Consider the following 72,089-nt stretch of genomic DNA (forward strand, 5'->3'; position numbering starts at 1 on the left):
TGTTGTCGAAACCGGTCCAAGTGACGCCGTTATTCTGTTGCTTGTAGCTTATTACTCTTCTCGACATGCACGACCTAACTTTCACAGTTCTCACACGCAGACGAAACCAACACCCCTATCTATCTTAACCTAATAATTCCCAACCAATATATTGAATAACTCAGCTACTTGTTTAATATCAGGTGCAATTAAGACTTATTCATATTTTATTAAGCAATCTTTTTTATATACATCAACAATAAAGGAGAGGTTGATGCCGCATAGCGATTCCGGCTGCTCCTTTTCACAAATTCATAGAATCACCTAGTCTGGCGATATAAAGCTCAACGTAACTTGACCTATAAACTAAGACATATGGTTACGTAAACAGAAACACTGCACAACATATCAAATATGTGTGTAGTTGTGCTTGAACGCGTAACTCTGTACATAACAGTACATATTACAATATACATTAGAGATAAGAATAAACAAGGACAAAATAAGAAATATAAGCTTTTTTTTATTTAGAAACATACTGCCAGCCTGAGTCTCAGGCTTTAGGCAGGAGCAGGCATACAATGCAGACATAATATCGGAGAAGAGAAAAACAACATGTATACACGAAACCATAACTAATTGTCATAAATACAAGCCTACGTTAGACTAGCAAGCTGTAAATTAAAAAAAGAAAATGTAAAGCGAAACGTGTTGCAAAAAAGCAAAAAAAAAAAAAGCTATTCAACCCGACGTCACGACTTGAGTACAATGCAGCTAATGTGTTCAAGTATTCAGGAGAGCGCATGACAGAATGAAGATGCACTTGTGCGTTGGACAACATCAGCAGATAGGGTATTCCCCTGGCGAGTTGTTCTAAGAAAGAATAGTCCTTTAAAAATGTTGGTTTTACAGGAGTAGTCTTTAGCCTCTTTAGGGTGATAGGAACGTGTTGTGCTTGCGTTAGCGGTTTCAATCTATAACGTTTTATCAATTCCTAACTGGCCATGATAAAGCAAGTAAAAAAGCTTCATTCTTTCCCAGTAACGTCTTGAGGCCAGACTTTCCAAGTTGGCATCTAGTAAGAGTTGAGTTTGAGATATGCGCCAGTTATTTGCGTTATACATGAATCTTACTGAATTACGTTGTGTTTTTTCCAGTTTAATGATGTACGTTCTTGTGTAGGGGTCCCAAATAGCGGCAACGTATACCAATATCGGTCTGATGTACGTTTTGTAAGCCAAAGTTTTATATAACGTGTTTGCCATTGGTCTTCTCAGATCACCGAGCAATTTCATTGCCTTTTTCAACGTATCCTACGTGTTCGTTCCATCTGCAGTCGCTTGTGATTATTTTTCCAAGATATTTATAACTTCATACTGTAGCTAAAGCATGGTTTCTAAGACAATATGTAAAGTGCAAAGGTTTTTTGCGAGTGACTGTCATTGCGACTGTTCTTCGTGATTTATAGCCATTTGTCACGTAGTGCACCATTCTTGTATTTTGGCCAGAGATGTGTTTAAATTTACCTGATATTCAAAATTACAAATTTCATGGTAAATCACACAGTCATCTGCGAAAAGTTGATTTTCACAGGGATTTTTCAAGCAATGTCTTAATGAAAATCAAAAGGAAGAGTGGTCCAAGTCCTGATCCCTGAGGGATTCCTGACTCAACTAAAACAGGTCTAGAGGACACATTATGATGACGATCAGACAGGTAAGCTTCTATCCATGCCGCGAGATATTATTTTTCAGTACAAATTTTAGCTTCAATAGTAGTTTACCATGAGATACGCGATCGCAAGCTTTTTCGAAGTGTGAACAATAATGTCAATATGATTATGATTATTTAAGGCTGCAGCGAGGTCGTGAATTGTTTCAAGTAGCTGAGTTACAGTGGATAGACCTTTACGAAAACCGTGCTGGCAGTTATCAATGTTTTTGTGGTTGTTAAGAAAAACAGAGATATTTTTGGATATGGTATGCTGCAAGGTTTTCGCACAAGTGCACAGCAGTGAAATGGGCCTAAAGGATGTGGGTTGCGACTTGTCAGAAGTTTTTGGAGCAAGGGTGATTTGGGCAAACGTTTAGTCAGCTGGAAGTTTGGCGCATATGTCAAAGATTTGTTGAAATTGGCGGTTAGGCATTTTACACACTCTTCGGCATACCTTACTAGAAAACAGTTCGGTATTCCATCTACACCAGACGGCTTCTTAGCGTGTAAGTTCAGTAATAGCTAACGTACACATTCCTCTTTAGCGTATACGCCACCAAAAGCTGGGACTTCATCAGAGAGGTTGAAATGGGGTCTTAAACCGTCATCAGGTGTAAAAACAGAGTAAAAATAAGTTTTGAGAGCATTTGCAATCTCAGATTTGTCCGTTGTGACGACGTTGTTCAAGCACAAGCTTTGCAAGGATTTCCTTTTTGGTGCAATGTGGCGCCAAAACTTTCCTTGGGACGAACACAGAAAATTTTTCAGAGACACATTTTGATAATGAGCTTTCGCCTTCTTGATGCTATCTTTAAGCAGTGCGCGCAGATCACCCATTTTCATTGTGTTGAACGCGGATGGGTGCCGCTTATGTCGCTTTCTTCCATTTTTCAACTTTCGGCCAAGCTGGACGATTTTTTTATTATTCCGAGGGCTGGTATTGCGCACTATCTTTCGCTGAAAGGGCACGAAGTCGTTTATGCATTTCAACACCAAATCCTTGGAAAAAGGTCATAGCTGATCGACAGAACTCTGGTTTGAATTACAAAGGAAAACAAAAGCGGTAAATGAGCTATTTATTATCTATGATATCAACGTCACATGCGCGAGAAAACATAGGAAAAACGCGTTCTTGCGTTTTTTGTCGTGAAGGAGTATTGACCTGCATTGAAAACTATACTATTTTATGATCCGAAATGCCTTCAAAAATATGAATTTCAGGGTTTCAATGAAGAATTGCTCTGGCGACAAGAAACAGGTCTAGTACAAATGACGAGCTGAAATGAATATGGGTGGGATGCTTTAGCAATCAGGTCATGAAATATGATGAGATCAACCAGAGGTTCGGCGGTTAGGGACAGAGCACTTGGAAAGTCATCACTCCAGGCAATGGATGGCACGGCATGTTGAAATCACCAGTAAGCAGTATGCTATATGAATGGTTTCTGTACGAACACAAAATTTATTAAAATGTCCTAAAAACGTGTTATCGGTGCGTGGTTGTCGATAGAAGCCTCCTATCACTATGTTAATTTCTTCCAGGTATACCTTGATGATAACAGATTCTGTTTCGGCAATATCTAGAAATTTTGTCACCCGCAATTACTCTTGAAATAAGACTGCTACGACACCACCGCGGCTGTCTCTCTCATTCCAATATATGATGTAACCAGGCGGGCTTATTTCAGAGTCGCTAATACTAGGGTTTAACAATGTTTCTGTGATTACCAGTATGTGTGGTGCATGATCAATAATGATGCCTTCCAAATCGGCCATTTTGTTTATTACACTGCGGCCGTTAACGTTAAGACACCGAAAAGTTCTTGCTGTTTTGCTATTAGTTCATTCCGGCTGTTTCGGACCAGCTACAGGAATCCTTTTGTTGTGCATGCTGTCCAATTCAAACACTTCATCATCTATTTTCATCTTGTGACAAAGAAGCTTGAATTTGCTACCCGTTAGCTTTTGTTGAGCAGCACTGTTATTGAGGTGCTTCCTAATTTGTCTAGTTGCTAATGAATAGTCTTCCCAGACAGAGATAGATTTTCCTTTTAGCTTGGAGCAGTTTCAAAAGACTTTTAGTTTTCGCCGTGGTTAATAAACTTGATCATTACAGGGCGCGATTTGTCCTGTTGTTTACGTCTCATCCTATGAATGCATTCAACTGACGATACATGAACGCCTAGTGTTCCCTCAAACATTTCTTCAACTATAGCTTTTGCAATTGACTCTGTTTTTTCATTCATTTCCTCTTTGACATCGAATACGATAGGATTATTGCGCCTTCCTCTCTTTTCTAAGTCCGTAAGTTTCTTTTACTTGCGCATGACGGTTTGTTCCAGACTATCGATCTTGATTCCAAATTCCTTAACTTTTGCTGCTGACTCCTCTAACCCTTCCAGTTTTGTTTCAATAGTATTAAGTATTTCCTGCATTGTTTTTGGATCGTTCAGGAGCTCACTGAGCAATTCCTCAGCCGTACGACCGGGATTAGCTTCTACATCACCGCAAACCAACAGATAAGCCAGAGCACAAAGAGCACAAGTAATAAGATATTTCAAGCACATAGGCAAAGCAATCTGCAGATAACAGATCTGGATCACAAAGGAGAACGGGTTATCAAGCATGCTTTTAGCTTTGCTGCTACCCAGCCCAGTCTGTATACACAGCATGGTAAATAGCACAGCAAAAATAGGAGCTCTAACATTGACTAGGCCAGATCTACTAAATTCCCAAGGTTGCCACTGTCCTCAAAGAATGATGTAAACGCCACAACCGCTCGCTTCTGCACTGCATACGTCGTCGGCCATGGACCTAATACCTTTTGTAGCCTTATACGTATTTTTCCAAGAGTGTTCAAGTCTCTCTTTAATCGCAACCTAAAGTTTTATTTCAATTCAATAATAGATGAGCCACATCCTCATTTTCATGACCACAGACACAAACAGAGAACGAAAGAGAGACCGCGAGCTGTCTACGCGGCCGATTTTGCGAAGAAAGAACTTCGTGTAAACCGTTCCCAAACGAAAACGCTGAAGAGTCTTTCTAAACATCTGCTGATAAATGTCGGAATATTAAACCGCAGCAGCGGATCCTTGAAATTTTGAGCAGAAGTTTTATGCTTTGGCTCAAACAATCTCTTTTCCTTCATTTTATTACACATATGGGCTTTATTTAATAAGCGCCGCAATGCGCCTCTCCGGAACGGAAGGCCAGAAGTGAGGGTACTGGAATGTACTTGCCTAGCCACCGCATCCTGCTCAGTGTTTTCAGGAATAATGCCATGTCCGGGTATTCATTGGAGAACTATAATACGCTGCTTTTTGTAGCATTGAAAAATTGTTTAAAAACTTCGTATTCCAATCTATAGCCTCCCCTAGTATTGAACTGGTGCTGTAAAGAGATTTCTGTGCAGACTAAGAGTCGCTAAAGATTACCCACACACGCTGTTCACGCACCAGTCTGATGTGGAGGGACAAATAATTATCATAAATCCCAGCAGTCGTTTATTCTGTCGCGTGAGCAAGCTTACACGACCATCGTTCATTCAGGTGCGGATTCACAGTAGCGCGGACGCTGATGAATTTTTAAGACTGGAACTGTGAGCACACAAATGAATATAGCCGGGATGCCGCATGTGTATCTGGTAAAGGGCTGACTGCTGAGCAGCAAACATATCATGTCATGCTTCGTTATTTAATTATCCATCCGACGCACAACTCTATGCAAGGGTAACTAAAAGTTATGGGGGATTTTCAGTATCTCCTTTCCAAAATTCAGAACTCGGAAGAAGCTGGCGGTGTTATTCAAACATGATTTATATGACTTCTAACTCGTCCATGAAGCGCAGAAGCTAATGGGTGTATTTGGTGTTGGTATATCAGACGGTAGATGTGATGCATGCAGGTCTCTGTTGTTCGCAACAGTTCAAACGGAGGCTTCCTTGCCTCAGCAGTTGCCAGAGCGCTGGAAGTTCCTTGAGGAACTCCGAAACACACGTGGAGACCCTTAGCTACTAGTTCTTGCAGGCGTTTCTCTGAGGCTCGCGACAGACTGTGACGAATCGGCGCGGAGTACGCAAAGTTTTATTGCGATAGCATGATACTGCGCCAGGTTTCGAGCCATCGCGTATCCCCGGCGGAAGCTACGCTTTACCTTGAACAGCCGAGGAGGAGGAGGAGAAGGAGAAGAAGAAGAAGAAGAAGAAGAAGAAGAAGACAGCTAATTTACGCTCTTGCGTCATACTCTTAAAGGATGAGCTGAAGTGTCCCCAATAATGTAGTACTTTACACTGATAGGGCGTGGTAGGGGAATAATGTACTGACAAAAGAAGCTTCCGCCCTTGTTATCGCAATTAAACTAGGGTTAACGAGAGTTAAAGCACAACTATTTTTTTATATATTAGTACATTAGGACCTGTGACCAGAGATGACGAATAACAACTTCAAAGCGAACCTGCAAGCCTGCGAAGCACGTTCAAACACTGTTCATTTGGTCTTCGATAGAGATTACATGAGGACCTAAAAAGAGTTTTCTGTCAAAAACCACAATTGATCAAATGGTGGTGTATTGTTATCAGGACACAGTTCTTTTTTCTATTAATTTTCCACGCTTTGTATAGCATTCTCGCGTTGGTCCAAAACTTGCACGTTATAAATATCGGTAAATTTTCGTTTTGTTTTTTTTAGTAGCTCCAAACGCATTAGGGGTGCAACTATGATATGTGGTTAAATTCGTTTAGAACCGCATGTTTTTCAATGGGTCTTCCTGCTAGCATGGTTTTGCAGGCACCTAGGTACTTTAGACGAATTAAAAAAAATCAACTCTTCGCCTGCAGTCATCATCATTAGATTAACTTTCCTTACGGCAGGGCACGCGTGTAGGACGGTCATATCGCTTCATTTAATCCCTCTTACGTCAGCTGCCGCTTATTTACCATTGTAACTTCCTAATCTCGTCCATCGACCTGGTTTTGTGCCTCTTTTTTCTTGCAATACTCTCCATTGCACTTATGGACGATCTGTCATCTTTCCATCATGCTACACATACTTCCGCATAAGCTATGTCATAGGCTTCCACATTTCTTTTTCTTGACTTGAGTAGCGCTGTATTGTTGGGTTCTGCATTTGTGTGTTTTTGTTTTTAAATCTTTGATACTTTCATTTTCCGCTTCTCGAAAACGACAAAATTACACTGGGCATAAAATATAAAGAACAACACGTATTAACATATATCTGAGCCTAGGAGTGGCGTGGCTCAGTCGGCATCCGAGAGCACTGGATTCTTATTCCGCCTTCCCACCTCAAATAGGCAACCAGAGTTGGCAGCTCCTCCCAACTTTCTGAAAAGTCGCACAAACGATCGAAGACTTATTGCCCTGCCGCACCAGCTGCCAGCTACCACCTTCCAGCGAAATTCCCATGAATTTGTCACTCACTACGTAAAGCTGAAACCAACGGCAACGCCGGATCTTCTGAGTAACCACCCCTTTATCACTAACGCCTTAATATAAACTGCATTCGGCCAACTTTTCTCGTAACAGTTACTCACCGGAATCGCCGTCGGCGTTGGCCAGGGCCAGGCAGTTGAGACCGCACACTAGGACGAACGACAGCAACTTCATGACTGACGCGACGCTGCAGCCTTCACGTTTGACTCCCAGCGTCACTGGTACTACACGAGAAGGTGCGACGGCGTTTCAATGACCGTCGCTCTAGCCTGCATAAATATTTCCCATAATCCTTCGCACGCTTCGGGCTCCTGCCTTTTAAAGATGAGCAGCCGCACCACCTACGCACATGTCAAAGAAGCGGAGACTGCCAGGGCCGCCGGACGTCACGCCATTCCGGCTCCTTCGAGAGGGGCTCGACCTTGCTGCCTTGACTCTGGAGCATAGTAGGCACACTTTAGCAAACAACGCAAAAGGCAAGGGTCCAACTGCAAGCCCAGCACGAAGGGATTGCAATTGATGGAAGCAAGGTCGGTGCAGGGAAGCCTTGCAGTTCCCGCGAGGTATTTGCAATATTTCAAAATCTTAATTCAGCATTCTTCCGCAATCTACAAAAGAAATGCAAGGATAATAACAAAAAAGATGCTACAAGCAATTTGGCAAGGCTCTTGCCCATTTTTCATTCGCAGCGCGGAGGTCTCATGCGGTTGTTAAATACAGAATGTTTGCATATTCGAACACGCTGAGATATATGTATGTTGCACCTCACAGCTGTAAGGGAAATATACGATCATATAGTTAGTTATATCGGGTTTCATGGCGCCAAAGCAACTTTAAGCTATGATGCGCCAGACACTAGGTTAGATGATTTGTAATGGGAAGGGCCTCGAGTCGTGATACTTATACTTGATTTAAAACATTGGCCTCCTTAAGAAATATACAAACAAGAGAAAAATCGATTATTGCTTTTTCACTTAAAAGCAGTGCAGGATGAAATAGAATGTGTTCATTATAAAGTACATTAAAATACATTTTCGTAAGATCTTCAAGTCGCGGGCATGAGATTAAAATGTGATTGATTGTGAGCTCATCAGCGCACATTTCACAAACTGGTTTGTCTTTTTTTTTTTGTCAGGAAAAGTATGTAGGATGTGAGTGTGCCCTATGCGTAAATGACATAAAATACCTTCAATAAAACGTTCCTGATGTCGGCACGATTTTCAGTCCCCATATAAAGGGCTTTATAGAATGTAGCTTGTTTTGTTTTTGTTTTTTTTTTTTCATTTTCCCAAGCAGCTTGACACCTCGCTCTTAGTTTGCTGTGTACCAACTTTATGCAATCGCGGTGAGGTGTGCTGTCATGTTTTATTTTCATGGATTTGGCTTCGGCAGCGCATGTAAATGCTCTCTCACTACCCCTTATCCCAACATGACTGGGGACCCCGCAGAATTTTATATTATGTTTTCGAGATGTTATCGGTACTATGTTGTGTATTATGCTACAAAAAAATGGTTAAACTGTATTCTTAAAGCTGAATGCATTGAGGACGCTTAATGAATGAGTGTAGATAATGCTATTTTTGATGTTTTCACTCCTTATTTTGTCCACAGCGACCCAAACGGCATAACATTCTGCTGTAAAAACAGATGTGCACTGCGGGAGTCGTATTGATTTCTCTCTTTCATCGTGCACTATTGCACTTGCAACATTGGTTTTTGATCCTTCTGTATAAAATGCGGTGCAGTTGCCATATTTTCCCTCTATGTCCAGGCATTCCTGTATTACGAGTTCATGTGGTGTCTGCGTTTACTGAAATTTTGCTAGTGTGAGGGCACAAACATTGGGGAAGGTGTATCATGGGGGTAGTGGTTCACGCCTTGGGACAATAGCTGAACTTTTATTATTTATGTCCAGATCCTGGCAGGAGAGGTGAATTTATTGCACGGGGCTTGTTGCCAAAGAGAGTCTTGGGTGGGCATTTGTGACTATTGAGTGACAGAAGCGTTTAGGCTGAGAGCGGATTTGAAGGACATATATGTACAAGTAAGTGCCATTCTTCGATCTTCTAAGGGAGGTTCTTTAGTTTCCACATAGAGGCTGGCTATTGGGGATGTTCTATAAGCATCGCAAGATAACCGTCAACCAAGATTATGTACTGGAACTCGTCGTTTTACGTAGGACGATCTTAGCCATATACTAGTGACCCATAGTCTAATTTGGAACGAATGAAAGAACGAAAGATATGTAATAAGCATGTCCTGTCAGAACCCCTAAGTTTGCGTGATAGTAGCTTTAGGACATTGAGGGCCTCGGACGCTTTTTTCTTTAGGCTGTTTGTGTGCGGTAAAAATGTTAGTTTTTTTATCAAAAGTCATGCCTAAATATTTGTGCTCTTGTTTGAGTGGTAGTGCAGTTTGGTTAAGATGTAGTGTGGGGTCAGCCTTTAGGCCTCGTCTCAAAGAGAAAAAACGCGTTTTGTGAGCAGAAAATCTAAATCCATTTTTATCGGCACAGGCAGTCAGTTTATTTACTGTAATTTGTATCTGTCGTTCACAAGTAGATATATTGGAAGAGGTGCATGCTATTTGCAGGTTATCTAAGTATACTGAGTACATTATGGATTCCGGGATGCCCTTATGCTATCGAGTTCATTTTAACTACAAAGAGGGTTGTACTGAGGATGCACCCCAGGGGTACACCATTCTCTTTAGTAAACGTGTTTAAGAAAGTTGCGCCTAGGCGGACTCTAGGCGCCTTCATCTTTTTTTACAGATACGGCAAGGTGTGGTGGAGCTGCTCGCAAGTTTGAAAAAAGTAAATATCTTTTATTTGGTAGGCCAGAAGCGCGCCTTAATGGTGCCCTACCAATTATGCACAGCGATACCATCCGCATACTTGGCATTGATTATGAGGCACGTGGGATAGCAGCTCCGGCTGGACTTCAGTCTTAAACGAGGTGCGCAGCAAGGTGACTACAGCCAGCGCCTTTGAACTACCTATGTTTGAGAAACGCTACCTTGTCCACACTGTTTTCTGCGGGCGAATATGGTACCTCGCACATGTGACGTATCCACTTCTCAGAATTTTGCGTTGCCTTCAGCCTCTTGTAAGTTCATTTTTTTGGGGCAGGTCGCACGGAACTATTATTCCGTGCGGCACTTGCCCAGCCACGTTCGAAGGGTGGGTTTGCCTTCCATTCTTTGTCAGTCTGCTGTCGGCTGCTGGCTCTACGCTTTCTTCTTCGTTTGCTGCAGGGTGATGAGTGCCCAGCACGGGTGCTTGCCATCTATTTTTTAGGCACTAATGTGAGGGAGCTTGTCCCTGACATACCACTCAATAGGCGATCTCAGGCTTTCCGGATGCCTGTTTTTTATTCGTGTATGGTAGCATTTCATCGCCACCTCCGCCATGTGAGCCCTGACTTAGACGTCTCGGCGAACAGTGTAGTGGAGTCAATGGGAACGTTACTACTTCCGCTAGTGCCTGCGGAACCAAAGCGAAGGGCGGATTCCATTTCTTGGTTACCACTCACAGCGTCGTTTCTGCCAGGGCATTTACATCACTTTATGTGGATTTGGAGTGGCGGCTTTGCCTACACGAGATCGGCTGCAGCGATGGGGCATTGTGCGGACCGCGTAGTGCCCCAACTGCCCACTTCAGGAATCCAATCGTGAAATGGCCCAGCAATGCGTCGTTGCTCGTGTTTTTTGGAGGGCAGTTCATGCCGGTTTCAGAAGTCTAGGTATTCAAATATTTCAGATAAATGGGAGATGTCCTCGCACTCGCTTTGCACGATTGCTGATTATAGCTGGCGCGTTCGCGTTATGGCGCAATCGTTGTGAGGCTGTCGCATCGAGCCGGCGCAGACGAGCGCTTTTCTCTGTCCTGGCGCGTCAACGAAAGGAGGTCGTAATCTTCCTGGCTGAGAAACTTTTCTACCTTGGTGAACGAGAGTTCCTTCGCCAATGGTCTTGCCTTTTTGTTTCCGTATCAGATGGACGTGCTCAGGTGGTTGTTAACCCACCTTGGAACCTGTAATATAATGTAAATATTTATGTCAACTCACTCCTGTATACATTGCAACACACATGTGCATCCGCACATGTAGAATGGACGTGTGCTGAGGGGTTTTTAACACACCTTGGTACCTGCAATATAATGCAAATATATATGTCCACTCAAAATGTGTTCACATTGCTACCCACATGTTCAATACATACTGTGCATGCGATTGCTGTATATGTTTATATTTACTTTATTTAGCACATTTTCTACACGGTCTATACCTTCATGTACATTGCCATTCAAAATTGTACATATCATCATCACGACCTGCCAAACTGTATTCTGTATGTAAATACTGATCTATGATGTATTTGCTCTTTAGGATGTATTTTATGCGCACTTTCCTTTGTTGTTATTCATGTGCAATTCCTGTTTTGGTCATTTGTCCCCGCTCATGTGAATATCTAATGTGAATACCTGATGTCTAATAAAACGTTTTTTAAACACAGGTCACCGCCGCTTGCGGCGGGGGCTAGCCTGCCACAGAATTTTTATTTGTTGTAGGCCGTCATTGCACCCGCCACCGTTTCGGTGGTGGACGACGGCTGTTGTTGCGGCGCGCTTCTTTCTTCCCACTTCCTTTTCTTTCTTCTCTATTTTCTTTTCTTTCTGCACGAGGCAGTGGAGGTGGCTCAGCTACAGAGCTAGTAGCAGGCCCGTGCATTTTCTTTTCCTTTTTCCTACAGCCGCAATAACAACAAAGCACTTGTAGTGAGCATTGTATATGTTTTGGGCTTCGTAATGTCTTCAGAAAACAAATATTGCTACTCTTTCTATGTATTGGCCTTAAAGCGCGATTTTCATTTGGAGGGCTTCTTTTCGTTCGCCACTTCACGCTCGAGTGGCGTAGAAATTGTGGTGCTGAACAGATCCCTTTTGCGCGATCATCACTTCACATACGACCGGTTTGGGCTTATGCTAGCGTTCGATTACTTATTTTCGGCTGTGAGTTTGCGCATCTTGTGTATTTATGCTCCAGCGGACGCTAGCCTAATAACTTCTTTAAAGGGTTGGATGTTTTCTTTTGAAGCGAAAGCTTCATTACCCGCGTCAGACCGTTGCTTCGCTTTGTTTCACATAGCCTAGATCTGCGCATGCGCGTGACGTCACAGCCAAGGCCAGCTGCCAGTGTTGCCTAGCAACGTTTAAGAGGTGTCCGACTCCTCCTCATTAAAAAATGTCACCACCAGAAATCGAACTCCAGCGCTTTACCACTGTGCCGCCCCGAATAGTGAAACGCTTTTCATAATTCCGCTTGTCTACCGTGAGCCAACGACTTGGCGCCACATTTGAATGCAATAAATACTAAAATATATAAGTCGGTAAATTCGAGTGACGTCAAGATGTATGAAATACTAAATAATTAATTAAATCAGTTGTTGTTCTTGTTATGAACTCTATTTTTCCACCGATGTAGGAGGCCCCCTACTCCCCGCCCCCGGCACGCAGGCCTATGGGATGGAGACCGGGGCCTCCGCGACTAAAGACAGGCGAAGCGACAGTGTTTTTTCGCGGCTTCAGCCGCCAGGCGGATAGCTTGCTGCTGGTTGACGGGGGACTCGCTCCGTAGTAGCAGTTCCCAGGCTTCTCTACTATTTATATTTTCCTTTGCGCCAGGGGAATCAAGGCATTGCCAAATTATGTGATCCAAAGTACCCTTTTCTTCGCAGGTTTCGCATTTAGCGTCCGCCTTTTCCTCCACTTGCGTGTGGAAAAGCCAGACGGGACTTGGGAAATTCGCAGTTTGCAGGCGCCGCCAAGCGACGGCCTCCTTGTTAGCGTTCGGTCCGGTGGTGGCAGGGACCTTCTGCTAAGTCTGTAGTGTTCTAAAATTTCCTTATAAGTTGGCAGCCTCTCGTTCATCCCATCGCAACCAGGCGGCTCTACGGCTGCCCGGAAGTAGAGAGCTCAGGCTAGCTCGTGCGCCGCCTCGTTGCCGGGGACGGGCTCGTGCGCGGGGGTCCAAATAATTCGAATCCTTCTTTCAAGTTTTCCTTTCTCTAAAATTTTGGCCGCCTCCTTCGAGACCCTCCCTTTTCCAAAGTTCCAGACAGCTGTTTTGCTGTCACTAATAACTATGCTGGCTTCCGTTCCAACGCAAGCGAGCGCTATTGCCACTTCTTCAGCCGTGTCTACATTTCTGCTTCTAACGGACGCGGCGGCGGCGGGTACGCCGCGGCCGTTGACGACCACAGCTCAACTAAGCTGATGTCACGCAACCTGAAGTCACGCCAGAAAAGGGCATAGGAAAGGATTGGCGCGCAATTTAAAAGTAACAAAGACTAAAATAGTTAAGTCAATCATTTTGGGTGACGTCAATAATGTGACGTCACGCACCCGGAAGTAGAGCCGAAAAAGGGCACAGGAAAGGTTTTGCGTGCAATTTCAAAGTACCAAAGGCTAAAATGGGTTAACAAGAAGTGAATTAAGCAACTAGAAGCAACCACAAGCAACAAAAAGCAGCATCCGTGCTTTAGCATTACTCCAATGCAGATTCTGCAGTGCTCGTTAATTCTTTAGATGGCCGCCATGTATTAACAGTGGACAATTTTAATTGTTTTATAGACTCGTACGTACATGTTCATGGCCTGGGCGAGGGCGAACGGCTTGGAACGTAAATGAACTGCAGCGCCTGGTTCAGCACTTTGCATTCTTGATGCGCACGAGCTCGTGCATGGGTCGTGATTATGCTGGGCATGGCGTCGCGGTTCATCTGCGAACAGGCTAGACCGCGCATATGTGCCGCTGTCCCTTTCTACGTATGTGTTGGCTGTGGATGTTGTCACCTTGAGACTTGCATTCATATTTCTGACCACCGGCCAGTCATGCTCAGCCTTTCCTTTCCTAGCACTGGCTCATTTCGTCCGTGGCGTTTTGATATGCGCGTACTACACGATTCGTGTTCGCGTGAGAGCTTGTCGCGAGCTTTACGCGTATCGATTTCCGAAAGCGCTGAGAATGAATGGGACATGCTCAAATCTATTTGGCGCATGCACAGCTTGGTAGAGGGTCATGCACCACGTCGTCGCTTGTCTCAGGAGCTGCTATACAGGGCTACGAAGATCCGCATCGTACACAGAGCGGGTTGGCATTACCCTCTGAAAGCACACTGGCGATGGATAGGTGGGAAAGTGCCCTTTCCCTGTGACCCGCGGTGTCCGGCAAGGTTGTCCTCTCTCGCCTCTTTTGTTTGCTCTCAGCTTAGAGCCTTATTTGAGGGCGATAATTACAGACCCTCTCCCAGGGTGTCATACGCTGCGTGCGGCTACTTACGCAGATGACATTATTTTGTATCTGTGTGATAGAGCAAGCCTGCAGCGCTGCCTTAATCTTTTTGACAGATACGGTAAAGTGTCTGGGGGTGCTCTGAATTTGGAAAAATTAAATACCTTTTAATTGGCAGGCCAGAAGCACGCCTCGATGGTGTCCTACAAATAACACACAGCGACATAATCCGCATTCTTGGCATTGATTATGACGTTCGTGGGATAGCATCTTCGTTATGGTGTTCCGTCTTAGGGTTCAATCTCACAGCCGGTTTTTCCCTCCTCCGCCGCCTCCGTCGCGCCGGCATTTGGCAGAGGAGGAGAGTTAACGGTGCCAGTACTCCCCGAAATTGGGTGGCCGGCGCCGTGGGGTTTTGCTCTACGATGCCGCCGTCCGGTAAGCGACGGCCTCCGCCCCACGAAAGACGGACCAGTGAGCGCGCTCGCTTCTCTCACGTGACTCCACATCACGGCTTGCTTGTCGCTACCTAGCGAGCTCCGGCGGAGCGGCCGCGCGGCCCTCGCGGGCTCTCATGCAGACGGCGATGCGCGAGCACAGAGAGAGGGAAAAAAAGCGTGGGTTGTGTTTCTTTCTGCTGCCTCGCGAAGTGCGCGCTGGTAAAAGACAACAGATACCGTATTTTCTTTTTAATTTTTTTTTTGCAATGTATCGGGTGTCGCAGCTAAACAGAACCTCCTGCAAAAATTTACTATTATTTAGTTCATGTTTTACTCGCATGTTTTATTGGGTGTATCAAAAGAAATCTTGCAAGTTCAGGCAACCCATTCCTTTATTGATGACAGAGTTTATTATATATGTTCCTATATATTTCTTTGGTTTCGCTGACAACCATGAATAATATTATAGAAGTGCGCATTTATGCTGATCTTGGATACTGGCTTGATATATATTCGTACCCAGGCATTTGTTGTTCCGTAGTACTCGCAGTGTTTGTACTCAGGATGAGATAAGAAGGCGCTTCAAGTCCAAACTGCTGCGAGAGGTCGTGACACTAAATGCGGGATATAAGACACGAAAAAATGATTTTTTTCTTATTTGGGATGCTGAAGTAACGCTATTCTCAAGTTATAGATTTGGAATTTCACTCCCTTTCATTTCAGAGCTACGCAAACGGTACCTCGTTGCAAACAGTTAAGCTGGTATTTTTTCTAGCAACATAAGCAGATCCAAACGAAGAACAGGTCCTTAGCAAATTGAAATCATGTAAAGCATGTGGCTCAAAAGTTGAGTTAAGAGCCATTATATAGATACAACCAGAACCAAAAACAAGTACGGAGTGGCACACAAGGTTCAGGACAATAAAGATTTGAACGGGCGGAAAACCTGTTGGTCAGTGCAGGCGAGGAAGCCAAAACAAATGCCGCACATGTGAAGAAGAAAAAAAAAAGAAGTAATGGACGAGGTGACGAAAGGAGCGTAGGAGAAAACTCAACAAATAAAAGAGAGGAAAAAAAGCAAACAGCGGATGAATGGCGTGACAAGAAAACATCATCAAGAGGAGGAGGTCTAAGGAAGGAAGTAAAGAAAAAGCATATCGATGGGGAAAAGAAATGCAAGAAAAGGCCGCCATCTACCCGCCAAACAGAGAACCCCTTTTATGAAAGCTGTGACGACACTGCGTTTCAAGAGGAAGCCATAGCTCTTGAAGCCGCATTGTTTGCACTTGCTGGTGATAGTGAAATATTAAGCGCTACCTTAATAATGGTGGCATCGAGAGCAACCTTTCATTGCTGATGAACAATGCTTGTATCGATAGCAGTCTTATTTGACTAGTCATTTTTGGAGCTTAAAGAAGGTTACTGAACGACCACTTTTTTGAAGATTCTTCAGCCTAGAATTCCAAGGTGAACAAAGGCTTTGCAATCGAAAATTTTTCCCCGAAACAAATATTTTGATAGCTAGCAAGCGCATCGCAGAATAAAAAAAAGATCTGAGTTATGCCCCGGCGACTCTCAACAGCAATGAGTTTGCGTGACGTCATTTGTAAACTCTGTCACTGATAAAGGAAGCATAGAACTTGCAAAAAAATTTTGTCATTTGGACAAGAGGTGCCACGTAGCACAAGGTCACATTACACCTGATGTTATATAGTACAATATTCGTAACACACTTTCGTCGCTCTCTCATTCTAGAAGTGAAGGCGATAAATTTCAAAACACACAAGAGTAATACAGCCAGAGTGTGCATTTACACTACGCTTTAATACTCTCTTCATATATTCGTGCCCATTTGCTTCCGAGCTGTAAGCGCGGTGCTTTGCAGTAAACTATGGAGTTACGTACAACTACTGATGCTACGATGGCAACGCGTTCCAGCCCCAAAGCACAAGAGACTGGCAACAAATGCCAATTTTATTACATTTTGCAATATGCAGAGCGCAGAGCGCCACATCTAACCTCGACTTCCGACAGATTTGCGTGAAATGTAGTTTCAATCTTGATTTTTAATGCTTCATCAAAAGCATCTTGCCATGTTGTCGCGAATAATTCTATTGATATAATAGTTTATTATGTTTTCGCTTATTGCGCTGAGTGCTAAGAATAATTTCGCTGATTGTGAATTTCGCTGATTGCGAAGAATAATGTCATTGGGTCGAGCATTATTTCTGCTATGGTTTAATACATGGTTGCAATAATTATACTCATTTGTTCTGGCCCAGTACGCGCGATGTTTGTACCGTTACCAAAGCGGAGATGAAAACGCATTCTAGCTACAAACGGCTGCTAGGACACGTGAGACAGCACGCTGTTTTTTGTTTCATACAGACGCGGAGCCAACGACTTCCACCGCTGCAGAAAGGGCAGCCGCCACCTCCGCATTATAGAGCTCCGATCTTCGGCGCCCGTTCTTGGGTTTCGCGTCGGCGTCCGCGTCGTAACCAGCCCTGCCCTCCTTTCATTCCCCCAGCTCAGTCCCCTTCTTCGTAAGTGAAGCATACCGCGCGTGTTATCTGATTGCTACGCGCGATCCCCTCCCCCCTCTTCCTGCATGGCAGCGAGGGTGCTCTCCGGTTGCCGAAACACCGGCTCGCTATCAGCGGATCACGTTGCGTGCATCCCAAGCCGAAACGTAGAGTCACGTTCTCTTCACTCGCTAGTGGCGTGAGCGGCATCAGCAAAGGCGCGAATATAGTCCGACGCAACGCACGCGCGCATGAGCTAGCACACACTGCGTTACGGTGGCGAAAACACTCCGTCGATAGTTCCGCGAGTTCCAGCGCAGAACGTAACCGGCGGCGGCCAGCGCGCCCCGATGGGCCCGGTGTAAAGATGGCTCCTGTTTCATTCCATCATCGGCGCCGCTGACCGCGTCGACCCACAATGCATCGCGCAGAGTAAGATGGCGGACGGTAGCACAAGCAACGTGAGTGGCGCGAGCGCCACAAACCTTGAAATCGGTTCGGACAGATTGGTGGAGAGGTTTATCGAAGCCAGCGGCTGACTTATTGAGCCGGGAATTCCCGCCCAGGCGCCGGCTGTGTGAACCCCCGCCCCCCTAATGCGGCCACCGACGAGTCGGCGCCAGCCACCATCCGTCCGTGTGTACCTTATTTTGGTAAACACGCTGACGTGATCGAGTCAATCATCGGTTCAGAATTTTTGGCGCACTACAACCTCCTTCCCGACTGCCGCCATGACGGTCTCATTGACACGACAACGGGACATTCTTTGCCAGAACAGGGAACGACTACCCACAAGCCTGGTATCAAAGTACTCGGTGTTGAAAATCATTCACCACACCACGCCATCCTCGTCGAATTTCCCGGTTTGATGAGCCCTAGCGGGTTGCCACGTGAGGTGCAGCATACCACTGTGCACTACATATGGACCCCCCCAGGCCCTCCGGTTTTCTGCCGCGCCAGTCACCTTGCCCCAGATCGCATGCGCATAGCCAAAGCAGTTCGAATCCATGCTCCCTGAGGGAATCGGCCTCCGCTCAGACGGTCCATGGGCCTCGCCACTTCACCTTGTCCTGTAGAAGACCAAAGGCTGGCGACCCTGTGGGGACTACCGTGTCCTCAATGCCCGCACCATTCCAGACAGGTACTTCGTTCACCACATACAAGACTTTGCCCATCACTCTTATGGCTGCCACGTTTTCTCTGTGCTAGACTTGGTGAAGGCCTACACACAGATACCCGTCAACCCGGACGACGTACCGAAAACTGCAATCATTATTCCTTTCGGCTTGCTCGAGTTTCCCTTCATGAGCTTTGGTCTGAGGAACGCTGGACAAACCTTTCAACGCTTCATCGACGAAGTCGTCCGCCACCTTGACTTCTGCTTCGTCTACCTTGACGACTTATTGGTCTTCTCCCGCAACGCTGACGAACACCACACGCACGTTCGTCTGCTTTTCCAACGCCTCGATGACAACGACCTACTCGTCAACGTCCCAAAGAGCACGTCGGCGCTTCAGTTGTCAAATTCCTCAGTCATGAAGTTTCATCTGAGGGAACTCGACCTTTGGCTCACGCATCTCGGGCCGACAGAATTACCCCCAACCTTCCACAGCTAAAGACCTTCGTTGTTTCCTCGGCACGCTGAACTTTCACAGGCGTTTCGTGCCACAGGCAGCCGACTAGCAGGCTCCCCTCCGTGATGCCTTGTCTAGTCTCCGAGGAAACAAAACCGTCCCGTGGACACCGGCTTTAACGCAACTTTTCGAAGAATGCAAAGATGCTCTCTACACCGCTGCACTTCTCTCCCATCCTGTGCCAGACGCTCCCTTGGGGCTCTTCACGAACGCCTTTAACTTCGCCATTGGCACCGCCTTTATGCAACGCGTAGACAACAGCTAACATTCCTTAGCGTTCTTCTCGAAGAAACTCCAAGCTCGGAAAACAACCCCTTCTGCGGCCAGTTTCATGAACGAAACCACGACCCCCGCCCCGTCGAGTTCGCCAGCTTACTACAGAGACCTTCTGGCGATATATGAAGCGGCTAAACACGTTCGCCACATTCTAGAAGCACAGCACTGCACTTTCTACACAGACCATAAACCCCTGACCTACGCCTTCTCTCAACGCCGCGACAAACTCCCGCAAGTCCAGCACAACCAGCTCTCGTTCATTGCACCGACATCTAACATGTCGGCGGGAAGGACAACATGGTCGCCGACGCATTTTCCCGTGTAGCAGCTCTCAAGTCTTCGCAGATAACCGCAGACGTCCTCACCCAGGATCAGACTAAAGATGTCGAACTGCAAGAACTTCTTAAGGGTGGTCGTCACTACAGCTGCAACAATAACCCATACTCGGATTGGCAACGACTATCTACTGCGACATGTCAACAGCACGTAGCAGGCCTTACGTGCCCCTTTACCATCGCCGTGGCCGCTTCAACCAGCTGAATAATCTCAGCTATCCTGTATACGCGCCTCTACAAGCCTAGTGGCCGATCGCTATATCTGGCCCTCCATGCAGCGGTATTGCCGCACCTAGGCGCGCTCCTGCATTCAATGCCAGCGCGCTAAAGTCACGAGGCATGTTACTTCACCTCTCGGAGCGTTCTCCCAGCCCTCTGGTTCGTTTCAACACGTCCACATTGATATCAGAGGGCCCTTTCCTCCAGCTGGACCCCATCGCTACTTCCTCACCGCCATCAATCTGTATACTCGATAGCATAAGGTATGGCCCCTAGAATGGCCATGCTGAGCGCAGGCGTTCCACTACTATTTTTTCGGCTTTCGGAAAAAGCGTTAAGGAGCTTGTCCCTGATATACCACTCTACAAAGGTCCACAGGCTTTCCGGATGCCGGTTTTTTTTCGTGTATGATGGCCTTTCGGCCCCACGCCTACCATGTGTGCCCGGATGTAGACATCTCGGCGAACAGAGTAGTAGAGTCAATGGGAACTTCTTCCGCTACTGCCTGCAGAACGCAGGCGATAGGCGGATTCCATTTCTTGGTTACCCCTCACAGCATCGTTTCTGCAAGGGCATTTACGTGACTTTATGTGGCTCTTGGAGTTGGGGGTTTCCCACAAGAGATCGACTGCAAGTATGGGTCATTATGCGGATCCCTGTGCTCCAACTGTCCTCTTCAAGAATCTAATCGTCACGTCGCCCAGCAATACGTCTTTGCTCGTGTATTTTGGAGAGCAGTTCATGCCGGTTTAGAGAGTCTTTCTATCAATTGATTTCAGATAAATGGTAGATGTCCTCGCGGTTGCTTCGCACGATGGCTGATTGTAGCTGGCGCGTTCGCCTCATGGCGCAATCGTTGTGAGGCTCTCGCATCTAGCCGGCGCCGACGGGCGCTTTTCCCCGTCCTGGCACGTACGCGAAAGGAGATAGTAAGCTTCCTGGCTGAGGAACCTTTCTACCTTGGGGAGCGAGAGTTCCTTCGCCAATGCTCTTGCCCATTTATTCCCGTGTCGGATGGACGTGTCCGGGTAGTTTTTAATCCACCTTGGTACCTGTAATACAATGTGAATATTTAAATCAACTCATTACTGTATACATCGCAACATACATGTGCATCCACACATGTCGGATGGACGTGTGTGGAGTGGTTTTTAACCTAGCTTGGTAACTGTAATATAATGCAAACATTTACGCCAACTCACAGCTGTATACATCGCAACACATCTGTACAATACATACTGTGCTTGCTAATGCTGTATATGTTTATGTCTATTTTTATTTGGCAAATTATTCTACACTGTCTATACCTTCATGTACATTGCATTCAAAATTGTATATATTGTTACGACGGGGGTTTGACGTCGGAGCGCTGCACAGGCCGAGGAGGCATAGAACTAAGCTGATCAACGGCTGCGAGCCCACGTCTTTCTCAACATCTGTTTCCCTGTCTTGTATCTTTTCCCTTTTCTTCAGGATTGCTACATTTTCCCCTGGGACAACCGAAGCCCCCCTGGGCGAGGGAGTTAGTCGTTCCCGCGGGATTGGCACCGCTTCATTTCAGCTACATGAGCGACTTTCGTTGTAGCTGAGCGGCGACCACTCGCGGTCATGCGTGCGATATTCTAATTCAAGTCACTTACGCGGTCGAGGACAACGTAAGGGCCAGCGTAAGGCGCCAACATTTTCTGGGCTCCGTTTCCGGAGAGGTCGCCAAAGCCGCACTAAGGCACATGGCGATGCTGTATGTCGTACCTAGCTTTGGAACGCTCTTGCGAAGCCAGAACCTGCAAACAAGCGAGACGGCGAGCTTCTTTGGCGCGAAAAATGTTTCGGTTCGTCATGGACGGAATAGGGAAGAATGGTGCCGAGGGAATACCGAGGATCACGGGCATGGAGAAGAAAAAAGGAGCTGTAGCCGGTAGTTTCATGTGTTGCAGTATTGAAGGCAAACGTTATAAACGGCAGTATTGTATCCCAGTTCTTGTGCTCTGATGCAAGGTACATAGAGAGCATGTTGACGAATGTACTGTTGGTGAGCTTCGTCAAACCATTGGATTGAGGGTGGTATGGGGTGGAGTGCCGAAAATATGACGAGCACAAACCGAGAAGCTCTTCCACAACATCTGCCGTAAACTGGCGACCTCGATCACTGATGATCACTCGCGAAGGCCCATGGCGCAAAATAACGGAATGGAGCAAAAATATGGACACGTGGTGAGCGGTGGCTGAAGGAAGAGCCGGGGTTTCGCAGTAGCGGTGAGGTAGTCGGCACAAGCGACGATCCAGCGATTTATATTGGAAAACTTCGGGAAGGGACCCATAAGGTCGATTCCAACTTTCTCAAATGCACCATGTGGTGAAGTCAGTGGGTGCAGCAGGCCCGGTGGCGAGATCGTAGGACGTTTGTGTTGTTGGCACTCAATGCAGATATCAATGCACATATCGCTCAGTTATCTGGCGCATCTTCGGCCAATACAACCGGTCGCGGGCACTGTGGAGGGTCCGTGCAGAGCCCAAGTTACCGGAAGTGGGGTCGTCGTGCATGGCACGCAGGATGCACGAGCGGTAATTCTCTGGAACCACAAGTAGAAAATTCCTGCCGGTGCTGGAATAAGCCTTTTTGTACAGAAGGCCATTACGGAGACAGAATGGGCTGAGAGATGTGGAATCCCGCACCGCCGCAAACAGTGGCTCGAAGCTTATGTCGGTCTCTTGCGCAGTCCGCAAAGCCTAGGTGTCGGAAACTCGGGAACGACGGAGTAGATGTATTGATCGAAGTCAGCAGAGTCACATTCGATAATAGGAAGCGGGAGACGTGAAAGACAGTCTGCATCGGCGTGTTTGCGGCCCCAATTGTACGAAACAGTGAAGTCGTACTCCTGCAGGCGAAGTGTCCAGCGCGCCAGACGACCAGATGGATCACGAAGGTTGACGAGCCAGCACAGGGCATGATGGTCCATCACAACTGTAAAATGGCGTCCATATAAGTAGCACCGAAACCGCTGAACAGCGAAAACTACAGCGAGGCACTCCTGCTCCGTAACAGTGTAGTTACGCTAAGGTTTGCTGAGGGAACGGCTTGCATACGCAATTACACGTTTGCTGGTTGCCCAACGTTGCACAAGCACAGCACTAACACCCATCTCACTTGCATCAGTGTGGACTTCCGTCGGAGCAGAGGGGTTGAAGTGCCGTAGTATGGGATGTGGCATAAGCAGAAACTTTAGCTGGTGGAAAGACGCGTCACAATCTGAGGTCCAGTCGAAAGGGACGTCCTTCTGTAGAAGGGACGTCAGAGGATAAGCGACGTCGGCAAATCTATGGATGAATCGTCGAAAGTAGGAGCACAGCCCTAGAAAACTGCGAAGCTCGTTCTCTGTCTGGGGTCGTGAAATGCTGCAACTACTATACTCTTTTGTGGATCTGGCCGAACTCCATAGCGGTAGACGAGATGTCCGAGTACCAGCGCTTGACGCTCGCCAAAGCGGCACTTTTTTAGAATTCAGGACAAGGCCAGCCTTCTGCAGGCAATCTAAAACAATAGCGAGTCGCGTGTTATGTTCAGTAAACGTCCGGCCAAAAATAACATCGTCTAAATTGCACATGCAGATTTTCTACTTGAGGCCACGCAGTTCTGTGTCCATACATCATTCAAATGCGGCCGGCGCATTACATAGGCATCACATTAAATTCAAATAGGCCGTCCGGCGTAACAAATGCACTTTTTTCTTTGTCAGCGCCGTCCATCGAAATCTGCCAATTCCCCTATCGCAAATCAACCGAAGAGGAATAACACGCAGAGGAAAGGCAATCTAAGGCGTTGCCGAAGCGCGGAAGAGGATACACATCCTTTTTAGTGAAGGATTGGAGGCGACGGTAGTCGATGCAGAACCTCCATGTTCCGTCCTTTTTTTTACCAATATCACCGGAGCAGCCCAAGGACTGGAGGACTCGTGAATTACGCCCCTGTTCAACATGTCTAACTTGCTCGGTGATGACCTTGCGCTCTGACGGCGACACGCGGTACGGTTTTTGGCGGATCGGATGAACAGATCCTGTGTCAATTCTGTGGTGTGAGCGCGACAGCGGTAAAAGTTGGGAGCCGTCGGATTGCGCGAAATCAAAGACGGACACATGCTGGGACAAGAGGTTCTTCAACATATGTCGTTGTGAGCGCTGATCATCGGAAGAAGCTTCTCGTCAACAGGCGAATTAGCGGGGTTTTCAAGGGAAGGAGTAACGACAGTCGCATAATTCGGGAAAGCTGCGTTACATGAAACTAGTTTAGAGCCCGCTGGAAAAACAACCGGTTCCCGTGAGCAAATTATAGTCTACAGTCCGGTACGGCCCTCTTTCACGCAAAACAAACAATGCGGCACTAACACTTTTATTTATGCACTGTAAATTAAGAGGCGCCACAGTAACCTCAAAATAGTCGTTAATAGCACGGGGGCATGACACCTGAACGCCCACTGCAAAATGTGGCGTTACGACAACTTCATCACACACACACAAAACGTCTTCATAATTTGACGTCTCTTCCAAAAGGTCACGGGGAAGGGAACCGTTAACACTTAGCGCTGCCGTTCGAATATCAACTGTAGCGCCGTACATACGCAAGAAGTCAATTGCCAAGATTACGTCGTCTGTGTATCGGGGCAATACTGCAAATTTGACCGGAAAAGCTGTGCCCCCAAAGAAACTTTAACGCTGCATACTCCAACCGGATACGATAACTCTCCACTCATTCCATAAAAATGACCAGTTTTGTCCCAAACAAACATAACTTTGTTCTTCAAAAGGTTCTTAAAATCTAAACTCATTAGCGAAACAGTAGCACTAGTGTCTACCAAAGACATCGCAGGCAAAGCGTCAACAAGCACATTAACCTTGTTTTTTTAACATGTACACAGACGGAGGAATAATAGGCAGCAGCGCACATTGTCCAGCGATCTCACCTCCATTGGCCGCACTGGCTAGTTTTCCTGCAAAAGTGGCGGAGATCGGCGCCGTGGTGACGGGGAACGGCGCACACGAAATGACGGAGGTGGTGTCACACTACGGTCAGACGCTGGAGAATGGCTGCGGAGCCCTTCGCTTTCAAACAGCCCTTGCGGGGAGGATATTCTGGCCGATAGGTGTCGATGTAGGGCTGGATGGCGCGTCGGATCGATGCCGTCGAAGGGTTCCTGAACGATGCACGCCGATTGCAGTAGCGGGAAATGGGACCCACGAAACAACACCGGTAACACACGGGAATAGGCCGATCAAACAGCGGCGCTTCATTGAACTCTTGCAATGTTCAATTAAGTTCGGTCGTTCAGTCGTGTCCTACTCGTCGTGACCCTATGAACCATATCACGCCCCGATTTCCGGTCTCTCACTATCTTCGTAACGTTCCATAATTTCATCTACAGCGCCTCGAGGATGACATCTAACCATCGCGTTCGCTGCCTACCCCTTCTCCGGTGACCCTCAACCTTTCCCAACATCAAAGCTTTCTCTAGCGACTCCTCTATTCTCATCAGATGACCAAAGTAGCTGAGCTTTAAATTCAGAATTTCATCCTCTAATGAGCAGTCAGTATTTATGGTCGACAATATCGACTGATTTAATCTTCTGGCTGTCCAAGGAACTCTCAAGAGTCTCCGCCAGCACCGCAATTCAAACGCGTCAATTCTTCGGCGGTCAGCCTTCTTAACAGTCCAACTCTCGCATCCATACATCACAACTGGAAAGATCATCTTTTGGCAGTCTAATGTATCTGCTCTTTACTATGCGGTCAAGACTAGCCATGGCTCTCTTTCCCAGAGGCGTCTCCTAATTTCATGGGTGCAGTCTCCTTCCGAGGTAATCTTGGAGCCCAAGAAGATAAAATCCGTCACAGCTTCCACTTCTTGTCTTTTGATGCTCCAGGACTTGATAGGGCAACACGCCATGATCTTTGTCTTTTTAATATTCAGTTTAAGCCCAAACTTCTTACTCTCTTCTTCTATGAGCATCAGAAGGCTCTTGAGTTCCATTTCACTTTCTGCCATTAAAGTGGTATCATCCGCATATATACGGTTGTTGATACGTTTTCCAGCAATCTTCACTCCAGCTGAAGACTCGTCCAGACCGGCCTTCCTCATGATGCACTCTGCATATAGGTTAAATAGGCAGGGTGACAGTATGCAGCCTTGCCTCACTCCTTTCTCAATCGGAAACCAATCAGTAAGACCATGCCCAGTTCTGACTGTGGCCTCTTTCCCTTCATACAGGTTCCTGAGGAGACAGATGAGGTGAATTGGAACTCCCATCTCTTGGGGAGCTTGCTACAATCTGTTGTGATGTACGCAGTTAAACGCTTTCGCATAATCAATAAAGCAGAAGTAGATGGGTTTCTGGAACTCTCTTGCTTTTTCCATGATCCAGCGAAGGTTGGCAATCTGGTCTCTAGTCCCTCTTCTCTTGCAAGGTAGCATACAATATTATTCAATTATAGGTGCCGGGTCCATGTAGCTTTCCCGCGGTAGGCGTGGTGTAAGGTTGGAGTAGGATTGAGGGTCTCTGCGCTAATGATAAGAGAATTGCCGTTAAGTCTGGTTGGGCCTTGGTTGCGGGGTGCCCAGGTCTTCGCGGAAGGCGAAGTCGGTATCATTGGCAAGATGTATAGCTGGACGTTGGTGGGCACGTACGTGCATGGGCTGTAAAAGCGTATGCCTCATCCGCAAAGCAAAACGGCCGGGCAAGCAGCTCACGTCGTGAAATTTCATCCCTAACAATTTCACGAATGGCGCACAGGAGACTTTGGGATGGAGATTCTTCGACGCTGGCCACGTTAGTGACATTTGCCAGCCGCCCAAACTTCGGTGTAATGCGGCGCGTCTTGAGGGCCTCGAATGTTCGGCAGTGTCGAACAACGTCGGTGACCGACCTCAAGTTGTGTTTGGCAATGAGTACGTGGTACAAGTCTTGCGCAGTGCCCTTTAGCAGATGGCCTCCCTTGTCTTCCTTGGTCATCCGACTGTTGATGGTCTTGCATACTTTCAGTAGAGAGAGAGAGAGATAGAAAACTTTATTTCAAAAAAAAAGAGAAAAAAAGGGGGAGGGCGCAGTGAGTGGAGTCCATTTCAAGACCCCAGTGGCCTGGGCTGCCGCTCTTGCCTTAGTTACCGGCCTACACTGAGTCGCTAGGTCAGAGCATGGCAGAGTGGCCTCCAACTGCGCTTCCGAATGGTGTGTGTTTATGTCTGCAAGTTTGGGGCCCGTGCACCCCCATGTGTTGTGATAGGTGGTTGGCTGGTCTTTGCACCAAGGGCAAATGTCGGAGTAGTGTTCTGGGTAAATGATGCTATAATGATGTAGGTTGGGGAAAGTGTTGGTTTGGAGCTGTCTCCATTCCCGCGTTTCCTGTGCATTTAGCCCCTTATGTGGAGGGGGATAAATCCGACGTTGTTCGCGTACATACACAAGTCGCGCGTCGTAAGCCACGGGGACAGGTATGCTAGTTGTGAGATCGGGGATGGTGGCCACTCGCTTTGTGTGACCTTGAGCTAGCCTATCCGCGACCTTATTACCTTCTAACCCGGAGTGCCCCGGGACTCAAGTGATCTGATGTTAGACCAGTGAATGTGTAGCCAATGGATTGGTTGTGAAGTGAGCTAATTTTGTAGGTATTCCGCCTGCAAGAAGCAGCCGACACGCCGCTTCTGAGTCAGTGATTACGTGAAGTTTTCGATTGGTCGTGTCTCCGTAGGTAATGGCCAGCACGATCGCCGCCACTTCCGCTTCTGTAATAGTACAGTGCGAGATGGACATACTGGAGACTTCTGTGTAAGAAGAGTCCACCACCACTACTGCTGCTGCGGTCGATGTATGCTCGTATAAAGCGGCATCCACATACTGTTTTCGGGCTGCGTTCCACGGCGCGCTTAAGATACGTCACTCGGGCGTTTCTTCTGCCTTCGTTGTGGACTGGGGACATGTTCTTTCGGAGCGGGGCCACATATACTCTTGCCCGGTACGAAAATGGATTGTTAGTCGTTGACTAAATGGCTTGTAGGTCCGCCGGATAGCCAACGTGCTCGTGATTGAGCCGGCCTGTCTCAGTTGACAGAAGGCGTTCCCTCTGGGACAGGAGGATAGCCTCCTGAATCTCTTCAAATGTGTTGTGCAGTCCAAGAGCTTCCAGTTTGACATTGGAGGTGTATGGTGGGAGGCTTAACGCGTTCTTGTAAGCTGCACTTATCATTGCATTGACTTTGTTGAGATCTCTTCGGAGCAGGGTGAGGTAGGGTAGTCCATAGGAGGGGCGACTGATTACAAGCGCCTGTACCAGACGGATCGTATCTTCTTCCCGCGTTCCTCTTCTGTTTCTGGCCATTCGGCCGATCATTTTAGAGATCTGCTGTGTTGTAGTCTTGAGGAGGTGGAGCACGTGGTCTACTTTCCTATCGCTCTGGAGCCAGAGACTAAGGATCCGGATGAGCGGTACTTCCCGGATTGGGACCCCATGCAGGAGGATGCTAAGATTTCCTGGTGATGTGTAGTTGTATACATGCATGTGGATGACTTCGGACTTATCGGGGGAGCATCGAAAGGCCTCTGTTTCCACGCAGGTTGCTGCTGCTTGAAGTGTTTCTTCTTTCTGACCTAGAGAGCTGGTGGTTCTCCAGATCGTAATGTGATCAGCATACAGGGTGTATTCGATGTTCGGGACCTGTTGCAGAGCCCTTTCGACTCTTATCACGGCGATGTTGAAGAGGAGCGGGGAGATGACCGATCACTGTGGCGTACCCTTGTTTGGAATGTCTTGAAGATCCGAGCTTATGTCACCCATTCCTATCGTTGCCGTTCGTTAGACAAAAAGTTCTTGACGTATTGGAAGGTGCGTTCGCCGCAGTTTCGGTTATTGAGCTCGGATAGGATTGCCTCGTGAGACACATTATCAAACGCGCCTTTGAGATCTAGCGCCATAATGAGAATGAGGTGTTCGCCTCCTCTCGGAATGTTAGAAAGTACCTCCTCCTTGAGGAGCAGGAAAGCGTCTTGAGTGGACTGCCTCAATTTATGTGATGCCAGTATAACCTGCTGTCTAAGCTGTCTGAGCAAGCGTCTGCTTGGCCTGCCTCTTTTTTGCAGTTAGATCGCCAAAACATTATTTCATAGCTTCTACAAAGCCCTCCCAAGTGGTCAGAGAGTCTTCGTGGTTCTCGTACCACATCGAAGCGGTCTACCACATTTGTGAGCTTCGCTCCGAATCCCATAGGTTCAAGCTGCTCGCACGTTCACAATGAGTGAGCCACACATCAACATCCTCCCCTGCTTGACCGGCAAGAGAACAAGGCTCTCGAAACGGTAGCGTCACGTTTGAGGCAGTGGGTGGTACATCACCAAACGGGGACAGAATTCTTCGCGTTGATGTTTGGGACATCTCAGTTGTCTGCTGCATTCTCAGAGGAATGAGAGGAAGACCAGCGAGGCGACGGCTCCGGCGAGGCTCCAGCAGTTGAGGATGCGTCACGAGGGTATTCGTAACCAGCGCCTGCCACCAAGTTGTTACGACTTGGGTTTGACATCGGAGCGCTGCACAGGTCGAGGAGGCAGAGAACTCAGCTGATCAACGGCTGCTAGTCCAGCATGGGCACGAGAGTTTCAACGTCGTTTTTCCTGTCTGCTTGTATGTTCTTCCTCTTCTTCAGGATTGCTACAATATCATCACAAATAGCCAAATTTTATTATCTGTGAATACTGATTTGTGATGTATTTGTTCATTAGAATATATTTTATGCGCACTTTCTTTTGTTCTAATCATGTGCATTTCCTGTTTTGGTCATTTGTCGCCGCTCATGAGAATGTCTAATGTCTAATAAAGCTTTTTCTGAAGAGGAAATATTCTACACTGTCTATGCCTTCATGTTTTCCATTCCAATTGTATGTATCATCATCACGAACCGCCAAATTTGATTCTCTATGTAAACACGATTTGTGATGAATGAATTTGTTGATTAGGATGTATTTTATTTGCACTTTAGTTTCTTCTTAATCATGTACTTTTCTGTTTTGGTCATTCGTCGCCGCTCATATGTGAATGTCTAATAAAGCTTTTGTTGCGAGAGAGAGAGAGAGAGAGAGAGAGTAAACTTTAAGTGTTTAACGGAATAGCGTGGGTGGTTTCCTCAGTCCAGGATACCATTGGCCTGGGCTGTCTCCCGGGCCCTGATGAGCAGGCTGCGCTGCTCAGAGAGACTCGTGTGAGCCAGCTCTGCCTCTCACTACGCTTGGCTGAGTGCTCGAGCTTTATATTTCTTTAACTGCTCTTTGCAGTTGCATATCATATGAAGGTTGTCCGAGACTTCACCGCATGCAGTGCATGCGTTATTTTTGAATTTTTCGGGCCAGATTTTGTGGTACTTTGCTAGGTTTGGGAATGTCCTAGCCTCTATGTTTCTCAAGGTTACTGCCTTCTGTCTGCTGAGGTCTTTGTGCAATTCTGCGTATCGTTTTCTTTCTAATTTGAGGTATTGCATTGAAGTATGTAGAGAGTAGTATGTGAGAGCTAGGGGTTGTAGAGTATGTAGAGTATGAAATATGTAGAGTATTGAAGTATGTGAGAGCTAGGGGTTGAAGGCTCTGGGGCAGCTGGTGTAGGTGCCCGGAAAATATGCCCTTGGGCTATCTTGTCGGCCGCCTCGTTGCCGTCGATTCCCTCGTGTGCCAGTATCCACAGGATCGTGTGCTTCATGTTGCCCGTCTTTTTCCCTGCTCCATTATTCGGTGCGCCTGTTTGCATACGCGCCCCAGGAGGAAGGTACCACAGGCATTGTCGTTGCTGCGAAAGTAACACTCTGACAACCAAAGTGAGACATCGGGTGGTCGCAGCTATGGCGTGAAGAGGAGCTACGGTCTCCGTATAAAAAAAATTGTCTTCACCCGGAATCGAACCTCCATCCCTGAGATCCCCAGCCGAGCGCTTTAACCAACTGCACCGCATATGGGATTTTTTTTTATCGCATGGAAGTACATCGAGCCAATTTAACCAGGTCGCATCCCGCAATCAGTCATACACAGTTACACCAGCATCGAGCTCTCACTTTGGCCACACATCAAAATTACGGGAGACATATACATGCATCTAGTAAAGGTAACTAGATAGGAAGTCGCTTCGGCGCAGCATATACCCCCCGCACCAAAGCACACTTTTCTGTAAACAGAGACTGCGATGAACGTAGTGGCTCTGCGTGGCGATCTGTCATGCGGCTTGAGGCTAAACAGTCCCATGAGCAAAAAAAATCACATTCAAACTCAGAATCTTCTAGGAAAAAATCTTATAGTATAGGGCGTAATATCAAGGTCTTTTTTGAGAGTTCGTTGAAGAATATCCCAAAAAACACTGCATCACGGCAATACACATAAGCAGTGATCTATAGTTTCTGGCCGCAGACACAGGCGACAGTCCACTGACTATGTAAGAAAAGTTCCTTTTGCACGAAGACACGTTTTGGCAGGTAAGGTAGACGTGTGAAGTTTAAAAAAAAAGAAGGCTTTGTGGCTGATTACATGTACATCCGTTGAACCCGCTTTATTACATTATTATCTCGACAGGGGAGCTAAGGCTGCGAATACATCGGTACAGGAAATAACGTGTCAATCATAACTTTTGTCATCTCTCTTCTGGATAGACTGTATAGGTATTCTAAGGAAAACCTTACGGTGCGGAAATGGAATGTGTCAGCAACTTCCTTAAGGAAACCCCACAAATAACCCTCACTCCTGTGACCAGTGGGCGCAAACAAATTAGGACTTTTGCCCCAGTAACCTAACCAGAGCCTCTTAATTTATCAAGGTTGAGAGACGCCCCCGAACTATCGCAAAAACGCTGAATTACGAGCAAAACCTCAATAACACCATTTTGCCAGAACAGAAAATGGTAATGTCATCAGCATAAACAAATATCTTAATTTCACATTGTGATGGTAAGAAGCCACGCACTGCTTTGTTCCTCCACGGCCGAATATGGTTATGATGATTATATTTCTGTTTATGTAGTTAACATTGCTCTTTCGTACGTAGCATTTTTTTTCGCGTGTGGACGTTCGAGTTGTAATTCACCGATCGCCCTTTAAACACGCAAAACCTTTTTTCTGGTTATCACGAAGGGTCACCAACGTCCCGCATCCTTATAATGCGTCACTTTTTTGCCGGCAAACCTCAGAAAATTGCAATTTACTAGTACTGATATGTTTTATCATCGTCTTCGAACGCATGTAATTTTTAGTACATACATATATATTCGGTACACTAATAGTTGTAACAATGCACGTTTCAGCTTCACGCGCTGCCAGCGGAGCAGCGACTTCCGACTAAGTGTTTTGCATATGTAAACACTCGAGAAGCGTCGTCCAATATGCGAGTATCTGTGCATATTTCGGCAGTCAGCGATGTGTTTTATTTATCCTTGAGCGTATGTTTGCCCTCGTTAACGAAACGCTACGTTGTTTGCAATTTCGCGTTCAAGGCAGGAGATCCTAAGTGGCAAATTAAAACGCAATGCATGATCGTACGAGCTGCAGCAGCTCTTGCACGCGCAAGAGCGACGCGACGCGCCTATGTACTTGCTAGAGCACACTTCTAGGTGTTTGAGAATTAACACGTACCCCACATAACGTAGAGGTTGTAACGTATAATGCATATGGTTTCATGTTTACGTAGCGCACCAGCATGCAAAACTGGCATTGCCATTCTGGTCGAGCTCCATCGATCGGCCGGGCTTGAGCTGAGAAGCGGAAATACGCTTGTTATCAGTTCCATACATGCGGGGGTCGTCCGGTTTCAGTTAAATCAGACATGGTATGTCCGGTACATGAACTTCATACAGGAATGGTCTAACCGGTTTCAGATCCATATAGGGCTGGGATGTCCGGTTTGAGATGCATACCGGAAATTGTCTGTCCGATATTAGCTCCACACCGCATCGGTCCGTCCGCATTGCAATTCACACCAGACATGGCCTGTCCGAAATACACCTGTTTAAACTTCATACAGGACTAGTCACACCGCCGTGAGATTTATACGGGATAATAAAGGACCGGTAAGAACCAGTTTGACTGGATACGAGGTTTATCAACAAGGGAGAGACGGACAATGACAAAATATTCATAGCATCCTCAATGACAAAACATAAGAATAAGGCGGCTACATCAATTAACCTACAGAAAATTGCAACGATAGCACGCCCCTACTCCTTCGTCATCCCCTCCAGGTGGTAGCAAATAAATAAAACAGCTAGCTCAGGAATCCAATTTTCGCTGCAGTATATAAACAGGCCTGTTCTTAACGCGAACACGCGAGCAGGTGATCGCTCTTTTCAAAGCCCGATTGCATTTGAGACGGCCGCGTATCGAAGGAATGCAGTGCAGGCACAGATGAACCTAGAAATGGTGCTTGACTTGGGCTGTCATTTTGATTTAGTGAGCAGCCGGATGGAACACACTGGCGCTGCGAAGGGAGTGGCCAAGTGCTCGCGTGCTGACCCTAAGTATGAACGACAGCGTGCTCTGATGGAAGGTGCAACTCTGCCGTGTCGTGCATACGACTTGTATAAGCAGCGTCAAAACAGCAGTCCGTGAAGTTGATTTGTGAGGATGTCCAATGAAAGCGACAGTGTTCTGTACTGCGGTTTATTAAGCACAACATATTCCTGTAGATTCTGTGGCGCCGCGGAAGAGGGTCGCCCTTTCAAGTATCCTCCTTCCGACAGACCTTCCGCGTTGTGTTCATAGGGTCGCCATAGTATGAAATCCTGCGTACAAATGCGGGAAGAAAGTTAGAATTAACTTTTAAGTAAAACAAATATGAAAATTAAAATTACAGCACTTTGAATACGCCGCAGTAAGACTGTAAAGTGCTTGAGGTGAAGTAGCCATTTCTCGTTTTTAATATACTTCGTGCGCAACCAACAAAAGGAAAGCAAGAAAGTTTCTGTACGTGCAGGGTCGTCGAAAGCGTCAGCAAACAATAAAATGCTTCATCATTAATCTTTTTTGCTTTAAATTGATTCCGCATATAAAACTGCATTTAACCCTTGAAGAACAAAAAAACTGTAGACTTCCTGTCGAAGGCATTTATAGAATCTGAATCGATGAATCCGTGTCAGCAGTGTCGGTTGCACACACTGCGCTTTTGCACTAATCTCCTTGCCATCGCGCATTTTAATTTTGACGTCGCCGTTAGGATTTCACTCGGTCCTGTTTTGTCTTGTGAGGGCTGAGAGACACGTGAAACAATTATATGAAGTGGTATTAAATTACATGAATAATATTTTGCCGAATTCAGCATAATTGTAATTAAATTGCATTAAATATATAAGGGCCCCTGGAATGCTACCTGGGGTAAAATGCTAACGTAGGCGATTCTAATGAAGCTAGCCGAAATAGTTTTGTGTTGCAGAGAGGATTGATGACATGCCTATTGCTAGTTGGCGTTTCATGATTCTAGAAAAAGCTTTTCATGGGCCCTTTAATGCTCTCAAAAACACATGACATTGCATTACAATTATTCAGCAGAATACTGATTGCCGTCAAATTATTTTTTTTTTGTTTTCATACAAAAACTAAGTAAACATAATAAACAGACGCGTCGGACACGTTTTTTCTTTTCAGCCTTCCGGCAGAGGTTGCCTATATCACGCATTAATACAAAGATAAGACAACGGCAGCAAAACAATACAAGCGAAAGAACAATAGACCGTCCGTCCCTTTCATTGCGCTCAAGAGAGAAACGCCCAGCGAACCCAGCGTTTTGCTAGCTCGAAGCTGTCTTTACCATGTAAAGCTCCCGAAGCAGGTAATTAATTGCTTCATTGTGTCTGAGGAACCGACCACGACATCTTGGGCTCAGTTATCATAAGGACATCTTCGTGTGTCTCCGCTCCTATATTCCTCCCACCTCCTCTCACTCACACCGTTGTGACGAGTGAAACCGGGAACGACTGTGCTCCAGATGACGCAACAGAGTGGGACAGCACGTTTCCGGCAAGTTTTGAAATTCATCTGCTTCCACCATCGCTCCCTACAGCGTGTCCTTGGGCTTTACAACTTGCTGCTGGGGAATGGTTGCGACTACCCATTATAGCAATGTATGACCCGATGACGCAGGGCACCGCAGGCCTCATACGCAAAGTTATGCTCAATTACGTCTCTATTTTGAGAACTGTTACGCTGGTCCAGGCTTCCTGCGCATCACCCCTGCTTTTGCGGCGCCCTCCTGGTTGCACTTGTACGTATACTGTTGTCTTCGGAAAGAGCTGTTTGCACTTCATTAAAGGTAATAAATTATTTCTACTACCAAATTATTGCACAAGAGCGATTCACTGCATGTCTAGATAAAGGCGTCTGGAAAGAGGATGTATAGGATGAGTGATTAGAGTTAGGAGTTGGAAGTAGGTGCAGGCTCGTGGGTGGAAGCTGCATTTTTACCGCTGGGTACCAGGAGACGCACACAGAGCACGGACACGCGCACGAACGCAGAAAGGGACACTTTACCTACAGTGGACAGACGTAACCTAATGTACTCCGGATGAAAACGCCTCTACACAGTAGGCAGATCCAGGGCCCACGTTGCACGTCATTCATTAGGGCGCTAGAGTGCGGAAAAGAGCGCTTACGTCAGGGTTAAAGCAAAAGTTGAGCAGCTCTAACATCTTATGCAAATTGAACTCCCACTTTGAGAATAAGAACGTTCTCGCAGCTACAATATGTCATAGGATATCATTAATGCTTGTAATGAATGCTTCTTTACTTTACATCAGGGACAGGACTTGTATCATTGCTAAAAGGAGCCTTCTATTTGTGTTTTGTGTGTTTTAGTATGTCATATTGCAAAATATTCCTTGCTTCATGTCCGATATTCTTTACCCTTAGTGGAACAAGAATATAATATCAGGGAAACACATCTAGTTGACAGCAAAAAGTGCCTCCTTCAACTCCTCAGTATTACAGAGTACTGCTTCTACTTCATGTATGTTTCGCGATCGTATCTTTCAACCTCTCCCTGAAACTATGACGGGCTCATTTTCAATCTCCTCCCCAACATTATGCTATTGATGGCGCCCGTGTGGATTTAACGTTTGGGGTTCCCCTCTGGTACTCACCAGTGGACAGTGCAGCACTGCCATTACGTCGTCGGACACTGGTCCTCGGTAACGCATTTTCTTTCCGCATTGCGGAAGAAACCGCCCGAGCAGTAGCATCCTTGCTGACAGTCGAGGGTGCACTGAGGGCCAATGGTTCGCTTCTCGCAGGTGGTCTCAGCGCACGAGCTGCTGACGCACACCTTCCACTCTTCGTTGGTGGCACATGGAGCGTGAGGCAGCAGTGCGTAGTAAACAATATACGAGTATTAAAAATATCTGTGCAACAAATATCCGACCTAGCTTCTACACAGTATTCGGCCGCACGTGACTGTCACGTGTTCAGTAAAATCTAGAGGACATGCTCGAGACACCATGGATATGTGCCATCTATAGTGCGTCTTGTAATTCACGAGGCGGGAACGTGCGGTGGTCTACATTTGTGTCCGAAGAATTAAATAAGTGCATTTCACATCCGCCTCAAAGCAGATACCTGGAAACGAAAAAACGTAAGCTGACAGCTTCAACTTTTTTCAAGAATATGCGCTGCGGCTCAAAGTTGGAAGTCCTAATTCATCGCCACAGCAGCACTTGTTTCGCCAACTGTGCCTGCATACGTGGTAAAACCTTTGCTCAATAATATCTTTTAGTGCCTCCCCTTTGAAAGATTTCCGCCATTACTGGTTTCTAGCAGCAAATCGGTTTAAACCGCTTCAAAGTACACAGCAAATGTGGTTTGCCTCTGAGTCCGGCAACCTCCATCAATTTGCATCCTAAGTAGCCATATTCTCCCGACAACGCAAAAGTTTATTGCCCCAAATCCTCGCACGAAACGTCGCTAAACAACTTAGAAACAATTCCCATGGGCTGTATATTATGTACGGGGTTTGTATACCAAGCGTTGGGGATAATGCCAAAAAAACAGTGAACCAACACGAGGAAATTCCCACTAATAAATCTGATAAACCCTAATACCTTTCTTGAAATTTTTCTAACATTCACGTCTGAATGGGAATGCCCACTGTGGCGCTGCATCGAAAAGCCAGTCGCACGGTTAATGCGCCATTCAGCGTAAATTCATAACCTTGGCGGCGTCATGGCTACTCCGTACGAACAAGATGAAACGTTTTGCGCCGTCCAGGTCTAATTATATAATACTGCGCTAGTAGCAGGCTGGAGGTAAGGAATAATTCGACGCGTTATCACTTCCCTCTAGTACAACCATTCTAATTGCATGTTATCGTACCGTGGACTACGACATTTCATTTGTTAACAAGCTGTATTCAATAATACTGGACCTCAAAGCCCGCTTTCCCGCTACAGTTACTTACTTTGCGGCGATTTTAACTTTCCTGGCATTAACTGGCTGGACTTTTTCAGCACATAGTACCCAATCAAGGGAATCTCTTAATCTAGTTCTTACGTTCAATCTTACGCAAAATGTTGACATGCCAGCTCGCCAAGACGACCTTATTCTTGCTTCTCCACCTTATTGTTCAACTTATCCTCACCCATCGCTACTCGACTACCATCGGTTAAATATATTCGAGGCTATACGAAGGCCGATATCTCCACTATTATCACCCAGTTGGACGAGTTTCTCAATCACTTCCGCATGTCCTCCTCTGCAAGAACAGTCCATGAAAATTGGCCACTATCCAAAAAATAATTATTATCACTCATCATTATATGTGTATCTCCTTGTATACATTCGAGACGATGTTAGCAGACCCTAGTTTTGTAATACATCCAGAAAGGAACGGCTCTTCTGTGCAGCAAAGCGTTCGGCCAGCCCTCTACGCTGGGAAAAGTATTTCTCATGCCTTCGCTGTTACACGAGACATTTACGATGCTCACAAAGAATATTTTATCATCGCGACTTGCAGGCCATTATTCGCTCCAATCCGAAAAATTCTGGATACTTCTAAATCCCGGTAATAAATCTTAGCATATTATCTGTTTGGTTAAGGCCAGTTCCGAGATTTTATCAAACCAGCTCAGTCAGGTAATGAGCTCTTAATTTTCTTCTGTTTTCACTAATGAGCCTAGTCTAAATCTCCCTCCCTTATCCATTTTTCCGTTTTCACAGATGCCGTCTTTGATATCTCTTCCCAGGGTATAGCAAATGTCATTGATAAGAGCGCTCCAGGTCCACATAATATCACACCTAAGATATTAAAATGCGCCCATGACCTCTCAAGTCAGATCTTGCAGATAATATTCGTGCAGTCGATTACAACCGGCCTAATTTCAGACGAACAGAAGGTGAGTAGTGTAGTTTCGGTTTTTAAAGCAGGTAACCATTCTGATCCTTCCAATTACCGACCGATTTCATTAACATGTTTTGCCTGCAAACTACTTGAGCGCATTATATGCTCACAAGTAGCATCTCACTTTGATTTCAACAGCTTCTTTTTTTTTTTTTTTTCAAAACCGACACGGCTTCACATCCGGTTATTCACGCGGCACTCAACTTTTCCATTTCACTAACCTAAATTTAGATTCGTCATTTTGGACTGATATCATTTATCTGGACTTTTCGACAGCTTTCGATCGTGTACTCCATCAGCGCCTACTAGCCGAACTTTCAAGATCGTCTCTTGATCCTCTGATAGTCACATGGATTCATTGTTTCTTTACCGATCGCTGTCCATTTACTGCTATCGTTGCTGATATTTCGCCAAAAACGGAAGATTTCTTTGGTGTTCCGTAGGGCTCGGTGCTCTGCCAACTCCTATTTTTAATCTTCACAAACAATCTTGCTGCCAGCACTTCATCGTCCATTCGTCTTTTCGAAGATCACTGCGTCCTATACTGCCACATAAACGCCAACAATGATCGATTGTTACTTCAAAACGACCTAAACCAAATTGAGGAGTGGTGTTCGACATGGCTAATGAAGCTTAATGTAACCAGGAGTTAATGTAACCACACTTAACATTAACCGCACTGCCCTCAGCTACAGATATTCATTGTACTCAGCCAACGTTTCCCAAGTGGAATCACACAGGCATCTTGGAGTTCTTATCACCGGCAAACTCATGTGGCCCGAACACATCACGAAGCTTGCAGCCGAGGCATCGAAATCACTCACTCCATCCGCAGCTGAGCCTACACAACTCTCGTCGGAACTAAACTAGAATTTGCCTCTAAAATTGGAACCCATATCACGCTTGCCTAATTGATAATCTAGAAGCCGTTCAAAACCGCGCAGCCCGTTTATTTCATATGACTACGGCACCCAATCCAGTGTTAGCAGCCCAAAAATATCTCTCGACTTCGTGTCTAGACATCGGGCGGACATTCGCCCGTTTGCCTCTTTTTCATACACTTTACTACTGTTTTCTTTTCCTTCAGGACTCCCTTCTGCTTCCACCCCTTCGAATTTACTTTGCAGCTCCCTGAGCATTCTCTGCCAGCACGGCTCCTCTAACACATTCAACAAGTCATTTCTACCTGTCACCATTGAAGAATGGAATACATTACCAGAACACATTGTTATAGAACGCGTTCCATGTAACTTTCGGCAGTTATGACATCATACTCAAAAACTTCAAGTGCATATCATTTACCTTTGCGCATTACCTTTTCCTGTCGTTTTGTAAATGTCCACGCCAATCTGTAGCGTTTCTCTACTTTTTCCTCTTGTATCATCCTCTGATATGATTGATACTGGTTGTATGTTAAAGAGCATTTTCGTTATTCCGATGTTCTTCCCGCGCCCCTTGCGTAATACCACCTCCAGGGGTCCTTAAGGGCCAATAAATGATGGTGATAATGGTGTTCCAAATATGAAATCGATTTGAAGATGCGGGACCGAATCCCGGCCGCGGCGCCCGTGTTCTATACGATGTCAGTGCACGTTAAAAGAACCCCAGGTATAGCCTAATTTCCGGAGCCCTCCACTATGGCGTCTCTCATAGCCTCAGTCGCTTTGGGGCGTTAAACCCCATTAACCAAACCAAATCAAACTTTATCATCCCAAGGTATGGGCTCAAATATATGACTCGGCTGAACATAAAGGCTTAAATCCCCTGAAGAGTGTCTTCCTCCATCATGTTTAGCGAGAATAATGGCCATTTGTAAGTGTTTAACGTTTTACGGGGCACCGTAGACAGGTCGTTCGTTCGAGAAGCCGTCGCCGTAGCCTATTTTCGGCTCGAATATTCTCAGGAATTGCAGGAAGTACTCGTAACGTTGCAGGATATATGGAGGCCTGTAGTTGATCAATAAATCCCCGCGAAGTGGGATGGGTGACTGATGGTAAAGCCATAATTGATTTATTAATAATCGATGATTAATAGACATGAGTGAACAAAATAAAAAAATTTAAAAATGTATTTAAACGCAAAACCTTAACTAAAATTGAAAACAGTGTTGCGTCATTGCGTCGTAGTCTTTCTTAGCTCAAAAATGAGAATAGTGAGTCATCGTTTCACAGTCCGCCATAACTTAAAAGTTCAAAATGATCAGTCACTGTGGCATAGTTCATCGTAATTAAAGTGTTGAATGAATGCCCCCTAGTCCGTCGTAGCCTGAAACTTAGAGGATACAAATGAACGCAAGTTCTCGCACTCACTCTTGAGCCGAAACTGATGCGTTCTCGAAGTTTTTTCACACCTCTGCACATACAAGTTTCCCCCTGTCCTCATTCCTATAGGCAGAAGCGAAATTGCTGCAAATATGGATGCCAGATGGCCCCACAAGCAGACCTAACGAATCAGCTATGGTGAACTCCAACCAAGCTCTTCTTGCCTCAGTAAAATGGAACCCCCATCATAGAGACGTACCCGTGAGTTCCTCTTCGGGAGGACACTTGTCCAGCGTGACGCAGTTGCCCTCAGCGTTCCGGTAGAACCCGTCTGCGCAGTAGCAGCCGTAGCGGCAGTCGTACGTGCAGCCGGGACCAATTGTTCGCTTCTGGCACGTGGTCTCGGCACAGCTGCTCCCCACGCACTCCTTCCACACCTCGTTGGTGGCGCATGGCTGGGGTTCGGGCGGGAACTTCAACACCGGTGCATCGCCTGCACGTTACGGGTTGTTTAGAAGCCAGCACTCACTGCCTTACCTTTTTCTTGGCTGCATTCACTTTGTAACAAGTTATACCTTATTATTTGGCAGTATATTCAACAATATGCTGCGTTTAAAACGTTTGAATGATTACATCAGTGTTAAGATAATCCACTCATGTTTACAAGAGGAGAACGCCTGAAAAATAGACATTGTGGGAACACTTAGGGCCAAATTTTCAAACATTTTTTGCCTTATAACGATTCCTTAAGAGTGGCTTGCCTTCCTTCGGCAAATATTTATATACGTCCCACAATCCTTCCCAAACAATCCCCCTTAGCGAGGCTTAACGTGAAGCGTCAGTTTGCTCATATATAGGTCCTAATGTTTCCTTACATCGCTTCTTGACCTGAATGTATGCTTTGCGGCACAATTATACTCACACTGTGGCTGAGTAGTGAAACGGCTCCGACGGCTGCAGCAATAACGAGTTGACAATGAGAACGACAAGGGGAAAAGCAACATATGCTGCCCCTGTAATGCCACTGCATTGTCAATAGTTTAATTTTGCCGCATCAACTAAGTTTTCCAGCCAAGCTTTGTTGAGCATGAAACCATCCCAAGCAGCACACCAGCATTGGTCCAACAATGGTTCATCACTGGAAAAGAATGGCATCAATATTGGACTGATATTGGCATTTGGGCATTTTACTACATTCTCCATTCTTGGCCCATCTTTCGTTCCAAGATTGGTCCAGTGTTCAACCAAGCTGGAGCCACCAATGTAGGCACAATATTAGACTTTCCATTCATGCACCATGATTCTTGCCAATACTGTCCAGCATTATACCATCATTGTATTACCAATATTTGTTTAATACCAGCTATTCCATTGATGGCCCATTGTCAATGCCAATATCATACCAATGGTTAGCCATTGCAGGTGCACTGGCTACTCCATTCATGCCGCATATTGTCGATACCAATATTAATCCAATGGTTTATGGGTACACCGGCTACTCCATTCATGTGCCATTGATGATGTCAAGATTACACATTTTGTGGCACTGCCTGTGCAGGCCATAAAATGCAGCCTTTTTCATTCTAGCCATATTCGTGACAGCACATCGAACTTGCTGGGACAATAGTGGCCTTTCAAATAGGAGTGGCCATATAAATTCAAATTGTTGCTTATGAGCAACCCGTAGATATTCACAAAACAAGGGCATGGTTCACAAAAAGATAATATTTATTGTAATTGTTACTATAGACGGCAGTTGTTACTAGCCAGCGCTGAGGGCACACACAGCAGCAGTTAGCGGGGCAGTGGCAGGGTTGGTCAGGGCAGGGCGGGCTCTCGGGAAGTGGAAGGGGCCAGGGAGCTGGAGGGCACACTCATAGGCGTAGTGAGGGGGCTGACCATGCAATTGCATTCACAGGTGGCATGCCTGGTTCGCCAGGGGAGGTTTCAGCATAACGCCTTTTTCTTCCACCCCCCCTGTCACAGGAACCAGGCAGCCACCTGCGAATAAATGCGTGTGCCTCCAAATCGTCCACCCCAACTTTTTCGCAAATGGCACCTGCACAATAACAATGAGGAAACAAAATTTACAACACTATTACGAGGCATATAAAATCGCGCGCATTATTTTAGGAAGATGTAGAAAATTCCAGGATTCATGTACCGAAATTTATGGTCAATGAGAAACACTATACTGATGAGTTCCAGACTAGTTTCAGCTGCCTTGGGTTTATTAGGATGAAAGACGCATATACATTGCATAGCATGTGCCCTGTTGCATTTTGATCGCCTCCACAGCAATACGGCTGAGACAGCCAGTGTTTCATCCCACACTAGGAATTAGTGCTTGATTATCGGCTGTCTCCGCATATGACTGGCGCGCTAGTTTTTTGCCGCTCCTACGCTTTCTGCGATGTGCAAACAGTTTATACTACTAATCGTTACCAAGAGAATGTTCGGCGACCATTTTCATTTTTTTTAAATGGCTAGATATAATATACACAAGCGATCTAAGCCCATGACTGCTGCACTGGCCGCTGGTTAGCTGATATACGCTTTTGACTGGTTTTGTGGGTAGTTCACTTAAACGGGAGCTCACTTAAACGGGTAGCTCACAGGTGCATCACTTTTACACATATACTGCTTGTCCAAGCAAATTTGATCCAAGGGATAAAAAAAAAACATTTCGGAGCCAGGCAAAGGAAACCAGATATATATTGCTGGAAGCTACCTTGAGCGCCACAGAAAAGGTTTTGTTTGGAATCCTTATTGACATTATTTACCTAAATTACTGAATAATGACTGACATGATAAATGGTGTTGCTACTTTGAAGAGTACCGGCACAATCCACGTTTGATTATTTGTGATAAAGAACCCTCACGTCTGCATTTTGAACGCCAGATACAATAGGAAACCACGAAAATACAGAAATCTGATTCCCGGACAATACAATTGAGGACTTGGCTTGGCTCGACAGCCCTGTGTAGCGTTAGACCTACAAGTTGCCTATGGTTTCTTCGTCCGCGCCAGCACATCGTCCAACAAGACTGTATTTGTATTTTACAGCTGAAAAATACTGTTAAACTCATTTATATCCTTACCGCTTTGTAGTCATTATCCGCATTGCAAAGTTCGGCGCGCTCATTGTAACTCGAGCCTTCATGTGCGCCAAAGGGCCGACGCGAAGCAACCATCGCCAGCATATCACCCTTACTCATGCATGGGGCTAGCAATCTTAGCGGCAGGTTGTTTTGTCCGCTCAAAACCATGTTGTGAGCAGCACAGTTGAGGTGCGCGAATGGGCTGGTAACGGTTTCGGTATCTACATAACCCGGAATTTATCTACAGCTGGAAAAAAAGGTACACATGAGGTTTCTAACCGCAAATATTGAAACAGGGGTTTCCGAACGTGCTCACCGACTCTGTAAGTCCTATTTATTGTCTAAAGTGAATATTTAGTACTTGAAGCGAATAACCTCACTTCCCCACGTACAAAATAAAAATTTTCTGCGCTGTCCTAAGTGGCTGCCAGCAATGCACCACCGGTTTCCATCGTCTGTTTCTAATGGTTTATTTATAACCCTTGGCTCAAGCTATGGGGCGCAGCAGGTGTAATGTAGCTTGAATAAAACCTGCAAGAGATCATATATATGGGTAGATTTGTAAGGTTTACAGATTTCACTTACAAATTCTACAGGAATCGCGTCACTGCGGCCTTTCTTTAAAATTGACACGTAATAGCGCTATATTCGTGGCTAAAATAAAGTAATCAACGCATTAATTCAGCTTAGCAAATGCAGCTGTAACAGAAAGTGAGGGCTGGCTACACCTAAGGTGTGCCTAGCTTTCTAATTTTCTTAGATGGCACAACCGTTCGAAATATGGAATATTAAAAAAAGCCCTTGATATTGGCTTTCTCACAGCGTATTATGGGTGCCTTAGATAAGAAACATAATCGAGGTCCCATGGCCATCTTTCGTTTCCAATGAAATTCTTATATGTGGTGGGCAAGTATCTAGGCACAAAAGAATTAACCTTAGTTTTTCAAGATACGCGTAGTTTCCTCGAAAAAAAAAAACAATTGTATGGTATATCTCTAGAGGTAGAAAACGCTGTTTTTGCCATTTCAAAATGTTGCAAGTGTGGATGCCATGATTTTGTCATCTGCTCTTTTTTACTCACTAAATATATGCAGGTTTTATATTTACAAACACTATTAGAAACTTATTTTGTTTTTGCAGTTGTGTTATTAAAAAATCACAAACTTTGCTTCAGGAGCGATATGCTGCAAAAATAATATTCATTTTTAACCTTATGTACTGGCATATGATGCATTAGGTTGGTTGCACTAAATATGTTTTCACTTCCTGACGCATGTTCTTAATTCCAGGCAGTATCTGGAGCTCCACACCACTAGGTGTGTTCTCCACAACGCATCAAAATTGCTCAGAATTCGAAAACAGCAGTAAAGGGCAAATTTGCTGCAATTAAAAAAAGATCATCTTCGATTTTCATTCAAATCCCTCTCAAAAATCTTCAGTACCTCAAAAATATCACGGACTAAAAAGTGTTGCGTTATACTGTTTAAAAATATAACATTAAATATTAAACCGAGTGCTTGTGCTGATAATGGCCAAACTCAGCCTGCATTCTTGCAAGATCCAATAATATCTTGGCACAGAAACTATTTTTCTACATTATCTAGATTCCATTCTTTATTTCTGAAAAAATTTGAAGCTCTAGATTTGTGTGTGTATCTGCATATTATTTTGAAATTGGACAAAAGTAAGAAAATGGTAAAATAAGGAAAACTGATTAGAATTGAAGAAACGGCCGCAACATCAATTTTTATCAAAATCTGTGGAAACAATGCAAAGTACTTTGTTAATTTGAGTCAGTAAATATATTGAATTCTGCAAAATGTAATATTAGAAATATAAAAATGATTGTTTTTGTTCTATAGATGTGCTTATATGGCTCCCCCTTATGGAATAGGCATCAAAACTTCAATTTAGTATTTGCTTAATTTAGTTACATTTTACCTTAAGTAAAATTTAAAACATTGTCAGCGCTTAACACCGTTTTCTGCTTCTGGGACAAATACTTACTATAGCTTAAAATGGTATTAATTCACTATTTCTGTCAATTTCATGGCAGAACGCAAGTGAAGGCTGAACTTTTTCTCTGTCCTGCATTCGTTTTTATTGCTAGGTGCAATAGTATTCAATCTAGGTTATTAATATATTATTCCATTTGTCAGCTTTGACCACCACTAACAATACTATATTTTTGAAGATGATTTTTCAATGTGCAATTTTTATAATTACAATCTTAAGCAAATTGCTTTCCAGCATAATACTTTTGGTGGCATTACAGAGAACACACATAGCAGCTTAGAGCTCCAAATTCGGCCTTAAATTAACAATATGACCTGCGTAATAAACACAGAATATTTTAGTGCAAACAACGCAATGCGTCACGCCAGTATGTAAGGTTGAACATTAACATTTTTGTAGCGCGTTGTTCTTGAAGCAAAGTTTGCGATTTTTTACTAAATCAACTGCATCAATGAAACACACTTTTAATACTTCTTATACAAGTAAACGTTACCCAAATGCGGTGAGTAAAAAACAGTGGATGACAAAATTTTACGCAACCAGCCGGCCTCCAAACGTGCAACTTTTTGAAACGACAAAAACGGCGTTTTCCAGCTTTAGTGATAGGCGCTTTTTTTTTTTTTTTTCGAGAATACTACGCCGCATCTGGCAAACCTAAGGGTCATTCCTTTGTGTCGAGACATTAGCCCACGACATATGAAAATTTAATTAAAAAAATGGTCATGGCACCACGATTACTGTTCCTGTCCGAAGACATCCATATTTGTTTTCATTTCGTCTCTTCAACAGGCTGGTTTAGCCAATGCGGTGAATAAAAATATCATCGCATATATTAAAGATTTTCGCGCTATATGTTATACCTAAAGCTACCTATATTGTCACAACTGTCATACATTATTTGTAGCTGAAACATCACAAAAGGGATTCGATTGCAAATTGTTCGCTAGTTAAATAGACGTACGAGATGACACACGTATACTTTGTAGAATACAATTTAGGAAAGAGCAGATACAAACTACAGGCGAATAATGCTATGATATGGAGCATATGTATTACTCCGGTTAACAGTAAAAAAATCAACTTTTAACATACTAATATATTCGACAAACTATTGCATGCTCACATAGGAACACAATTAATGAGCTCATCCACGCATCTAATGTCTATGGGCATTAGACGTGTGGATGGCTTCGTTTTATTCCAACTCGTGCGTCACTCAAAATAATTGAACGAGAAAAAAGTTAATGTCTACACAATTTTCAGTGAGTATACCACAAATTATACTAAGGTGCTTCATATATGTCACATCACCTAGCAAGTGAAATGGGATAACAGAAGTAATCAGACTCTAACCCTGATCAGCATTTCGCTTTCGCGCCATCTTTGTAAGTTTTTAGGCAGGCTTTTCCACTAATTATCCTCTTCTTTATACCCCTGCCACCCACAGGACACAAATCTTCTGGGGGTACCGAACTGTTGGTTTTCGCACCAGTGATACAACTTAATCGATCCATTTATACGTAGAAAACACTCTCGATGCGCACCTAAAAAAAAATGAAAGCATGTATGTGTAGGCGAAATCATTCACCGGCGATTTAATAATATGATTTGAACAATAAAATCAAAGGATCACACTCGAAGTAACAAAAAAGTGGTGGAGAGATAGGAATTGAAGCAATGAAAGGCGGTTGCTTTCTGCCAAAAGCCAATAGCAAGAGGTTCACCGTCTATAAGAATAGGCAATAAAAATAAGGCATATTTAAAGGTGCATGCAACAGTTACAGTGATGCAGTGCTACCTTTTTTTAGGCAGGCTTTTCCGCTGATTTTCTTCTTCTTTATTGCCCTTCCAACCACAGGACACATATCTTCTGGGGGTTGGCGGTTTTCGCACCAGTGATACAACTCAATCGATCCACTTCTACGTAGAAAACGCTCCCGATGCGCATCTAAAAAAACAAAAGCATGTATGTGCAGGCTAAATCATTCACACATGATAAAACAATATGATTTGAACAATGAAATCAAATGATCACACCAAGAGCAACAAGAAAGTGGTGAAGAGATAGAAATTGAAGCAATTAAAGACGGTTGCTTACTGAACAAAGCCTATAGTAAGAGGTCCTGCGTCTATAAGAATAGGCAATAAATTAAGGCACGTTTATAGGTGCATGCAGCAGTTAGTGATGCAGTGTTACCTTTCTGTTTCACTGCAGTGATTGGTATAAATATTACAGCAATTGCTAGGCATCTCAGGTAACCCCATTGAAAACTTCGTCCAAAGTACCGAGGAGCAGTGGCGTGTTATTTGCAGCTGTTAACGGAAAGACAGGCTATCCTATGAGTGCATGCGCATTTCCTCCTTTTTGTATACTTGAATAAAAGCGACTGAACAGTGAGTGTTGTAAGAGGTGCAGCGTCCCTAGGAATGGGGAACAAAATTAAGTTTTAGTAAACAGAGGTACAAAAAGAAGCAAATATGCCTGCAATAATAGCATGATGGCCTACCTTTTGATCAACAGCTGTAAACAACCTGTCACTGCCAGTCGGTTCTTTAGATAGGCTTATCAATGCCAGAGCTTAAAGCTAAGAGCAATATGAGTAATGTTTATTGCGGTCACGGCCGTAAACAATTCTAGCGGAACACTCCATTACTGTAACTATTCAACCGTCCATTTATACATATCGTTCAATAAAGAACCATATGCACATCATATTAAGTTGCTCTTTTCTACTCCCAAATGATTTCCTATAGAATTAGAATACGTGGATCGCTGCTTCGGTTTCAACATTCTTGCACGATGGCTATGGCGTGCACTTCATGCATACGGTACGGCACGTGAGGTACAAAGAGCTGTAATTGCCGAACAGGCGGACCTGACGTCCTGTCCCATTTCGCCTGAAAGTGCGCGCCGTCATCGAGCGCTTCGCGAGCAATATTTCGGACGATATGGTTGCCTCATACCGGCCGTCAATGTTTTGTACATTGTGTCCCGCGTGCACGTTGTTTACTTTGCAGTGACAGGGACGCAGTGCACACACGGCTGATGTGCCTTTTTGCTTGTATTGTTATTTTCCCCCGCCCTCGAAGCGCGTCTGCGAAATCGCTCTCCTATTGTCGCCGCTTTCTGATAACGCCCTCACCTGAAGGCACGTGCTCAGAAGGGGGGCGTCGATTAAGAAAATTTTGAAAAGGGGCTCACTTGCGCTGTTCACGGCTTTCAATTCCTCAATATGATATTAACCATTATAAAAGTGGAGGTTCATTATGACTTAATTATAGCCTAGTCATCAAGCGGCATCACGCACATCTCTGCCCCACTGTAAAATTCGCTTGCACCGACGGCACGAACAGTTTTCAAAACTTCGTCTGTACATCTGAAAACAAAAAACTGCCCTTAACTCTTAACAAAATCCGAAAACTGTGTGAACATGGCTTCCTGCGCGCTGAAGAGAGGCTGTCCAAAATATATGTACAAAGCCGGGCGCATAGTATCTGGTTACTAATTGATTGCGGCGCGCTGCACAGTCAAAAAACTACGCAAATGGCTGCCTGCAGTGTTCTGTCACGTGTTAGTGGCATACACACCTGTTACGCACGGCTCCTCTATTTTCGGCGCAAATGCTATTCATATCGCAGCCAGCAAATAAGTCCACGCACTTATTGCTTGCATGTAACCCGGACGAAAATTCGCTTAGTTCTTGAAGTCATGCTTCGCGCAGTTGTTTCGAGGAGAATAATTAAAGAGAACATTTGGGACTGGTAGGAGATTATATAGAACCAATTATGAAGCAATGGCATGCTGCAAAGATATATACTCACGGTCTAAGATGACGGCGTTCACTGAGTCCGATAATGCCGATGGTATCCCGCCGTTGCTGTAAACCGTACTCCGGCGACATTTCACAGCTCAGCTATTCACTGATATGTAGCAAGCACCAACCGGAGCACATGGACATGTATAGGCGCAAGAGAAAATTATGCACAGCACAATGAAAAAGAAAATTAATGAGGGAAGAAATTAAAGAAAGGTTTAAGAAGCTGTCACAAGTCTTGTAGCGTCTCCAACAAGCTCTGAAATGAACGCTTCGGGAGGAGGCCGCACAGCAGCGCAGCTGGGGATGCTGTCTGTTGTGTCTTGCACGTAGACGCGTAGGCGAGGGGGAACAACGACCCGCTCAACCAGCGCGTGATTCCCGCCGCGGTGTTGTGTTCGCAAGGGCTGCGCGTGGGAACGAAGGACCAACGACCCTCTCAACATTCCATTCGTCCTTTACCCAGCCCTCTTCTGCTTGCACCGGCCAGCCGTGACTTCGGACCGTGCCGATGAGCGGCCGCCAGCGCGCACCGCTCGAGTCGAGTTCTAATAAATAGTTTTGTTTTGTGTGTTCGCAAACGCATTGTTTCTTCAAGCCAACCACGGACAAACATTTTCTAAAAAAATAGAAAGCCTCCCCATCTACCATCCACATTCTTGCGTAAATCCATACAGCTGGTGCATCGACAAATGCGCGCGTCCCCTCCCTTTCGCCACCTATGATCGAACAAAGGATGGTCGTTCGACCTTTTATATTAACTTCAAAATATTATATACTGTTGCGTGATGACTGATTAATAATGTCAAAGAGGTGGAGTTCCGAGCTTCTCTTCTATTCTGGCCAACTTTGGTTATAGATTATACAAATTATGCTCAAGTTAGCTAGCTGAAAATTATCCGACTAAATATATACATGTTTTTATTTGTATTCAGTTAATGTTCGCTTTTCGGGTATGAGTAGATGTCTTTATAAAAATTCTAAACACCGGCCCAGGAAACGAAAATTTTCCTAATTTGCAGGCCTTTATTTCAGAAAAGGTTCATGGTAGAGCAGCAATAATTCCACAATATGTTCTCAGCATAATTATCCGTAAACAGCTAAAGGTCATATTTTTATGACATTTGGATACAGAGATACGATCGTGCTAATTTACAGAAAACAGCGAACATTGAAAATTTTTAGGAAAACAAAAACAGTTTTCACATTGTTTAAACTTTTTCCACCTATTCTACACTACCTCAGCTTTCAAAACCATTAAAACACCTTGCATAATTTTGTTGCGCCAGTAATTATGGCCACATCGATAAAGCCTTTGTCCAATTATAGCGCACCGCGCTGTTCTGAACATTCTACGGAATTTGTGAATTGTTCAAAGTTTTTAAATTTTGGCATATAATTTTGTAACAGGGAGAAATATATTTACAAAAGAGGATTAAAGATATATACATTGAGGAACAGCCAAGGAGCCAGGCTACGAGGGCCGCCCATTCGACGCACTTCTTTTTCTTAATCTTCCACAAACGAGCGCGCCACTTCGTCCTCATCATTCTCCAGCTGTAACAATATTTCTTTTTTTTTTCTTTATTGCCGGTCATCACCAACACACAACAAAACCAACAAAAACGCGCTACAATCAAATGCTCACAGCAGAGCGGTTACCACAAGCATGACACTTAATACAGAAGCCGGCAGGCTCATACGAGTTGCCTTTGTCAAGTTAAAATTCCTTCAGCTCGCATAGTGGTTCGACTCTTAAAATCCAGTCTGGCACAGTGGTCTTCAATTTGTGCATTTCAACCAATGCGTGTATACTCTCGCGGAAGTAGAGCCTTGCAGGGCGGGCGTCAGGGTCACAGTGAAAACCCGCCATTCTGGACCGCCATAGACTGTGCAGGCCTAATAGCATAACCGTATCAAGTGGAATCCCATCATTATTTTCAGTTGGAAGGAATCTAATCCCGTATGAGTCTAATGGTAATTCTTTTTTAAACGTTCGTTGCAGCACGTCCCAAAAATAGACGCCCTCCCAACAGTGCAGAAATACATGGTCTATTGTCTCTGGCTTTTTACATATTAAGCAAAGTGAACCCCATGGCAGATAAAAGCCCTTGCTTTCAAAAAAAGTTTGTACCGATAATGTTCCTGTATGTAACTTAAAGAAAAACGTCTTTGCCCCAGGAGAAACTGGCATTCTTATTTCTTCGCTCATGTTTTGTCTCGACTTCGCAAATCGACGGTGACAGACACAGCAATGAATGATTCAGAATCAATTTTGTGCGCGTCGAGGTCCTGAAGCGCTGTGGCATCAGGCAATACACAGACGTTTTTCGCAATCACCTTCACCTTAACGCGGATTGCACAAAAAGACGATAACGTTCAATGAGCAAGCAACGTATTCCAAATCATTTTAGTAGAATGAAAGAATTGGAAAGGGCATGGAAAACTGCCTCATTAAAACAGCGTTTGTAGGCTGCATTCGTTTTTTCGAATGACTCGACAGCGCACATTATTTTCATTCCTGTACAGTTTTTTTTTTCATTCCTTTGCCACCGCCTAGCGCGGTTGGAATGGTCAAACTCTAAACTAATAAGCGGAAAAAACTATTTTTTTTTGTTTATTGGCGATATATATGTTGTGCGCCATATAAATGTACCGGGGCCTTCATGCTCGCAGTCTGCACGAAGAACTGTCATTTTTTTTTACCACCGTGTGAATGCCCAAAACTAAAATGGTAACCTCGCGAGTCTTCCGGCTTTTCATTTTCCAGTGATTGCGTCTAGAAAGTACACACATCGTATTCGGTCCTTTCTCCAGGTAAACAGACGATGCTGCGCGTAGTTCCTTATGGATAATACAAAAGCACTAGAACAAAAACATCGCTGAGAAAATGGTCATTTGTTCCTTCAACTTGAGGCAACGTTTTCCTTCTCGGCAATGAAAAAGCTACCTTCTAATCACTAATTTAATGTCACATGAACATGCTATGGCGACACGATTTCGTTTTTATGTGCGTTCTCACTGACAACTGGATTTGTACTATAGGTTACGTATAGATGCAGGGATGTAATCGGCGTCCAATACAGGCATATTGGGTCGTGAGTGCTAGCCGGTCTGGGGTATACATATGTGGTCGCACGGTCGTGCTATCATTAGATATAATTGTGCGACAAACGTATGCGCCTGCGACGAAATCTGCATGCATGCCAATAGGCTAAAACCATAAACACATATAGCTGACCCCCAAAGGTGCGCCGCATATGACGAATCCAGACAGTTGCAGCGGTACGTGCTTGAATGCGTTATAGTAATTGTCGTCCCGTACGTGGTATTTGGTGAGGTACGAACGATCGGCTGAAATGTTGTCGGAATTAAATGCCGCGGTTTGGCGTCCAGCGCACGTGTATTCAACCATAAAAATGGAGAATTTGTTTTGATTGAATGGTCAACGGAAAATATTCACTTCGGCAGCCCATTAAAGCTGTGTTTTTAGGATGGCAATGACATTTACGAGATCAGGGGAAAAAGTGGTCCATCGTGGGCAGTTTTCATACAGGTATAGCTAATACTGGAAAAACACAAAACAAATTGCAATGGTCCATTACAGCCAGTTTAAAACAACGGAACGGTCAACGTCGGAAGAACACAGGACACCTTGGCCCATTGTAGCCAGTTTTAAAAACTGAACGGGCAACGCCGGAAGAACACTGGACAACATGGCCCATTGTAGCCAGTTTTAAAAAAGGAACGGCCAACGACGGCGGAACACAGGACAACTTGGTCCATTGTAGCCATCTTTAAAAAACTGAACATCCAATACTGGAAGAACAGAGGATAACGTTGTCCATTGTAGCCAGTTTTAAAAAACGGAAAACCCAATGACGGAGGAAGGCAGGACAGCTTGGCCCATTATAGCCAGTTTTAAAACCCGTGCGACCATTATTGGAGGAACAACGGCAATCTCGGTCCAACATAGACATTCTGTATGTACGGCAGTGCCAATATCGGGAACTTACTGTACATCCTGGCCCAAGCTAGCCAGTGTTGGCTACTGGCAGCGCCAACACTGGGAGAGCACTGGCTAGACTGGGCCATTGTTGGACATTGTGTTGACTGGCATGTCCTATGTTGGGAGCATGCTGGTTAGGCTGGCCCAATGTAGGGCCACTGCTTGCCGTCGTACTTACAACATTGGCCCGATGCTTTGTGCTGCCTGGGATGTACATGAAAGGGGAAATGAACGCGTATGAGCGCACACATCAAAGCAATTACACTGCTATATATGTGCACCAGTTTAACTTATAGCAAATGCATTCGTTTCTAGGCGCATCTTCTTGAAACCAGTCGTGTACAAACAGCTGCTCGTCGCATTGAAAACTTCGTTGCTCAAGCAGCGACTACGAACGGTCCATTGTTAAGCACCCTTCAAAACCTCTTTCGGTGGAGGAAGTATGGAGGGCTCGTCATATCAGATCAGAAAATCTCCCAGGCTAAAGAGCGTTTTTAAATCTGGCCCTTACATTTCACCTCCAACGGCGCCTCTATGTGGCATCCGTTACAGATTCTCGTTCGTGTTCATGGACTTTGCAAATGACCTAATGAAAATTATTTTATTTAGTGCATTCCCTGTCTGCCACTTCCTCATCATTCCACAGTATTTAGCTCTCACAATATGTTAAATATCACGTGCCTACATGGACATAAAATTCACTTCAAAGCCAGATCATGCAAAACGGCTTTTCCATAAAATGAGTAAACCAATCAACAAAAACACATCATAAGGCACACCACATTTATCTAAGAGGCAAAAAATAGCGAATGTATGGCGAATTTTATGTCCTTCCTTTGCGCCCGCTGCAACGATCGCGATCGTAAGAAGCGCTTCTCAATTCTCCTAATCCAAAGTGAGCATGATAGCAGTGATGACAATGAGCTTGCAAATAATATTAATGACAGTGATGATAATCGTGATGACAATGACAGCACATTTATTTGATAAAGATAATGAGAACAAACGCAATGCACCGTGTGCACCAGCAACGCTAAGCTTTCGCATTTCTGCAGTGCAGAATTTACATTGCTATCGGAATTGTTTGTGGAAAATCATAACCAGAAGCGATACGCTGGATTGACAATCAGACATCTGCCTGCCCTTATCTTAGTTTTTGTTACCTGCCTTGTTTCGCCTGAGGGAGGAGTCAGGAAGTATATTCGCTCCCGCTAGTTTTCTGGGCTTTCGGAATTCGGAGACATGCTGTTATGCAGCCAGGCCAAGTTTTTCTTTCATTTTTTCACATTTATTGAAGGGGACTGAACTTTGGGCAATATTTATGGGCAAAGTTAACTTTTCAAGGGCCCTTTCCGCAACCTCGTTCAGTTTTTCCCCTGAAAATCTAATTGCGTTTCGCAAATTCATATCCGACTAAAAATTCATTCACGTAATTTAGCTGAATTAAACACTACGATAAAGTTATCAATGAAATCCAAAAGGGAAATTTTGAAACAACACTTTGGACGCGAACATGATAAGGTGACGGTTCGTTCTGCTGATTAAGTAACAGCCGCAGAATAGGGCCACATGCAAATCGAATCACTTAACAAGCGTAGCAATGTCTGTCACTGAGACTGTTAAAGCTACATTCCTGATAAGAATAAAGCAAAACACAGACAACGCTAAGAACGGGACGACGGACAAAAGCAGCCCTTGAAGCTTTATATCGATACCACTCACGTATGCATAACGTCCAAGTAAGCATACACACAGTTTTTTCTTGCCTTCTTAATTTATCAGCTGTCCGATACGTAGCACTAATCACCGCGCCGTCTTATTTTGTGTCCTTAGAAGAAGTGTGTTTTCTACACACATAAACAAACTAGAGCCCGCCGAGCTTAATTTCCAGCAACAAATCACACCACAAGCGGACGAAGTGACCTCTGGCTACGTGGAGCGATGGTAAAAGAGGGAAGGAGCGAAAACATTTGTTATGGTTGTGTAAGTTGGCCATATTCGATAAATGCGCATCTCCAGATCTTGTCGACAAACTGCTTAAGCTGTCATGAACACATGAAGGAACTTTGTGATCACTGTTTGAAACCGAATTATGGTGACGATTATCCTCAGGATGCACACACTAATTTTTCTTGGCGTCATTGCAGTTTGCGTCAGACAAGAGACAGTGAAATCACTACCTTTATATAATTTCTAGATGTTTAGACTCAAAATCTCTTATTTTAGTCATACGTATCTTTTTTTTATATATATTAACGCACTCACATAGCGATGCGGGTCGAATTCAGTTGGTATTTTTGTTTCTTTATGCTTATAATAACCCCGTTTTAATAGTTTAACCTATTCATTGCTATTTTTCCTAAATGTCTAGTGGTGATTTTATAGTCAACCTGAGAAGAGGCAAGTAAACCACACCCCTCCAAATATCATGTGAGCAAAAACTTACCGGACTCCTCATCAGCCCTGGATAGGGCCAGGCAGCTCAAACTGCACACTGCTACAAACCACAGCAGGAACTTCATGACCGACGCGACGGTGCAGTCTTCACGTATACGACTCTTGCTTCCACAGGTACTACACGAGCCGACGTGACCGTGACTCGAGGTTGCGCAAGTATATTCCGTAATCCTTCGCAGGCTTCACGCGTCTGTGCTGAAAAGACGGTGTACACTCCAACTTATAAATACACCGAGGGGCGGGGTCAGCGCCAAGGATATGTCCGACATCTCGCCAGTCTGGCTCCTTACCGAGATTCGCAACAAGGAAGAGAAAAACCGTCTCTTCTATCCCCACTGTCGTGGTTACGACGCTTCTCTTGTACACTTCAACCGAGAGCACAAAAGGTGAGGGTCGAGTTGCTGACGCCGCGCGAAGCGACTGCAAGGGAGTGCCGCAGGCTCCGGCCAACCTTGGTCTAGCAGCCAAGCAGTCGTTACGACCTACAGCGATCGCCATATATGAAAGGAGTTTCCATATGAGGAGATGCTTGCTTTGTGTTCCAGCCCTTTGACTGCATGCACGGGCGGGTAACATAAACACGTTTATTAATGCGAATCTTCCTCTTATCCCACCAGAATTGAAGCTAAAGAGAAGCACCAGGAGTTTTCATACACATGCGTTACAGTTGCCATTCGCTGGTACAAAAAACGTTTGAAAATACCAAGCAGAATCATTTTAAAAGAGCAAGACACAGAAAACCTGCACCATAAATTGGTTCTCACTAATCTATGGCGTCACGACATGCCAGCCTATGACGTCAAGAGTACGGCCACAAAACCTATCCTGTGGGCGTTGATTAGCTAAACTGGCGACTGTAACTAACACCTAGCGTCACTGTTTATCTGAAGTGACCAAAACCAATCACAAAATTTTGTAATGCAGCAAACGCAGAGATAATGTTGACAGCTGTGCGTCCAGTGACGCCACGCACCTAAGGTTGCCGTAGAAATCTCTTCGCCTAAATCCACGCAGTGGCAAAATTTTAGTTCTTTTCAGCTGCAACAGACGCCGGAAAATTTCGTTCATATCACAGGATAACCTAGAAATACCGACCAACAAAATTCCAGTAAAAGCAGAGGTGGTTGAAGAAATGCTGTAGCTGCCCTTTTAAGTACGCCCCGAGAAGTTGCTTGCATTCTGAAAGCCAACCTGGAAAAAAGTTACATTTAGCCAACGTATACGCAGCAGTGTGCTCAACATTAGGTCCTTGTAGATGAGCATGACCACGTATGCATTAGTATTTAGTTTACGAAGCCTGGAGACATTTCATATATCTGGCATTTAAATATGCGGCTCGTGGACCCTCTCGTTGATAAATTCTCCATAAGGGATGGAGAATGCAGAGGTGACCGCGATTTTTCACTGGAAGGATGCGAAAGGTAAATCATAAGCGCTTGCAAGTAAGATAAAGCGACCAGGCTTTTAATGATAAAGTTCATTCACCCGCGGCAAGTACATTTTTTAAAAGAGTTGTTTTGGCCTCACAGAGACGGATTTGAGAAAGTAAAAGGTAAAGCGACAAACTGCATTGAAAATAAAAATAGCAGAAAGGGATAAATGCATAAAACGAATCTCTAGAGGATCAAGGTCGCTGATCAAAAAGCGTCATTTATGCAAGAGTGGAGCATCTATTTTCGAAAAGTAGTGCCTGGGCAGCTTAAGCTGATCTCGAGGAATAGGCGGCAACGAGAGGAAAAAGCGGTGCTGGCTTTTACTGGTCTCGGGAGGCAACAAAAGCCACAGCCATTTCAGTGGACATAGTTATCGCTCTCTGTCCAATGATATTGTTATTTGTATAAGGGAATGGACGACACGCGAAGCCTTTTTCTCATCAGGCGACGCCGCGCACATCGCCCTCATTTGTCATCTTGGCATAAAGAAAGAAAGTGGTGTCCTTTATAATCTCGGGTCGGTCGAGCTGGGGCATGACTTGCTATGCTTGCCTTTCTGACTCCGCAGAATCTATCGTCTCACGAGTGCAGCTTCAAACCTCAAGCTCTAACCCCTGCGAGCTTGTATTACTCATCTATTAGCCAAATGCAGCTTCTTTAATTGGCGACATTTAGCTGGTTAGTTACACAAGCATGCTTCTACGACATTCTCGAGCTTAAGATGGCACAAATGCGCACTTAGTGGTGCATACAAAGTCTACCTCCGTGCCGTATTCGTGTATATGCGTGAATGTAGCCATAGATTCAAGCGCCGTGTCTTATCGTCGCTGGTGTACTTTAAAGCAGATGAAATTTCGCATTAGATGGGGGGGGGGGGGGGGGGTAGTGAGCACTCATTTTGTGCTGACTGTACACATGGCGTTCAACTGCAGCAAATTTTGTGACACTGTAATCCTTCATGCGTCCTTGTTGGCTGCCGCGTGTAGTGCAGTGTCTCCATGCACAATCCTCGGCCCCCCGTGTCACATCATTCTTTTAACAGAAACGACGTGCAATGCACAGTCGTACGTTTCAACAGAGCCTGGTGTAGCATGCAAGTCTTGATTTTCACTGTCCTGGCTGATAGTGTCACATTTAAACGAGGCGGAGGATGCGTGGGCACCAGATATTTCACTATCGGAAGAAAGCAGGAGCTTATTGCTTAAAATATTGCATATATAATGCCACCATTTCTTTTTTGGATTTGTTGCTTGCAATATGGCATAGCTCCCGCTACCACGAAAACTGGCGTCGGCTCATCTGTTGCTTAACACAATCAGCTCAGCGAAGAACTGTCCCCTGCATAGATAATAATTCCAGACAACTACTGGAAGAAGCACCATGTAGGGATGTGTGCGTATGTAGGCGCCTGAGGTTTGCGAACAGCGATAGACGCTACTCTATGCCGCTGGGTTTTGTACACAATGGGCGAGAGGGACTTGCGCATAAGAGGCGACCAGTAGTATAAGATGAGACGATGGTCTGGGGAAGAATGCGCTGTCACGGTAGAAGGTGTCTCTCGAACATGGCAGTGGCCTGCTAGGGGAATCTCGAATGCCTACATAACGGCACGCTTCCAAGAGCCAGCCGAGACCCGCTGCCTTCTTTCGCACGGAATGAATTCGAAGAGGAGTCACGCATGATACTCACCGCTAATTAATTGAGTATGTTCGTTTTAAACACCCGTCTAGAGAGCAGACCTGTTATTTCAGTGAAAGACAGCGGCTAAAACACTAGAAAACTGTCTCTAAATCTGGCACAGAGTTCGCATCGTAGCCGCCTATCTTGGTGAACAGACGCACCAGTCTGCCGTGCTGTTCTCGTGTCTCGCCACACATTCTCCTGGACTCAAGGAGCGTTCTCTCCGAAACTGGTCGACACCGAAATATGCGAGTCGAGCTGCTTGAATGAGCCAGTGTCGCAGCCTCGGAGCAACGCGCGGCTTTCTCCTGTCGCTCAAACTGTTTTTTTCTCCTGAAATCACCTTTTCTGCTTGGTACTTAGCAAGAGAGGAAGGTGTTGAGTGAGTCTCGAGGTACACATATATATATATATATATATATATATATATATATATATATATATATATATATATATATATATAAGCGAAAATGGTAACGACGAAAAGCATTTTGATACTGTCGTTTTGGCCGGAGACCGGCCTCCCAGAAAGGGTGGAAGTGCTTTTCGAAGACACTACCGTGTGTGTGTGTGTGTGCGTGTGTGTGTGTGTGTGTGCGCGCGCGCGCGTGTGCGTGTTGCTGTAAATTACATGGCTAGAGAACAAGTCCAGGGGGGCTGCTCTATGGCTTTATTACCCTCACCCATTGGTATATGCAGGTGGGAATTTTGCATGCCTGTACAGGTTAAGGAATTTTGTTGGTTGGCTCCCATATATGGTCAAAACCTGAATGGCTTTATCGTCAAGAGAGCTGCTCCTTCTTGGTACAAAGTTAATATAATCTCAGTGCTTGAAGCGTCTTCAGCTTATTATTTTAAGTACTCTAAATAAATAAATACCTTCAAATTAAATGAATGGAAATAATTCTTTTTTCATCTTTTGAGCAAGCATGTAACCTGCGGATATCAGTATAGAAAACTTGAAAACACAAAACATTCGGTCGTAAGGTTTTATGCAAAAACGCGTTTATGCGAAAAAATCATAATAGCTTTCCCTTAGAGAAAAACAGTACGCGAAACCTTAGGTCGAGGACATAAGCGATCTCCACCGGTTGTAGAAATCGAAAAGGATATGAGCGATTCCTGGAAACATATGGAGGATAGAGCAGGAAGCAGCGCATGCTCATATATGTGCACTAACAGGCCAAGGCTCAAGCGATGACGGTTTTATACCTGAAGCGTATTGAGTGGGTATAATTGCATTAACCGGCAAATTTTATTAGCCGCCAGACCATGAGCAAAACCGGAGTACGCCAGCTAAACAAACATTTTTGTCGTCGATTTCTTTAGTCTGTTACCTGCCCAGCTAACTGCGGCTTAAAAGATGCACGGAAGTGTTTCCTGATTTCGAGAACTGACAGGAACGATGACTTGTCGATCCGAACACCGCACATCGCATGAGCAAACCCAGATACCTGAGACGGACTGTGTAGGGAGAAGCGCGTTCACAGCACGGAAGGCAGATCGTCCGGGCTGCCTGCTCGTCTCCTTTCTGTTGTTCCTGTCTTTGTTTTACGTGTATGGGCTGTAGCTGCACGACCCTAACGGCGGAACCAGTTTCACATAATGTAGTCGAGGTGCATGCGGCTAAGCAGCTTCGAACACATCGGCGTGCCATTTATTTGTTGTCTTTGAAGGAAAACAAGTGAATGCCCAAAGAAAACTCGTCTCAGACTGGTTGGTAAAGTAGTGCCCGGAATTATGTTCGGATGTAAGCACGTTTAAGTTGCTACCCTTTTCTTCTGCGCCCAGATGGGACTCGAACATTGACTTCACTCAGGGAAAATTCGATGGGCGAGCCAGTGTTCGCGGCTTGTAAAGCTGTTCCCGTTTAACCCTGTCGCCTAGCTGTTATGACCGAAGGCATCGTGTTAGGTGCCATAATATTAGCCACTTTTTCCAATACGTCACGGGAACACAGAGTTATCGAAGAGCAACCAGCAATTTGCAGTCACTACCACCACTGTTGAAACGCGGGCGGAGATTTACTTGTTGGGGCCCTTCAACGTTATCAACACCTTTCCTCAAAATTTTCGGAAGGTTCTTTTTTTTTTTTTGCTGATTTAAAGTATTGCTTGGCTAGATAATGTACGATTAATTAAAAAAAGCTTCCCATGCCCGTTTTTTCTTCTTGATTTCCACTATAATGTCATTAACTCATTATTTCTCTGACCCCTTCTGCACGCTTCCTATCTCTTAACGTTACACCTACCATTTTTCGTTCCATAGATCTCTGCGTGGTCATCAGCTTAAGCAGAACGCTCTTCGTTGGCCTCCACGTTTCAGCCCCATTAGCGATACCGGTAAGCTCCTAGTCATAATCTGCGAGTACTAGCAAAATACGCTTCATCTTAATGTTATTCTCCTGAATATTTCCTTTTCATGGTCCGGATGTACAGTAACTACCTGTCCTAAGTACACATATTCGCCTGCCACTTCTAGTGTTTCGCTATCTATTGTACACTGCTGGTCCTTCGCTATGTATAGGCTGTTGAACACCACCTTAGTCTTCTGTATATTGATTTTTAAGCCTACCGCTGGCTTTTCGTGTCTAGATTGTCAATGATTCTTTGCAGTTCTTCCTCTGAGTTATTTAAAATACCAGGCAATGTCATCAGCGAATCACAGATTACTGAGATATTCCCCATCAACTCTGATGCTTAACTACAGCCATTCCATGTCTTTGAATAAGGCCTTTAAGCAAGCTGCAAATAGCACTGGAGATATCTTGTCTCCTCACACAGAACCTTTCTTAATTGGAATTTTATTACTTTCATTATGCAGAACTATGGTTGCTGTGCAGCCACTATAGATATCTTCCAGTACCTTCACATATGGCTCACCTATATCCTGATCTCGCAATGTCTGCATGACCGCAGAGGTTTCCACCGAATCAAAGGCTTTCTCGTAATCAATGAATGCTATGTATAAGGGCTGGTTATATTCGGAACATTTTTCTACCACCTGGTTGATAGCGTATATATGGATGTCTGAACGTTCGACAATTGGTATTGCTACAACATTGTGGCTGTATGCAGCAGCGGCAATGCTATCGTCAAGCAGGCGCTGCCATCTTGGTGTGAAACGACCGCTGCTTGTGTGTGAGCTTCGATGTGTTGTTCCCAGAACACGAAGTGCTCTAAATTTCTGTTATAGCGTCAGTGGCCCCACCTGTCTCGTATATCCCAATGTTGCTTCACAATTAAACGTTATATCGTAATAGCCCGAATTCGGCCTCCAACTGCCACCCGGCGGCAGCTGGTCTCTCCTTCCACAATCCATCGCCATTGGCCGTTTGGACACAAGTACCGCATCATCGTTCACTTCTAGACTTCATTGCCTCAGCTAACCCTTTTACGTTTATTTGAACATACATTTCATCCATCGTGACATATCTTTTACGCCCCGAGGTAATAAACTTCGCAAAAAAACTGCAAACGGAGTCTTATTACACCATATTGTTTTCACGCGCAGTATTTATTTCTGTTGCAGCCAAGGCGGAAGAGGGAACAAATAAGATTATTTATACTGTTCAGTCTTACCTAATCTACATAACAGATGAAGTGCCGAGAATATTTGGGGTCTCTGTTTTGCCTGAGAAGAGATAAATAATTCAATTTTATGCATTTTGCTACGCCTACCAGTCATCAAAGCAACTGATTCTATTTCTATTTTACTTAGTCCTATGGGTGTCAGTTTTTGTAAAGAGTACTACAACGCTGAAGTAAATACCAAGGAAACAATCTCATGAATGGTGGTGAATGATATTTGTAAAGCGCAGTATTCCGTCATTCTTGGTCGTCCAATTATTTATTTTCCTTTTATTTTACAAACTTCATTACTTACTTCATTGCTCTTTCTTATCTTGTGGCCCCTTTTTTATGCTGAGACCCATGTCTTGTCCAGACATTCTTATTTTTGAAGCGAGGTGCTGCAAGGTTGGTGCCTTGACGCTCTTTCTTCGAAAACTTCATATCTTATTTTCAATGAGTGAAGGTTCGTTGCTCTCTGACCTCGCAAGAACGTCGTCCGTTTTTGGTTTTTTTTTTATATTTTACTAAAGTTTTCTATATAATAACTTTGGTTTATTGCTTACATTTTTAATTGATTTCATTTCATATCAGTGCGACATAGCTGGAGCGGACCTCCTTCAACATTTATTTACAGTTTTCTCCTCCCTTATGGCGCTACAATTGAAAGGCATTATCGGCCTCGGTGGTTCACGTCAGTGGTCGTCCTGTTCATTCACGGTCCTCGGAGCAGCAGGAAAATGTAAAGCAACTGCATATGACAAATATACACTCTTGTGCCCTTTAGCTGTGATTGGTACGAGGTAACACCAAGTAGCTTATATTACGATACGCAGCACAACGACTACGCAGCCACAATTTAAAGGCATAGGAAACGAAGCAGTCGCCACAAATCTTGTTTGCTTACAGCAATGAACGCACTAAGCTACGAACTGGAGGAAGTAATTTTCCACCCCTGTTATCCACGTTCCCCGCATAAACGCGCCAACCGTCTCTCTACAGACAAGCAAAGGACGAAAAACAGCAACCACCACCTCAAGCCCCGCGAGGTGTCCACAAATAGCTGAATCGATTACGCCGAACGGTGCTCAAACTTCCGCTTCGTAAGGCAAGGGCACAACGCTTGCAAACACGCACACGTGCTCACGGAAGATTGGAAGCAAGAAAGCTAAATACTCATGCGGCTGCAATTCGAAGGTCGACTCCTGTCATAGTATCTAAAAGAGGCGAAACGAGCTGTGGCATTGTGCTACTCGTGCTTAGGAGGAGTCAGATGATGCACTGCCGGGCGCAACAGAAAATATTTCCAGCTAGAGACTTTTACTTATTACCGATTTATTCAATTGAAATGAATTGATGTATTTAGGGAAACGATTATGATGACTGCTTCATTTTAATTGCGGATGTTGATCAATATGATCTCGGCTGAAGCTAGAGCTAAAGGTTGCTGATCAGCATGATCTCGGCTCAGAAACCCACTTTTTGAACTTTTCAAACTAGAGGAACCGAGATACGGAGCAAAGGAACGCTAGCAGAACTTCATAAAGTATAAAGTAATAGATACCGGAGCACTGAGTATCGAATTCTTAAGGTTACGCATGCAAGCTGAATGCTGAAACTTCCAGGCTCACCCAGTAACACCAAGGCGGCGCAATATCCAGGGAGAAGAAACGAAAAACACTGCCGTCACAGGCATTGATTTGAGCGTCTTGCCTTGTGACATTCTTCCGTCTAAGAACGCGTTGCTAGAAATAAAAGATTGAGCAGGATCTGATTTCCTTGTCTTGGTTAGGGTTCTGTTCTCCTTACGTGTATGATATCCTATCGTATATTCCCGCGAACCCATTCAAAAATGAATTCTTCGTTTTCCTACAGCCTTATTACTGCGATTCTAGCGCATGCATCGATTATGCATTATTTGCTTTGTTAGTTTATTTGGTCGCGAGGAGTACCCTTATCATTTTATTTGTCGCAAAAGATGCGACGAGATATATCTCGACGACTCCAGCCATTCACGTGCGTTTCTACAAATTTCCAAGGTATACCAGTCACCCGCTGCAGTTTTATCTCGATCTTTCTTCGTAGCCTTTAAAACGAACGCTGAAGCGCGAATTGGGGATTCGTAGATCGACAACCGCCGAGCATGTTTATTGCTATCGCCGCCGTTGATCGCTTAGTTCTTTTGCGGGCGCAAGTAACCCCAAATAAAGATTTTGTTACAGTGAATTTCAAGCCAAGTCATTGGTCGCCAACGGCATTTTCACCAGTACGTGACATTTGGTGGAGGTGCTGTCCTTGTGCACCGGTTACCAGGGGCGTAGCCAGGGGGAGGGCTTATGGGGCTTCATCATCATCATCATCATCATCATCATCATCATCATCATCATCATCATCATCATCAGCCTGATTATACCCACTGCAGGGCGAAGGCCTCTCCCATATTTCTCCACTTAACCCGGTTCTGTGCTAGCTGCATCCACTTGACCCCTGCGAACTTCTTAATCTCATCCGCCCACCTAACTTTCTGCCGCCCCCTGCTACGCTTTCCTTCCCTTGGAATCCAGTTTGTTACCCTCAGCGACCATCGGTTATCCTCTCTTCGCAATACATCTCCTGCCCATGCCCATTTCTTCTTCTTAATTTCTACTAGAATGTCGGTAACTTGAGTTATTTCTCTGACCCACTCTGCACGCTTTCTATCTCTTAATGTTACCCCTACCATTTTTCGTTCCATAGCCCTCTGGGTTGTCCTCAACTTAAGTAGAACTCTCTTGGTTAGCCTCCACGTTTCAGCCCCATAGGTGAGTACAGGTAAGATGCAACTGTTGTATACTTTCCTCTTGAGCGATACCGGTAAGCTGCTAGTCATAATCTGCGAGTGCTTGCCAAATGCGCTCCATCCCAATCGTATTCTTCTTGTTATTTCCTTTTCGTGGTCCGGGTCTGCGGTTACTACCTGTCCTAAGTAGACATATTCGCCTACTACTTCCAGTATTTCGCTACCTAATGTAAACTGGTGTTCCTTCCCGAGGCTTTTGAACATTACCTTAGTCTTCTGCATATTGATTTTCAAGCCTACCTTTCTACTTTTCCCGTCTAGGTCATCAATCATTATTTGCAGTTCATCCCCCGAGTTGCTTAGCAAGGCAATGTCATCAGCAAATCGCAGATTACTGAGGTATTCTCCATCTACCCTTATCCCTAACTGCTCCCATTCCAAGTCTCTGAATACTTCCTCTAAACAAGCTGTGAATAGTACTGGGGAGATTGTGTCTCCTTGCCTAACACCTCTCTTTATGGGAATTTTGTTACTTTCTTTATGCAGAACTATGGTTGCTGTGCAGCCGCTATATATATCTTCCAGCACTTTCACGTATGGGTCGTCTACCCCCTGATTTCGCAATGCCTGCATCCCCGCCGGGGTTTCAACTGAGTCAAATGCTTTATCGTAATCAATGAATGCTATGTATAAGGGCTGGTTATATTCCGAGCATTTTTCTATCACCTGATTGATGGTATGGATATGATCGATAGTAGAGTACCGTTTCCGAAACCCTGCTTAATCCTTTGCTTGATTGCAGTCTAAGGTTGTCCTGATTCTATTAGCGATTACCTTAGTAAATACCTTATACGTAACAGACAGTAAGCTGATTGGTCTGTAATTTTTAAGGTCCTTGGGGCTTTTAAGGTGGGGGGCTTTATGGGGCTTCAGCCCCCCACGAAATGTTTTCGTGCTGTCATATACCGCAGATCAAAACAACCACCAAAACCGGGAATCAATCTGAACTTCGTATCCAGTATGTCTTTTTCACGCTCAGAAAGAGATTTCAATGGGAATCAAAAAAGCGAAAGGTGCATTCAGTTTTCTGAAATCGTTCATCAGGCCATACAAAGGAGACAAGCCATACTATCAGAGAAGCTGACAAATCACGCACAAATAGAATACGTGGAGAAATTAAAAAGAAAAAACGAAGGGAGCGTAACTCGACATATGCGCATCCTCCGCAGGGCAAACTCGATCTTCTGACGCCGTGTTCTCTCTCTCGGACTTCTTGTCCGCACTGAATCTCTGTGTTTTTAGCCGCTATGTATGCACCGGTGGAAAGTCTGTCGAAGTGGTCTACTGAGGGTCCTCGTCTGGTCTTAACACTTCAGTTTTGAGAGTGCAGATGCCGCATTTTAATCAAAGTTAAAAGCACACTGGAGAGAGTGCAGGTAACTGTCTCATCTGCGGGTCCGCCAGGAAGACAACATATTCGAACTAATGTTAATTGTATGGCTGAAACACTGGCTATGATGAATTGTTCAGTACTGCATTGGCTAAATTAAACAAAAAAACATGCGCATATCACTCGATGGAACGAAAGCCCCGGACGGTACTATTCTTTCGTGAAATCTTTGCATCCCGGCATGCAGAATTTACGACGCAATTGAGAGGTGACAGGTTGGTGGCAAGTACCTCAAGTTGAAGGAGGCTGAGCAGCAACGTCAGCCCCCTTCGAAACAAATTTAGGGCTACGCCACTGTCGGTTACCCATTCAAGCCAAGACCCCTGCCCTTTACTGTCGCCATGGGGGACCAGCCAACAGGTCACCAAGCCAGCCGCCGACTTCAAGGGCTCCAACCAGAACACGGTCTGCTACCGGATGCTGTGCGACCCCGGAAGAGGGTCTCAACGTCTACAATGGCCCAGGCTATGGCACCGGTTATCATGCATCAGCCCCGACATCCCCCCATTTTCAATGGAAACTTGGGTCAAGATCCAGAGGACCGGCTAGACCTGTCCCCGCTTTCAACAATTGAGACGACGTCTTGACACTCCGAAACGTGTTCTTCCCTCTTGGCGCACGTGGTAGAAAACGAGCCTTCACTAACGACGTGAGAGGACTTCACGAAGGAGCTGTTGAAACAGTTCACTAGTGTGGTAAGAAAAGAACGAGCGGAGCTCCTTCTACAGTCCAAAGCCCAGCTCCCCAACGAGCCCGTCCTCGCCTACGTTGAGGAAATGTAACGCCTCTTCTACAGAGCCAACCCAAGCATTACAGAAGGTCAGAAAGCTAAATTGCTAATGCGAGGCGTTCAAGAGTCGCTTTTTGCAGGGCTTGTCCGAAATCCGACGAAAAATGTGGACCAATTAGAAAGTGAAGCACCGACCATCGAGAAGAGATGGACAACCGGATGCGCCACTATGATCGCTTACTCCAACCGGTCTGCTCAAGTCCCTACAGCAGAGCATCTACGAGTGCAGAAAACCTTCAGGATCTCATTCATGAGATAGTCCTAGATGAACTTCGCCGAGTTTCTTCCATCATTCCAACAACTCCAAGTGGTGACGCTCGCTGACTTCATCCATGAAGAAGTCCACCAGGCGCCGGGTGTTCCTCAAGTGACGGCTCCTACGGCTCCAGCACAAGAAACAACAATGCTGCTGCAAATACATCGTCCTGCGCGCCGACGTGACTTTCCAAGCCCTCGCCGCTACCGTCCTTTCCCTGAAATCCGCCCCTTGGCCCTCACCCGCCAGGTCTATACAACGACAGTCAAACCCCAGGAAGAGCGGCACCTGAAGGACTGTGAACAACCGGCCATTATGCTTCCCCTGTGGTGAGGCCAGCCACATTCCACGCCACTGGCCGTACCAACGAATCAGCCTCCGCGCATTTCCAATCCATGCCTCACGACCCCGCCCCAGTATACGACAGCAAGAAATCGAGAACTACCTGCGTATCAGTGCATTTGCGCTACCAAGCCGTTGGTTCAGGTCCTCATTGCCGTACAGGGCCCGCTTTGCGTCGCCATACTACAACTGCGATGAGAGTTTGCGAGGAATGTCCGCAAGCCCCCGTAGGGGAAACTAAAGGTAGCAACCTTTGGAGGTGAGGTTGCTATACGGCAAACTAACGAAGATTCTCTGCCGTCGATGACGAGTACCGACGACGACGCTATGATGCCGACGCTTCTTATGAAGACGTCCCCAACGCGCCCAGACTTCAATGTGACACCGCCGCTACGCACGACGTGAACATCCACGACGACGCGACCAGACTTCAATTTGATACCACCGCCCAGCGACGTGGCGACGGTGTGCCACGGCCGCGACCTCAGCACAAGACGAAGCAGAGATCAAACACGAAAGCCAAGAAGCAATACGAGTACGCAGACGAGTGACCTCGAAGTTGCTGTCGATGGTCGCACGGATACTGCCTTAGTGGACACCGGAGCTGACTATTCTGTCATCGGTGGAGCATTCGCCACCCTTCTCAAGAAGGTGACGACCACCTGGGATGGCTCGCTAATCCGTACCGCTGGCGGTAACCTTATTACGCCGGCGGGGCAGTGCACCGCAAGGGGTACAAGTGAAAGGGCGTACCTACCCTACCAGGTTCGTCGTCCTTATGCAATGTTTGCGCGACGGGATCTTGGGCATGGATTTTCTGAACGAACATCGTGCGATCATCGACTTCCGCTCAAAACTGATGAAACTCTCAAAGGACAACGCCATATCTTCCAAAACGACATCGATGCACCACATCGCTCTAAACATCCTCGACGAAGACTTAACCGTACCGCCCCGATCAAGCGCCGTCGCCAGCGTGGGCAACGCACACATAGAAACCGCCGAAGGCGTCATTGAAAAAAGCACCTAGTTGCTCTTAGAGCGTGTACAGGTAATCGCAAAAAGCGTCGCCCATTTCTTTCATGGACAAGCTCAAGTGCTTGTCACGAACTTCACTGAAGAATACCGGCACCTGAACAAGGGCACAACGATCTCTTTCCTAGATGAGCTAGCGAACAACCGAGATATATTCGCCATCCCCGGCCACCCTGAAGACGATGCACCCAACCGAGCAAAGCAGCCCACGTTCGACATCTACACAGCGCTACCTCAAGACAGACAAGACCGGATGCGCGCTCTTCTTGAAAGCTACAAGTATTTTTCTTCGGCGTCGAAGGTGCGGCAAGCTCCGTTAGCAAAGCACCGCATCATCTCAGGGGGACTTGCGCGACCGCTAGATAAAAGCCCCTACCGTGTATTACCACGAGAAGGCCAGACCATACGCGATCAAGTTGAGAAAATGCTTCGGGATGACGTGATCCAGCCATCTAAGAACCCCTGGGTGTCGCCAGTCGTTTTGGTGAAGAATAAAGACAGGACGCGTAGTTTCTGCGTCGATTACCGCCGCCTAAACAGCCTAACGAAGAAGGATGTGTACCCTCTATCTCGCGTCGATGCCACACTGGACCGGCTCTGCAATGCAAGGTCGACGAGAAAGATCCCGCGAAGACAGCATTCATCACATCGGACGGACTTTTCGAGTTCAAGGTGGTACCATTTGGCTTCTGCTCCCCACCAGCCACGTTTCAACATGTAATGGACCCAGTCATGGCTGCCTTGAAGTGGCAAATTTGTTTTGTATACTTGGACAATGTCATGGTCTTCTCGTTAAACTTTGAAGACCACCTAAAACAGCTGCAGATAGTGCTGGATACTATAAAGTCATCGGGAATAACCTTAAACCCAGAGAAGTACCACTTCGCCTACGAGAAACTGCGGTTCCTAGGTCACATCGTTAGCAAGGATGGTGTTCGCCCAGACCCGGAGAAAACAGCTGCAATCGCACAATTTGCAGCGCCTGCCGGCAAGAAACCTGTGCGCAGATTCCTTGGGCTGTGCGCTTACTATCGACTTGTCAGAAACTTTTCGTCCATCGCCGAATCGTTGACGCAGCTTACAAAAGCTGACATATCTTTTAAATGGGAAGCGCCGCAAGGAGAAGCCTTCGACGAACTTAAGCGCCGACACTTTGATGCCGAGACCGAAATTCATACCGACGCGACCAGTGTGGGCCTAGGAGCCGTTCTCGTTCAGACGAGTGGCGGACGGGGAAAGTAATCTCCTACGTTAGGAGGACCCTCACAAAAGCCGAAGTCAATTACTAGACGACCGAAAAGGAGTGCCTCGCAGTAATCTGGACCACTTCTAAATTCCGTCTATACCTGTACGGTCGACCATTCAAGGCGGTAAGCGAGCACCACGTGCTCTGTTGGCTGTTTAATATGTAAGAGCCCTGTGGCCGCCCTGTCCAAAGGAGAATACGACTACAAGAATTTGAATTGACTGTAGTCTATATGTCGGGCCGCAAGCATTCCGACGCAGACTGTTTATCCCGCGCTCCCGTCGACGCTCCCCCGAAAGACGATGACGGCGACGCTTTTCTGGAACCAGTAAGCGCCAGCAGTGTTGCACAACAGCAGAGATCAGTCCTTAAGCTGAAAGACCTAGCCGATTATTTGGAAGGCAAGACCGCTTCCCCTTCTGCTGTGTTAAAGCTGTGGCGTTTTGGTCCTTGCCGGACGCCTAGCGCGGCCGGGCAGCGGGCAGGAAGGAACTCGATTCCGGCACGATAACAACAACCCTTTATTTCACGCAAGCAGCATCTTTATATAGCAAGCACTCATGTGACAAGTGACGTCACGGAAAGACAATTTTTCAGGCATCCGATAACGCAGACACATTGACAGACGGCACAGGCGCTATCAGCACATAAGCGTCAGTAGTCGTCGTTCGCCTTAAGCAATGAAGTCCTCGCAAGAAAGAACTTCATTCCCAACAAGACCGCGCAGCTTCTTGTCGGGCCTAAAACCCTCAGGAAGACAATTCTTCATGCGTTGCATGACAAGCCAACAGCAGGGCGTCTGAGATTTGCGCGCACGTTGCATCGAATCCAGGAAAATTACTACTGGCCGCGACTGCCTGCCGACATTGCCCATTACGTGAACACGTGCCGTGGGTACCAGCGATGCAAACGCCGCCGATCAGACCAGCTGGGCTACTGAACCCGATACCGCCTCCAACCCTGCCCTTTTAACAAATTGGGATTGATTTCCTCAGCCCCTTTCCATGTTCATCTACGGGTAGCAAGTGGATCATCGTGGCCTCCGACTACCTTGCCCGCTACGCCGAAGCAAAAGCACTGCCCAATGGTACTGCGGCAGAAGTCGCTAAGTTTTTGTGCAACAAATACTCTTGCGGAACGGCGCCCCAGAAGTGCTCTTCACGGACAGGGGAACGGCATTTACGGCATAGCGGACGCAAGCCATTCTTGAATACAGTCATACAAGCCATCGAAGAACTACTGCGTACCATCTTCAGACAAATGGACTGATGGAGCGTCTCAACAAAACGACTGCGGACATGATTGCAATGTACGTCGATGCCGAACACAACACGTGGGACGCCATTCTACCCTACGTCATCTTCGCTTGTAACACCGCCGTCCAGGAGACAACCAAATCGACCCCGTTCAGCCTTGTGTACGGCAGGGAGCCCATGACGACGCTCGACGCAATGCTGCCGCACGTAACCGAAGAGGAGAACCTGGACGTCGCCGCCTATCTTCAACATGCAGAGAAAGCCCGAAGACTCGCCCGAATGTGCATTAAAAATCAGCAGCGAACCGGCGCCCGATGTTACAACTTACGACGACGCGATGCTGAGTATAAA

General features: G+C 45.5%; 1 protein-coding gene and 1 long non-coding RNA gene across 2 annotated transcripts; both read right to left on the reverse strand.

Moving 5' to 3' along the window:
- Positions 1 to 7,234: 7,234 nt before the first annotated feature.
- On the reverse strand, positions 7,235 to 55,969 carry LOC146188063 (uncharacterized). Its single transcript, XM_084604989.1, has 3 exons — positions 55,892 to 55,969; positions 40,763 to 40,996; positions 7,235 to 7,365 (listed from the first exon to the last, which is right to left on the reverse strand). Exons 1-3 carry the CDS (start codon positions 55,965 to 55,967, stop codon positions 7,235 to 7,237), a joined length of 441 nt encoding a protein of 146 aa, XP_084461115.1. The 5' UTR covers positions 55,968 to 55,969.
- LOC146188064 (uncharacterized) lies at positions 42,249 to 50,165 on the reverse strand. Its single transcript, XR_014707173.1, has 3 exons — positions 49,444 to 50,165; positions 47,420 to 47,569; positions 42,249 to 42,562 (listed from the first exon to the last, which is right to left on the reverse strand). It is a non-coding gene; the product is annotated as an uncharacterized LOC146188064 (long non-coding RNA).
- Positions 55,970 to 72,089: the final 16,120 nt, after the last annotated feature.

This window comes from Amblyomma maculatum, chromosome 5 (genome assembly GCF_055883805.1).
Source record: "Amblyomma maculatum isolate TAMU_Amacu chromosome 5, ASM5588380v1, whole genome shotgun sequence".
Classification (NCBI taxonomy): domain Eukaryota; kingdom Metazoa; phylum Arthropoda; class Arachnida; order Ixodida; family Ixodidae; genus Amblyomma; species Amblyomma maculatum.

Coding starts and splice junctions, on each gene's coding strand:
- LOC146188063 (XM_084604989.1), bottom strand. CDS start 55,967: ATGAAGTTCCTGCTGTGGTTTGTAGCAGTGTGCAGTTTGAGCTGCCTG. Junction 40,997..55,891: donor CAGGGCTGATGAGGAGTCCG/GTAAGTTTTTGC, acceptor CGTAACGTGCAG/GCGATGCACCGGTGTTGAAG. Junction 7,366..40,762: donor TCCCGAAGAGGAACTCACGG/GTACGTCTCTAT, acceptor CTTCTCGTGTAG/TACCAGTGACGCTGGGAGTC.